Source organism: Tasmannia lanceolata, unplaced genomic scaffold, assembly GCF_043159265.1.
Source record: "Tasmannia lanceolata isolate RefF3 unplaced genomic scaffold, GAP_Taslan_0.1 ptg000002l, whole genome shotgun sequence".
Lineage (NCBI taxonomy): Eukaryota > Viridiplantae > Streptophyta > Magnoliopsida > Canellales > Winteraceae > Tasmannia > Tasmannia lanceolata.
In genome coordinates this window covers 560,408-632,496 of record NW_027518679.1, presented here as the reverse complement: position 1 = coordinate 632,496, position 72,089 = coordinate 560,408, and the positions used below count along the sequence as shown (strand labels likewise).

General features: G+C 38.2%; 1 protein-coding gene across 1 annotated transcript; it reads left to right on the top strand.

Annotated features, from left to right (window-relative positions):
• Positions 1 to 23,059: 23,059 nt before the first annotated feature.
• Positions 23,060 to 38,111, top strand: LOC143881986 (uncharacterized). Its single transcript, XM_077385357.1, has 2 exons — positions 23,060 to 23,486; positions 37,960 to 38,111. Exons 1-2 carry the CDS (start codon positions 23,060 to 23,062, stop codon positions 38,109 to 38,111), a joined length of 579 nt encoding a protein of 192 aa, XP_077241472.1.
• Positions 38,112 to 72,089: the final 33,978 nt, after the last annotated feature.

Sequence of the window (72,089 nt, the reverse complement as noted above, 5' to 3'; positions counted from 1 at the left end):
TGGAAATTTGTACTTTCATCTTCCAGATACCATTGCAACACCCTAGAAACCTTTAGGATTGCAAATCAACTTCCAAACACCTAAAATGAGATGAAATCTTTCCTAGAATGCATGGATGCCTAATCTATTGCGGAATATGGACTCGAGACTTGACAAACTACCGAATCTTTTATTTTTTAAAGTGTAACAAAATGGGGGTGTCTACAAAGGGGCTCATCCTCTTACCTTGTTTTGATGGTTCTCAAACTAAATTGACTATGTTTTTTAATACTAATCAATTTGCCTTAAAGTGTTGACTTAAGACAGAACAATCATGAAAGGAACCAACACACCACTTAGTCATGCTGGAAGTTGTACCAAACAAGAGTCAAATGAGCTAGAGATCACATGGGCCAACTTACCTTGGAAGAACCATCAATGTGGAGCTCACCTCAATACACTCAAGCAAAGCAAGCACACAATGGAAGATCTATGAAGACCAAGACCAAAGAGAAGTGTAGCTATACTTAGACTTGTTGCACATCATTTCTCTTTGGATTTCTAAGTCAAGGCAAGCTTTTCAAAATATGTTTTCAAAAAAGACTAACACTCCCCGTATTAAACTTAATTGGTTAAGTGAATGTGTGTGTGGTGGACCAACATGTTGGGACTCTCATAACATTCCAAATTATCATAAAAATAGAGTTCCAAAAGCCTAAAAGAAAATAAGCTCAAACAACTTGAAAAACTGTTGTTTTAGGCTTCTCGGAACTTCGAGATTTTTCTCGGAACTCCGAGAAATGGTCCAGGGATTATATCCTTTCTCTGGTCATTTTCTCGAAACTCCGAGAACGTCGCGACAGCAAAAAATATAACCGTTGTGTTTCAAACGGCTAGTTGAGTTTTGGGTTGTTTTTGTTACCTCCACCCCCAAACGGTCATATATGGATGTGAGCTTATAAATACACATTCAAAAGGTTCGTTTAACTCTTTTGAATTATTTACCAACTATCCTAAGCATTCAAAAACACTTGAAAACCCTTTTGGCTTAAGCATTCATTTTCTCCACCAAACTTGCCTTGCACTTTTAAATCTTTTGAGTTTGGATTTAGGCTTCCAACTTGTTATCTTGGAGAACATTCAAGGGGACTTCATTGTGCATCAAGTCTTAGAAGGAGGCATAGCAATCTTCTTTCTTCATTGTAAAGGTGGCTAGGGCATCCAATTCTTAATACCCTAGGGAGAAGCGCTTAAAGCTCGGCGAAGAAGGACAGTCGATGTAAAGGTGGCAAGGGCATCCTCATTTAATACCCTTGGGATTGTAATCGCCTAGGAGCCGGGCATCGTGGAGGTTTCAAATAGTGGAAATCCTTGAGGACGATCTCAAGAAGAGTGGAGAAGGGTTTTACCCGAACCACTATACATCGGTGTGTTTGTTTCTCCTTCTTGCACTTTCATTTTTATGTTTTGCTTGAACTTCTAGTTTTCATTTTTGATATTATTGAAACTAACCAAAAACTAAGCAAGCAAAGAAATTTTGAATTAGGTTTAATATTTGATTTAAAATGGGATAAATTTTGTGAAAACCAATTCACCCCCCTCTTGGTTCCCTATACCCATATTTCAATTGGTATCAAAGTCTCGTCTTTATTTTTATTTTTTTAAATCCTAACCGGTCTAGAGAAAAGATCCTAAAAATGGCAAACTACCCTCAACACCATGAAGGTTACTCAAACACTAGGCCACCTTATTTTGATAGAACAAATTTTGGATATTGGAAAACCAAAATGAAAATCTTTTTAACCCAAAACTACCAAATTTGGAGAGCCGTTCAAAATGGATATACCTTGCCCACTAGAAATCTAAATGAATAGACCGAAGCCGAACAACAAGCCTCAAACTATAATGCCAAAGCCATGAAATCTTTTATTTGTGCTTTGTCACCCGGAGAATTCAATAGAGTTTCAAACTTGAATTCGGCTAAAGAAATTTGGGATACCTTAGAAGTTACCCATGAAGGAACTAACCAAGTTAAGGAATCTAAAATCAATCATCTATTTAGGCAATTTGAACTTTTTCAAATGACTCCCGATGAGACCATTGTCGAGATGTATATTAGATTCATTAAACCCTTTGATTTGTCGGGTCTAATCTTATTTTTAATTGTTCTAAGATGACCATTTACACTAAATATTGGAGGGTTAGGATCTTCCTGTGGAGAAGAATTTTGAGGCATGGCCTATCTAGAAGGAGGACCAATGAATTAATGGTTTAGATCATTCCAACAACTGGGCCCATTGTATTTCCACATGACTGCAATATAATTTACATTCAAACTATACTAACTACTATGAGCTAACATTGTTAGTAGGAGCAGAATCCAAAACCTCCGCAATCACCGAAGTGAAGGACATGAACACATTAAATCTAGATGAACTAATAGGGTCCTTGATAACTCATGAAATGATTTTCAAAATAAAAGCACCCGAAATTAAAAATAAATTGGAAAAAAGAAAAGGTGTTGCTTTTACTTGTGATGTAGGTGATGACGAAGAAGTGAAAGGAGATATGGAAGATGAGGTAGCCTTCCTAACAAGAAGAATCAAGTTCTTGCAAAGGAATATGAGAAACATCAAGAATAGAAAAGCTTATCCTCCATTCAAGAAGAAAGAAGAGCTCGGTGACGGATCATCTCAACCCCAATGCTACGGATGCAAGAAACTTGGACACATTCGTCCGGATTGTCCACTCAACAATGAGCCTACTCCAAACAATCGATTCAAGAGGAGAGAAGGCAAGAAAGGAATGACCGCCACATGGGATGAAGACAATGAAAGCGAATGTGAGCCGGATGATGGAGAAAATTGCATGATTGCAAGGAATGTGTGCTTCATGGCTTCAACAAATGACAATCAAGAGGTATGTCTTAGAAGCCACAACAAGAAGAACACATGGAACCTTGATAGTGGATGCTCTAGGCACATGACCGGAGACCTCACTCAATTTGCGTCCCTTTCATTCAAGGATGGTGGAGAAGTTACCTTTGGAGATGATAAGAAGGGAGAGGTAAAAGGAGAAGGCACCATAGGTCACTCTACCTTACCCATTCATGATGTACTTTATATTGATGGCTTATCTCATAATTTTATTAGCATTAGTCAATTGTGTGACAACAGGTTTGAAGTAGTCTTCAACCCCAACAAATACATTGTTAAGAATAAGATAGATGGAAATGTGCAATTCATAGGTTCTAAAGATAATAACATTTACACCATTGGGCTGGATGATCTTAGATTACAACGTGTAACATGTCTCAATGCCATTAGTGAAGATTCTTGGCTATGGCATAGGAGATTGGGTCATGCCGGAATGGATCTCATTTCAACCCTCTCCTCAAAAGACATAGTTAGAGGTTTGCTAAGCTTAAGTACACCAATGATCACATTTGTAGAACTTGTCAATTGGGCAAACAAGTAAAGAGTACATTTGCCCCTAAAAATATGATCTCTACCACTTACCCATTGCAACTACTTCATATGGATCTCTTTGGACCAATGAAGACAAGTAGTTTAGGTGGAAAGAGGTATGTACTTGTTATTGTGGATGACTATTCACGATTTACATAGGTCATATTTCTAGCACATAAAGATGAAACCTATGAAAAATTTTCTAAGTTGTGTAATCAAGTCAAAAATGAAAAGGGTATAGCCATATCTTACATTAGAAGTGACCATGGAACAGAATTTGTAAATATACACTTTAACACTTGTTGTAATGATCATGGCATAAAACACAACTTCTCGGCACTTAGGACACCTCAACAAAATGGGGATGTAGAAAGAAAGAATCAAACCCTTCAAGAAATGGCCAGATCAATGTTGCATGAGAATGATCTCCCTAGATACTTTTGGGCGGAGGTGGTTAGCACCGCTTGCTATATCATAAATAGGGTGTATATGAGGCCAATTTCTAAGAAAACACCATATGAGCTTTGAAAAAACTTGAAACCTAATATAAGCTACTTTAGGGTGTTTGGTTGTAGATGTTTCATCTTGAATATCAAAGACAACTTGCATAAATTTGATAAGAAATCGGATGATGGCATATTCTTGTGATATTCTACACATAGCAAAGCATATAGAGTGTTTAATAGAAGAACCATAATTGTAGAAGAATCCATGCATGTTACAATTGATGAGAGAGAGCCAACACCTCAACAAATACCGCATGATGAGGATTAACACATTGAGCACCTTTTATCTAAGACAAATGTTCCTCCCCAAGAGTCTACAACTGATACATTACCTAGTGAGGAAATTGAAAGTGGAGAGGACAACTCATTACCTAGGGATAGGAGAATATTGGTAGATCATCCGGAATCCCAAATCTTAGGTGATGCCACATTGCCGGTAAGAACTAGATCATATTATAGAAGTATGAGTAATAATTTGGCATTCCTATCCGAATTGGAACCTAAGTCCATCAAGGAAGCCGAAAAGGATGAATATTGGTTGATGGCTATGCAAGAGGAATTGAATCAATTCGAAAGGAACAAGGTGTGGAGGTTAGTGCCTAGGCCTAGTGATCATCTAATTATTGGCACAAGATGGGTGTATAGAAACTAAATGGATGAAAATGGAATAATCACTAGAAATAAAGCTAGGCTTGTAGCCCAATAGTACAATCAGGAGGAAAGGATAGACTATGATGAGACATTTGCTCCTGTTGTCCGTATGGAAGCTATTAGGATACTTTTGGCATATGCATCTCATCAAAGATTTGAATTATTTCAAATGGATGTCAAAAGTGCCTTCCTAAATGGCTATATCCAAGAGGAAGTGTATGTTGAGCAACCTCCAAGTTTTGAAGACTACAAACATCCAAATCATGTCTTCAAGCTTGATAAAGCTTTATATGGATTGAAGCAAGCTCCTAGAGCTTGGTATGAGAGACTGTGTACCTTCCTTGTAGAAAAGGGCTTTGAGATGGAAAAAGTAGATAAGACCTTATTTATCAGAAAGGAAAATCAAGATATCCTACTTGTCCAGATCTATGTGGATGACACCATCTGTGGCTCAACTAATCAAAGGATTTGTGATGAATTTGCAAATTTAATGAAAAATGAATTTGAAATGAGCATGATGGGTGAGTTAACCTACTTATTAGGACTCCAAATCAAACAGTACCAAAATGGGATATTTATAAATCAAGAAAAATATACAAAGGAGTTAATGAAGAAGTATGGCATGGATAGCAGCAAGACATCAAGAATTCCAATGAGTACAGTTGCTAAGTTAGAAAATGATGAATTTGGCAAGTCAGTGGACCAAAAAATGTACAGGGGTATGATAGATAGTCTACTCTATTTGACAGCCAATAGACCAGACATTATGTTTACTATTTGTCTTTGTGCTCGGTTTCAATCAGATCCAAAGGATGAATTTGGCAAGTCAGTGGACCAAAAAATGTACAAGGACTATGGTATGAAAGATCTAGTGACTTCACTCTCACTGGATATTCAGATGCAGACTTTGCTGGTTGTAGAGTGGATAGGAAAAGCACTACTGGGACTTGTCAATTCTTGGGCAAATCACTTGTCTCATCGTTTAGTAAGAAACAAAATTCAGTAGCTCTATCCACAACAAAAGCTGAATATGTGGCAGCTGGGGCTTGCTGTGCACAAGTCCTATGGATGAAAAGCACATTGATGGACTATGAAATTAAATTGAAAAATATTTCCATCCAATGTGATAACACTAGTGCTATAAACTTGACAAAGAACCCCATACAACACTTTAGAAGCAAACATATTGAGATTAGGCACCACTTCATTTGAAATCACTCACAAAAAGGGGACATTTGTCTAAAGTATATCAATACTGAGGAACAATTGGTTGACATCTTTATAAAACCCCTTAGTGATGATAGAATATGTTATATCAGGAGTGCCTTAAACATTTGAACTGCAGATCAAGTAAAAGAAATTGCCAGATAAATACTTATGCCTTTCACCTGCTTATCTATATAGTATAATATATCATCCTTGTTTGGTAGTATCTGCATGAATGAGATGACGAACCTTAATTTTAAAAGTCACTCAATTGGTACTCTTAGCCTTCTTAGTTCTCTGAGAGGGAGAGGTACTTTCACCTTAATTAAAATACCTAACAATTTGGCATTGTGCCAGCATCTCAATCATGAACAGGTATATGTGTATTAATTGGCTATATATTCATAACATATGCATTTCTTAAGGGGGATTTTAAAATCTATAAATCACTTGCCTATCATAATATGTTTACTTTTTTTTTTTTAGATTATTTCAAAAAAAATGATGGTTGAAGGCTTAGTTTCCAACACTTGCTCTATACATGTTTATTTGCCTCATTCAAAATCTTAAGGGGGAGTTTTATAGCTAATCAACATGAATCACTTATTGAATATATCAGTGTTCATGTATGCACTTAAACTTGATAGATTCTTCTTTTTGTCGATGACAAAAGGGGGAGAATTTTGGAAATTGATTATCTATTCATATTCCATATGCACTATCTGCTTTCCCTTGTTAAAATTCATTTGTGCATATGTTGAGGGAGAGTATGTGCATTCAGTTGCTTATTATGTCACTCCACACACACCTCATAATCAATTCCAAAATTGATTATCTATTCATGTTCCATATGCACTATCTGCTTTCACTTGTTAAAATTTATTTGTGCATATGTTGAGGGGGAGTACGTGCATTCACTTGCTTATTATGTCACTCCACACACACCTCATAATCAATTTTATTTGTCATTATCAAAAGGGGGAGATTGTAAGCCCAAGGGCTCATCCTCTTACCTTGTTTTGATGATTCTCAAACTAAATTGATTATGTTTTTGAATACTAATCAATTTGCCTTGAAGTGTTGACTTAAGACAGGACAATCATGGAAGGAACCAACACACCACTTGGTCGTGCTTGAAGATGTACCACACAAGAGTCAAAGGAGCTAGAGATCACATGGGCCAACTTACCTTGGAAGAACCATCAATGTGGAGCTCACATCAATACACTCAAGCAAACCAAGCACACAATGGAAGATCTATGAAGACCAAGACCTGTGGGACCCGATCCCGCGAGAGGGGTGGGGCGCGAGCCGCCATGCCTTCTCTTGGTCTCTCGTACCCACGCGATTGGCGTGTGCATTTTATGATTGATTTTAATTCATCTTTTATGTGAACTTGGGATCACTAAGGCAATTCGAATTCCACACAAAAGAGACTGACAGAGTCGCCACCTAGATGTGGGATCTAGGACCCATAATTAACCAGAAATCTAGACTCGCTACCTGGTTACAAGAATAGAAGGTATGGGGAGTTATCCACCAGATGCACCATTCATGCCCGATAATCGGTCTTCAATTCCAAAAGCTAACTCTTTTAAATTTATTTTAAATGGCTCATTCAAGTCTCTATTAATGTGCGAACTAAGTGACATGCATCCTAAAATCTAATTTCAATGTAGATCCAAGTGTGTATCTTGATTTCTTAATTTGTTTGAATTCAATCTAAGTGAAAGTTCTCCTAAAATTCTAATTTCATGGAAAAATCGTAAGTGATTCAATTAAACATTTACAAGAAAATTAATATACAAAACCCCACAATTTGTTGTGAAGCTGACTCGCGGTTGGTATGCCATCAGACATCCAAGCTGCCTACGTACCCAAGCCTCACTGGGATCAGAGTCGACGTAGTTCGGTGCACCTAAGCTAAGCTACTTATGCCTAACTCAACTAAGACACCGACCTAAACGGGATTGACTGTTTCAACAGTTTTAGGAGAAGTTATTTAATTCAAGTTGAAGATTTTATTATCTTAGGATTTCATCTAAGATGCTATATGATTCTTATCTAAATGCAAGTTGCTCCTTAGACCAATGCAGGTTAGCCTACATCCTAGTTTACTAGGCTTGTCCTAGGGAAAGATTGGGTGACTAGTGTAACTAGACCTATGGCACGGTTGCTATCTATAGCAAATGTACGTGATGAGGCTGGACTCCTAACTCTAGGACTCCCTAAAACCTAAGACTCCCTAAAACTTAGGACAAGACACGACACCAGTGTTCCTAAATTTGGCTCTAAGGGTTCTTATGACGGAAACCATAATCCAATGGTTCCGAGAGACACGAGATGAATCGATTTCAGTTCTTGAAGTTAATGAATTTCAGATTTTAAGGATTTTCAGTTTCTGGACATTTAAGGAATACCAATGGTTCTAGGGTTCACCAATTTCCGCCTTGAATGGCATCCAAGGGAGGAAATCGTGCACTCTTTCCTTGTGCAATTTAATACTTAGGTTATAGCATCTTATTGCCTGGCATATCTCAGGATTTCCGTGGACAGTGAACCTCGGAGCCAACAACAATTCTATTTTTATTCATTTTTTTTTTTATTCATTTCACTCAATAAGTGACTTTTGACCCCTCCCTCCCATTTTTTTTCTTTATTTTTCTTTTCGGGACTCGATTCATATTGAATTTGAATGTGTCTCACAACCCGAACTCCTTCGGGGGAGGGGTCAATTTTGGATCCGGGAAATGCCGAGTAGGTTCAAGAGATGAGAGAATTAAGGATAGCTACCAGAAAGACTAATAGCTTAAATATTCAAATTGTCAAAGATTGGTTGCAATTGGGATACGATTATGGATGCACTGGCCATTTTTCCAGGGAAATCTAAAGATCCTAAGATTTCTGTTTCAATGGAGTAAGGAGTGAACATGTGACAGATATTTAAGGTTCTTTGGAAATTTTCATAATGATTTTTTATTAATTTCGAATTTTCAATGGAATTTATCAATTTTAAACATGTGAGTGATTTTACAAGTGAAATTATTGCACACGAATTCAAAATGGATCGAAATTTCTACAGCAGCAAGATGGGAATGCATGTAGCTTACTGGATGAATTTTGTAGATTTTTACATTAAGCTCGTATTCAATTTTGATTTAACAATAATATGACCAGATTGCAAAAATAACACAGAAACTACTATAAATAGAAACCTACATTCATTGAAATTTCTACAAGAACAAGATATGAGTAAAAATAGTATACTGTGAGATTTTCATGAATTTTAGAAACTATTTATTATCAATTTCGGATTTTTTAATTTTCAGACTAGATTATGAATTAACACTACATCCCATACGAAAAAAGATCCAAATCACTTGAAACCTTTAAAATAGCAAGAAATATGAAATATAAGACTACTGTAAAAAGATTGGGAATTTTATTTGTGATCTAATATTAGTAAAAATTCTCCCAAAATCTGATAATTTTCAAAGAAAGCATAAAATAATATACCAAACAGATTCTAAAAATTATCAAAAATTCATGGTAGAATGTATCAGTATCATATTATTTTCCCACGAAATTTCATTAATTTTGGAATTCATTTAGTATATATTTTATTTTTCTTCGTCGAAAAGATATTTTTGAAGAGTTTTTTCTATTTTTAAAACACGATTTTCGAGAAAATTACGACTCCGGAAAACATCCTTTAATCTTGTTCTGATATGATGAACACAAGAAAAATTTAAAATTCCAAAAAATAGGTCATCCTGAGATGGCTATTTTTTCGAATTTCGTAATTACTCAGCCAATATTTTAAATAAAATTCCACTCTTCACTCAAATTCTAAAAAACCTTTGATCCAATGTCCGATCCAATCCGATAGTTATCTTAGTCTATTTAAGTAGATCATTGTATTAAATTTCGGGACGAATCGGAATTGAAACACCCATGCAGATCATGATTTTGAGCACACACATATAATATTCAATTAAATTCAATTAAATGTTAAAAATCATGCAAAAATATAAAAAAGATACCAAATCATCCGGGAAAAATCTGAGAATCGTGTACCTACCTGTAGTCGAGATCCTCGCCCAATCCAAGAGCCGAAAAATCCGAAAATTCCGCCGACGTGCGATCCGACCTTCTTTCTTTCTCTTTATTTCTTTGCTTTTTCTTTTTTCTTTTTTTCTTTTTTTTGTTATTTCCACGGCAGAGATAGAGAGTGTGTGAGAGATGGGGAATGAGAGATAGGCCGAGAGATAGAGAATGTGAGACAGAGATTGAGAGTGAGAGTTGCAGATATGGAGTGAGAGAGAGATACAGACAAAGAGATGGAGAGTGGGAATATAAAGAGAGTGATGAGAGGAGAGTGAGAGGCTGAGAGGGACGAGAGCGGCCAAGGGAGAGTGAGAGGGTAAGAGAGAGAGAGAGAGAGAGAGAGAGAGAGTTACAGAGAGACCGAGGGATAGAAATATATCGAGAGAGAGAGTTACAGATAGAGACCGAGGGATAGAAATATATCGAGAGAGAGAGAGTTACAGATAGAGAGAGATATAGTGAGAGATGGTGAGGAGAGATCGTGAAACAGAAGCAGATGTATAGAAGGATATATAGAGAAGATGAGAGAGAGAGTATAAGAGGGAAACTGATAGAAAGGAACAGAGTATCGGTGAAAAACCGATACTCTGTTTTTCGTGTTTCTTTGTATGTATTTTTTTTTTCTTTTCTTTTAACAAAAAGGTGGGAAGGGAGAGAGAACCTTGGAGGGAGTGAAGATGAGATGGATAAGAGGGTGTTGGGAGGAGGAGTAAGATAACAGAGAGGTAGAGAGGGACGGCGTCGGCTGGTGAGAGATAGATTGAGAGTTAGAGAGGGTGAAGATAAAACAGAGGGTGATAGGGAAGAGTGAAATAGCGTTCTGTTTTTATTCTTTCGGTTTTTTTCTGTATTCAAACAGAGAGATGAGCGGGAAAGCAGAGGTTATGAGGGGGAGAGGAAAACACCGAGTCTAGGAGAGGGAGAGGGAAACTCAGAAGGTGGTGTAGAGCATGGAAACACAGAGGATGGGGAGAATGGGATGAAAACAGAGTAAGGGAGGCCGTGAGATAGAGGGTAGGGAGAGGCCGAATGGGTGTACCTTGTTAGAACCTTTCGCTACCCTTGCGGTGTTAAAGCTAAAGGGGCCTGATTGTAACCGCTCTGTAGAGTGCTTATTATTCTTCTTAACATGTCCAGATTTTGTTGGCGATTGATCTAGCATTGGACTGCAAGGATACACAGACAGACCTCTGGAACAAAATCTCTAGGGATGAGGACATGGCCTATGTTGTTCAGGAATGCTTCTATGCAGAATTCGGGAGAGGTTGAGGGAGAAGCCATGTGGGGAACCTCCAAAATTGTGCCCTCTTCCCTCCCCTTTCTTTTTTTTTTTCGACCTCCCTCCGGCGAGGAACCAGAAAGAGCTCTCTAAGATGCCCCCCTCCAGGCTGTCGAAATAGAAGTCTTTCTAAAGCGAGGGCTGTGTAGCTTTTTCTTTCTTTTTCGTATGAGAGAGATCTGCCCAATATTAGAAGCCAACATTCCATACATGACTCTTTTCTAAATATACCAAAGAAAGATCAACAAAGAGAAAGTACTTACCTTAGTAACAAGGAATAGAGGATTGGACAATTTTCCATACATTAGCTGCTTGCCCTTTTTAAAATCATGAGATAAGCTCCTCCTCTTTCCAAAGTGACTGATTGTCTTTTTATGGAATTTCGGCCAACGTGCTATTTCTAATCCAATTCACAATGACAGAATTTATTTCAACTTGAAGAAGGAAACCAATAATTTTATTCATGCTTGTAATGGGACCCACATAAAATAATCCAATTTTAAGAACGAGAACTGGGTCCATTTCCAAGAGCAAGTCGGTTATTTTATTTTTTATTTTATAATTATAAGCTTCAAGCACGTATCACTGTCCTTGCCAAACGCCCCTTAAGAGGTTGGACCTTGATTTCGAAAACAAATCCCAATTAGATTCGATTACCCTCATATCATGATAAACACCAAGTGGGTCCCACTTGAAATCGAATGAAGTTATGTTTCCCTCAAATTCCAAACATTTAGTGGACCCAGTTGAATGCGGCCAAATATTCCTACCCATTTAATCAAACTTTCCAAAAAATATAATGGGTGCCATTTATATGGACGAATCACTTTTGGGACTAAAATTGAAAACGCCCTAGCAGCCCCCACTTCACAGGATGATCTAAATTGTTCAACCTGACGGTTCGCAACAAAAACGGTTGTTAAAATGACTTCTCTGAGATCTTGACCGTTCCCTTGATGGACATCTTTATGCATTGGATCGAAGTAGGCTTAAAACTCATTTTTCATTAAAGCAATATGCGGGCCCCCCTGTTTGATCCAAATCTTAAACAAATGCTCAATGCGGGCCCACCAAACGGGTCTGAATTCTCCCTTGCTCGGATTCTCGTGAATAACCCTTCTCAACACTCAGCGGAAAAATGCGAAACATGGCAGAAATGATCGGAAAGATTAAGGAAATATAAGAGATGGACACGGGAATGGAAAATACAGAAGAACCGATAGAAAAACACTAACTTCTCTGTTGATTAAGGCGAAGCAAAATGGGGTGTCTACAAGACCAAAGGGAAGTGTAGCTATACTTAGACTTCTTGCACATCCTTTCTCTTTGAATTTCTAAGTCAAGGCAAGCTTTTCAAAATATGTTTTCAAAAAAGACTAACACTCCCCGTATTAAACTTAATTGGTTAAGTGAATGTTTATGTGGTGGACTAACATCTTGGGACCCTCATAACATTCCAAACTATCATAAAAATAGAGTTCCAAAAACCCAAAACAAAATCAGCTCAAACAACTTGAAAAACTGCTGTTTTAGGCTTCTTGGAGCTCCGAGCTCGGAACTCCGAGATTTGTCTCGGAACTTCAATAAATGGTCAAGGGATTAAATCCTTTCTCTGGTTGTTTTCTCGGAACTTCAAGAGTTTTTCTTGGAACTCCGAGAATGGTTCTCGGAACTCCGAGAACGTCGCGACAACAAAAAATATAGCCGTCGTGTTTCAAACGGCTAGTTGATTTTTGGGTTGTTTTTGTTACCTCCACCCCTAAACGGTCATATATGGATGTGAGCTTATAAATACACATTCAAGAGGTTCATTTAACTCTCTTGAATGATTTACCAACTATCCTAAGCATTCAAAAACACTTGAAAACCCTTTTGGCTTAAGCATTCATTTTCTCCACCAAACTTGCCTTGCACATGCAAATCTTTTGAGTTTGGATTTAGGCTTTCAACTTGTTATCTTGGGGAGCATTCAAGGGGATTTCATTATGCATCAAGCCTTAGAGGAAAGCATATGAATCTTCTTTCTTCATTGTAAAGGTGGCTAGGGCATCATATTCTTAATACCTTAGGGAGAAACGCTTAGAACTCGGTGAAGAAATAGAGTCGATGTAAAGGTGGCAAGGGCATCCTCATTTAATACCCTTGGGATTGTAATTGCCTCGGAGCCGGGCATCGTGGAGGTTTCAAATAGTGGAAATCCTTGAGGACGATCTCAAGAAGAGTGGAGTAGGGTTTTACCCGAACCACTATACATCGGTGTGTTTGTTTCTCCTTCTTGCACTTTCATTTTTATGTTTTGGTTGAACTTCTAGTTTTCATTTTTAATATTATTGAAACTAACCAAAAACTAAGCAAGCAAAGAAAATTTGAATTAGGTTTAATATTTGAATTTAAAATGGGATAAATTTTGTGAAAGCCAATTCACCCCCCTCTTGGTTCCTTAGACTCATATTTCAATCTTCCTCTCACTTTCTCTGTCAACGTATGAGTGAATGCACTGCATTTAGATTATTAGTTTTCCATTGATGGGAACTTTTCATTTTTAATTGCTTTGGGCATTGCAGCAAGTATGTTCCTAAATTCATGCAAATTTGACTAATGACACTCACTTGAGTTAAAATTAAAGATTTCATAAGAATCTAGTATTATATTTGGGCATTTACTCACTTGAGTAAAATTGAAACTCATATAGTGGTGCACACAATACATTGTAATGGGAAAACATCTCTCCCATACATTTTGATTTTCAATGAGCTTATGCACTATGTGCTTAATGCCTTATCTTTACTTATATGGTATGTGGATATAGGAAGAAGATGTTTGGACCTTGTACTTCATTTGTGATGTTCACCTTGTCCAAACATGATAGACTATCCATGGAGGCCTTGATATGGATCATATCTTTCTCATAAGTTATACTCTCACCTTCATGAATCATGGATGTCTCTCTAAGACATGGTATTTTATTGACCATTCTCACTATATCTTAGTCCTATAAAATTGGACTCAAATTGGTATATACGTATGAGATGTCAAACCTTAGTTATCACCCCTTGTTTGATAATATCTACACGTATGAGATGTCAAACCTTAACCTTAAAAGCCACTCAATTGGTACTCTTAGCCTTCTTAGTTTCTAAGAAGGAGACGGTGCATTCACCTTAATTAAAATACTTAACCATGTGGCCTTGTGCCAACATCTCAAACATGAATAGGTATACATTTATATGTGATCTTTCTAGCTAGTTATGTATATTACATACTTAGGGAAGTAAAGCTTGAATTTGAAAATATGATATCACATTTAGGGGGAACATGAGCCAAAAAATTAAAAATCTTTTGTGCTATGCTTGTTTATCATGATGAGCTAGACTATGGCTATCATTTTAGCATGATAAACCGACACTTGGAGAGCTAGTGTCATTGTAGTACAAGGGTTGAGTCTAACATGTCATCTTTTGGAAAATATATCCAAAAACTTTTAGAGTCTATGCAAGGACATCCCTTTGAATTCATGCATTGCATGATTCATTTTCAAGGGGGAGATTAAAGGTAAATTTGTCCTTAGTTACTTATCATATGATTCCTAATGTGGTTATCACTTCACATATGATAAGCACACTCATTTGGAGCATGGTTGCTCCATATGGGTTGTTCGGGCTTGTCTTGTGCTTTTATGTGTTTTTTGAGTTTAAGACAAGAAGCCCATAGCCTAAGTCTTAGTGCCATATTCTTCTAGGCTTTTTGACTTATCTTGGATGGTATAATATGATATCATCTATTCCAAGAATAAGTTTTGGTGGCCAAGTATTCCATTGTCATATCTTTGGCCTATTGTGTCATGTCATGCCTTAAATCTTAGGTTTAGCTAAGGCGAATGACAAATACTAAGGGGGGGGAGCTAATTATTGCTATCAATATGTTTATATGGATCATTATAAGATGCTTACACTATCCATTCAAATATTTCCCCACTAATTGTGCAAAAAATTTGAATATCTTTAAAAAAATATAATTAAAGCTTACATAATTTATCCTTTTAAACCAAAGCTAAAACTTGCATATCTTTCTAGATCTACATTCATAGGAGAAAATTATACTTGCTGATCTTAATTTCTATGAATTTGAGTGCTCATCATGCGTATTTCCACTTGGTTATCTATGTATCCATGATAGAGCTCGCTGTCATGCCATATATCCTAATAGTTAGCCATATTAGGATCAAATGTCCATTTCTATGCATGACAATTTAAGAGAATATTTTTAACTTGAAAATATATATATTCTTGCTTATCATGATGAGTCTATAACTACACATCCCTCATGATAAGATTCTAATAGAAATTTTTTTTAAAAAAACGGGGCTTATCATGCTAAACTTTAAACTTGCTTGTTTTCTTTCATAATTAGTAAAATATAAGCTTTAACTTGCTAATTTATTATTGTATTATGCGTCATCGGGTAGACTTATATTGGTTTTATTCATATACTATGATTTACCCTAAAACATTGTGCTAAAAATGATAATGTCTCTTTATTTTGCCAACATAGGCTTGATTTGGTTTGTGATTATTCATTTCCTATGTTAATTCTCTCTTATCATACCATATATACATTGATTTCATTGGCTAATCATGATAAGAAGCTAGGGGAGCATCATATTCTCATTCTATATCTTTGATGCTTTATATATTGTGCTTAAATGCTTAATCCTTCCTTTTTGCCGATGCCAAAAGGGGGAGAATTTGTGTAATTGATTAGATCAATAATCTTATGTATTCTTATACTATAACTTGTGAATATAACTCATGCATATGTTGAGGGGGAGTAGTATCTATTAACTTGTTTATATAATCCACATAAGAGGTTCCTCCCACCTGTCTAATCAATTTGGTTTGTCATCATAAAAAATGGGGAAATTGTTAGCCCAAGGGTTCCCCATGGGTTCATTCAATCACCTTGTTTTGATGATTAACAAACGCAAATTGATTAGTCATTTATGGACTAATTGTTTGCCTTGAGTGTTGTGCTATGGACAGGAAATTCACAGGTTAATCCATGATAGCACCAACACACCATTGATGGCCTATGCTTGAAGATGGACCAAACGCAATGCAAAGGAGCTAGAGCACACTTGAGCAAACCATACCTTGGAGGATCTACCAATGAGAAGCTCAACATCATCCACATCAAGCATTTGGACAATTAGGAAAAATCAATTAAGGCCAAAGCGGGAGGATCAACAAGCAATGCAAACGACAAAGGAGCTTGAACCAAATGGTGGCATCATCCTTGTAAGGTGTCAAAGAAAGAAGCTTAACTTTGAAAATCCTAAAGCAAGCCAGGCACCACATTAAAGATCAAATGAAGATTGGCTCAACAGAAGTTCAAGAGAGTACTTAGAATGATAGTATGTATTTTCTTTCTCTCTTGTGTTTTCTCTTGATCAAGGCACATCTTAAAACCCCTAAAAATATATTTTTCAAAGAGACTAACACACCCTTTAAGGACGTAAATGGATAAGTGAATGGCCATAGTGGTGTACCAACATGTTGGGACCCATTTGGCATTCAACACAACATTGAACAAAACAGAGTTTCGAACAAATAACCTGGACCAGCAACTAAATCGTATCAAAACTTGTTTAAAATATTTTCAAATATTTTTGAAAATATTTTTAACAGATAGCTCTCATTTTTCTCATATCCGTACAAGAACGTCAAAATCCTACGAGAAATGAGGGAGATATGAATTTTACAAATTGGAAGCAGATTGCTGGAAAACCAGTCTCGGAGCTTCGAGAATTTTTCTCGGAGCTCCGAGAAAACAACCAGGGACAAAAAAAATATAGCCATTGCAGCTACAACGGCTAGTGGACTTTTTGACCCGAAAATTACCAGTTTGCCCCTGAAACGGTAATATTGAGTTAGGAACCTATATTTACATGTTGTATGGTTTCAAAACATCAAGGAGAATGTTTCCAACTCTAATTAAACCCTAGAAACACACTTGCAACTATTTTTGGGTTAATTTCTCTCACCAACCAAACTCATTATGCTTTTATTTGAGAAAATTATTTGAGATTGGCTTAGGCTTAAACTTGTTTATCTTTGAGAGTATATTAGGAGCTTCATTGTGCATTATAGCCTACTTAGAGGCAAAGATTTCTTCTTCATCCTCATTAGATCGGTGAACACAGAGACTCGATACCAGGAAATTGAGAAATTCGCCTTTACAGTTGTCGTCTTCACGAGGAAACTCCGCCCGTATTTCCAAGCTCACACTATCACGGTCCTCACTGACCAACCCCTCCGAAAAATTCTGCAGAAGCCCGATACCTCGGGAACACTGATTAGCTGTGCAGTTGAGTTGGGCGAGTTTGACATTCAGATAAAACCCCGACCGGCGATCAAATCTCAAGTACTAGTAGACTTCATAGCCGAACGCACGATACCGATGGACAGGCCTGAAGAACCGAACCATCCGAATGAGGAACCAGCTCTAAACTTACCAAACCAGGACCCACTTTGGATGCTATACCTCGATGGTTCCTCCAACGCTGGGGGCAGTGGCGTTGGTCTAGTCATAGCAGGGCCGGATAATTTCCTTGCAGAGTACGCCCTGAAGTTAAAACTCAAGGCCTCTAATAACGAGACGGAATACAAAGCCCTAATCGCCGGAATGGCACTTGCCACTGAATTACACGGCAACCGAGTTAGAGCCCACAGTGACTCGCAATAGGTTGTAAGCCAAGTCAACTGTTTCAGTGAAGCTAAAGAAGAACATATGCTCAAATATCTAGAAAAGGTACGAAAAGAGATCTCCGCTTTCGAAGAGTTTCAAATAGTACAGATTCCCCGAACCCTGCTGTGGGACCCGATCCCGCGAGAGGGGTGGGGCGCGAGCCGCCACGCTCTCTCTTGGTCTCTCGTACCCACGCGAATGGCGTGTGCTTTTTATTATAGATTTTAATTACCCAACTAAGCAGCCAGCAACCAAGCCATAGGGTGCAAACAAACGTGCAACCCAGTACCCATAAGAGCAGGGGTAAGCCGCCAAGCCTAGCAAGGTGTGATTTAATTCATCTTTTCCGTGAACTTGGGATCACTAAGGCAATCCGAATTCCACGGAAAAGAGAGTGACAGAGTCGCCACCTAGATGAGGGATCTAGGACCCATAATTGACAAGAAATCTAGACTCGTTTCTTGGTTACGAGAATGGAAGGTATGGGGAGTTACCACCACATGCACCATTCATGCCCGATAATCGGTCTTCAATTCCAAAAGTTTAACTCTTTTGAATTTCTTTTTAATGGCTCATTTAACTCTATATTAATGTGCGAACCACGTGACATGCATCCTAAGATCTAATTTCAATGTAATTCCTAAATGTGTATCTTGATTTTCTTAATTTATTTGAATTCAATCTAAGTGAAAGTCCTCCTAAAATTCTAATTTTATGGAAAGTCGTAAGTGATTTAATTACTTTTAATTTAAGGATTAATGTACAAAACCCCACCACTTATGTGTGGAGCCAACTCAGGCTTGGTATGCCACTCAAGTATCCAAGTTGCCTACGTATCCCAGCCTCACTGGAATCAGAGTCGATCGTAGTTCGGTGCACCTAAACTAAGCTACTTATGCCTAACTCATCTAGCACACCGATCTAGACTGGATTGACTGTTTTAACAGTTTTAAGAGAAATTATTTAGTTCAAGTTGAAGATTTTATTATCCTATGACTTCATCTAAGATGCTATATGGTCCTAGCTAAGTACACGACATTCCTTAGACTAATGCAGGTTAACCTACATCCTAGGTAACTAGGCTTGTCCTATGGGAAAAAGGGATAAGTAGTGTAACTAGATCTATGACTCAATTGCTAATAATAGCAATCGGTCGTGATGAGGCTGAACCCCCTAACTCTAGGACACCCTAAAACCTAGAGCACAACATGACACAAGTGTTCCTAAATGGGGCTCTAATGGTTCTTACGATGGAAACCGCAATCCAACGGTTCCGAAGACATGGAGTGAGCTAGTTCAAATTGTTGAACTTGATGATTTTCGATTTCAAGGATTTTTTATTCATAAACATCTGAAGAATACCAAAGGCTCTATGGTTCGCAAGTTTCGGCCTCAAATCGCAACCATGGAAGGGAATTGTGCTCTCAACACTTGTATAATTTAGCACGTAAATTATAGTATCTTATTGCGTGGCATATTTCTCAGGATTTTCGTGGACAGTGGACGTCGGAGCCAATATCATACTATAATTTACGCACTCCAATTATGCAGGATTAATCGCAATTAGTATACGATTACGGTTGCGATCTCGGCAGTTAGACTATCGCGGTATAGCGAATTTACAATGGAGATCTACGAACCCTAAGGTTTCTGTTTCAAACAAGTTAGGGATTAAATTCATGATGTAAAGTTAAGATTTTTTGGAGGTTTTTACTGACTTTTGTGTCGATTTGCTATTAAATTATGATTTATTAACATTAAGACCAGATTGCTAGGATTACACAGAAACCCTAAGCCATCAAACCCCAAATCAGCTGTCACAAGATATGGATGATTGTGGCTTACTGGAAAATTTTCATGAATTATCATTAAGATTTGATATCAATTTCCGATTTTCTAAAATTTAAATCAGATTATAGATTAACACAGCAACTTATAGCATATCAATTTCAAATTAATCCAAACTTTCACAGAATAGAGATCTAGATTATTATAGCTTATTGGAAAACTTATATGAATTGTCATTAAGATTTGATATCAATTTTCAATTTCTCAAAATTCAAATCAGTTCATAGATTAACACAGTAACTTATAGCACATCAATTTCAAATTAATCCAGACTTTCACAGAATAAATATAATCATGACATTAGACTACGGTATGACTTTCATGAACTTTTATTACGATTTGATGTCAATTGAAATTCACACAAAAATCGGATGAAACCAAAGAATTACTTAAAAAGCAAACCGAATAGTATCCTAAAATCAAATAAAAAATTCAAGTAGATATATAGTAGATTATAAAATTTTCTATCAAAATTTCAAAACATAAAAATTAAATCTCCTCCATAAAATCAATTTTTAAATAGAAAAGGGGAATTTGTTTCCTAGGAATTGAAACCCATTTACTAAAATAAATTACAAAACCATATTAAAACTTTGCAAAACCAATTGAAAAATTTTTATCTAACATTCCAGTAACCAAAGTTATCTAACATCAAATATCCTTGATGTGTGATTTGTTGAAGAAGAAAATGAATTTTAAGAATCCCTTTTGTGAAGAACCCTTGAGAGATATGAACACACTTCAAGAGATAAGAGGTTTTTTTTTTCTTGGGAGGAAAGAGAAAAAGGACGAATTTGGATTTTTTTTCATCTTTTCTAGGATTGGTTGCTTTGATTTTTATACAAAAAAAGCTAGGGTTAAGAGAGAAATAGTAATTTCCAATGTGAGAGCTCCATTTTTGGCTTGTTTCCAATTTTCCCCTCTTGCTTTCTTTCTTTCTTGTTTCCAAATTGGATTTGATTCCAATCTTAATTTCTTGTCAATCAAGACATACTATTCTCATTCCACATTGCTTCTTTGGAAGAAAACCTTTTTTAAGTAATCTTTCATCTTTTCCTTTTTTCCTTCTTTTCATTTTTTATTCTTTTTATTTTTTTATTAACAAATATGATGTCACCATTGTGACATCATCAAGGTTGGGTGCTCAACTCATGTGGGTCAACCATGTGGGCCGCCCACCATGGTGGTTGACCCATATGGGTGAACCCACATGAGCTCCATCTTTGGGGGCTTTAGCCTAATGGGCCATTTCACACGGGTTTCGGGTTTTTTAGTAAAAAATCAATAAAATCTTTCTAAATTCAACATTCTATATATGGACCCAACCCATGTGACATTTATGGTGCATCCCTCATAAATGATCGGACCATCTTTTTTGGAAAATAACTTTTGGGACCAAAATGCCCCTATTTGACTGTTAGACATTCAAATGCGACCAAAATACCCTCAAATTGGTTCACCACTAAAGGAAAAAATTAAAAATGAAAAGTCATTGTGGTCAAACTTCAAAAATACAAACTTTTAAAATTACGTCCTGTCGGTGAGCAATATTAAACAGTATCATTTGGTACCCCCTGAAAATACCCAAAATGCCCTCAACACTTAGAATTTCCAAATTAAGCGAAACTCCTGAGAAATTCTAAATTTAGCAGGTTTTCCAAAATTCAGGAAATCATTCATAATCTCTCAGACATATTTCGGGGATCAAAAGAATTACACAGGAAAAGACCAAATTACCCCGAGGTGCTAGAATTTAGCGAGACTAGGGAAAACCCTGAGAAATTCTAAAAATAGCAGATTTTTGAAGATTTATGAACGGACTCGAGATTTCTTAGACACAACTTAGGGACCAAATATGATATGTTTGGAAATGTCTAAAATACCCCCGAAGTGCGAGACTAAGAGAAAATCTTGAGAGATCTAGGTTTTTCAAATCTTACGAAAGTACTCCTAATCCATCAGCCCTACCCTCAAGATGGTTTTGGACATATAAGAAATGATTGAAATATCCATAAAATGATGAAAATGTGGAAGCCCCATGAGTTTCTAAAAATAGCAGTTTTTTTCAAAATTTGTAAAATCACTCAAGATTTCTCAAATATAACTCGGGGGTCAAACGAGACACATCGGGAATGACCAAAATACCCCTGCAGTGCAAAATAGGCAAAAATTAGGTGCAAAATAGGCAAAAATTAGGGAAACCCTAAAAATTCTAAAAATAGCAGGTTTTTTCATTTGCTTGGAAACTTGAACTTTCATCTTCCAGAGGCCAAAGGAACCCCCTAGAGACCTTCAGGATCGCGAATTATCTTCAAAACTCCCATAATGAAATGAAATCTACCCTAAAATGCATGGATGCCTAATCTAATGCTGAATACGGATTCAAAACTCGATGATACTACCGAATCTTTTGCTTTTTAAAGTATAGCAAAATGGGGGTGTCTACACCTGCATACCTGCGCTGACGCACTCTCCAAGATGGCATCGTTCGGAATATTCGAACCAGGAAACATTTACACCAAGATCCTCTCCCAACCTAGCATCGAAAGAGAGGAAGTTCTACAACTCGATGAAGAACCCTGTTGGATGGACCCGATAGTACAGTACCTGAGAGATAGCACCCTACCCTCAGATAGAAAGGAAGCCCGATGTTTGGTTGCCAAAGCCGCCCATTACATCTTTGACGGACAAGCATTGTACAAGCGATCTTTCTCATGGCCACTATTGAAATGCCTCCGACCTTCGGCCACGGAGCTCGCAATGAGAGAAGTCTAAGAAGGGATCTGCGGTGACCACTCGGGTGGAAAAGTCTTAGCACACAAGATTCTATGCCAAGGCTTTTTCTGGCCGACTCTCCAACAGGACATAGAAGATTGTATCAGAAGATGTGAGCAATGCCAAAAGTTCGTCGCCGTACCTCGCCTTCCCACGGTCCCCTACAATCCCATCTCCAATCCCGTCTCGTTTGCCATGTGGGGAATGGACTTATTGGGACCTTTCCCGAACTCCGCCAAGGGGCACCTTATGATGTACGTGGCTATCGACTACTTTACCAAATGGGTCGAAGCCAAAGCGGTAAAAAAAGTAACTTCTAAGGAAACGGAGAACTTCTTCTACCACGACATTATCTGCTGGTTTGAATACCGCGGATCCTAGTGACCGACAACGAGACCCAGTTCGCTAGCAGACAGTTCAATGATTTCTGTACGAGGCTCAGCATCGAGAAGAGATTCACGGCAGTCGGTCATCCACAAGCCAACGGACAGGTGGAGATGACCAATAGGATACTCTTACAAGGATTGAAGAAGAGGGTGGAAAACGCTCGAGGCTTATGGGCCGAGGAGTTGCCGAGCCTCCTCTGGGCTTACAGAACGACTCGTAGGACAGCGACAGGAGAATCGCCATTCAGCCTCGCCTTCGGAGTGGACGCGGTCATACCGGTTGAGATTGGCGCCCCCTCTCCAAGACGTGAAGCATATAATGAGCGGGCCAACACCAAGCACTTAAGGAGCAGCCTCGACCTCATAGAGGAAACGCGAGAAAAAGCCAGAGTCAGGATAGCAGCATACCAACAGAGGGTCGCCCGATATTATGACTCCAAGATGAAAGAAAGGGCCATCAGAACTGGCGACCTATTCCTACGCAGAGCCGAAGTCTCTGACCCTCCCAGCTCCGAAAAGTTGGCTCCCACTTGGGAAGGTCCCTACTGTGTCTCCCGTATACTCCAACCAGGGTCGTATCAACTGGAAAGTTTAGAAGGCGATCCTATTCCCCCTGCTTGGCACATATCAAATCTAAAGGAATTCTATCAACATGTACTTTTCACCTCCAATAATGAAATCTCTTTCTAGGTTCTCCACTCATTGAGTAATCACTCCCCAACATTAATAAATCTCCAGGCTGGACGAACCGGCAGTTAACTTATGAAAAGAAGTTAACGCCCATCGGATGAGCCTCTGGGCCATCCGAATAAAAGGGTTCCCCGAGATGATAAATGTGTGACCGGATCCGATCCCCCGGAAATCACCATAAAACATCATGGGTAAAAGTCCCGGTTTAAGTCAAGACGGGTGGGTCTGTTACCTCCTAACTTATCATTCTAGAGAACAACGACTGAAGTGCCGGAGCACAAAAGGATAAGATAAAAAATGGATGCCCTTCGAGGCTCGGTAAAAGATCTACCCTCACCGTGTAGACACCCCCATTTTGCTACGCTTTAAAAAGTGAAAGGTTTGTTTGGTATGTGTCAATCATCTGTATTAGGTTAGGTATTTTTGCATTTTAGGGTGAATTTCACCTCATTTTAGGTGTTTCGAAGTTGATTAGCAATCACGAAGGTCTCTAGGGGGTTCCATTAGTCTCCGAAAGATGAGAATTCAAGTTTGCAATCAAGTAAGAAAACCTGCTATTTTTTAGATTTCTCAGGATTTTTCCTAATTTTATCAATTTTTGCACCACAGGGGTAATTTGGTCATTTACAATGTGTTTCATTTGACTCCCGGGTTGTGTCTGAAAAATCATGAGTGATTCCATGAATTTTGAAAAACCTGCTAAATTTAGACCTCTCAGGGGTTTCACTTGATTTGGAAATTTTGAGTGTTGAGGGCGTTTTGGGCATTTTCGGGCAATACCAAATGGTCCTGTTTGATGTCATCCACCGAATAAAGTGATTTTCAAAACTTTCTATTTTTGAAAGTTTCATTCAAGACTTTCTATTTTTTACTTTCCTTTTTCGAAGGCAATCCCGTTTGAGGGTATTTTGGTCACTTTTTGAGGTGTACTCATCAAATAGAGGCATTTCGGTCCTTGAAATTATTTTTTCTAAAGGAGATGGTTTAACAATATGTCGAGGTGTGGGACCCGATCCCGTGATAGGGGAATGGCCCGCGAGCCGCCTCCCTCTCTCTTGGTCTCTCGTACCCACGCGGTTGGCGTGTGCTTTTTATTATTGATTTAATTCATCTTTTTCGTGAACTTGGGATCACTAAAGCAATCCGAATTTCACGCAAAAGAGAATGACAGAGTCGCCACCTAGATGAGAGATCTAGGACCCATAATTGACCAGAAATCTAGATTCGTTACCTGATTACGAGAATGGAATGTATGGGGAGTTACCACCACATGCACCATTCTTGCCCAATAATCCGGTCTTTAATTCCAAAAGTCAACTCTCTTGAATTTCTTTTAAATGACTCATTTAACTCTATATTAATGTGCGAACTATGTGACATGCATTGTATTCTCTAATGTGTATCTTAATTTATTTGGATTCAATCTATGTGAATATTCTCCTAAAATGCTAATTTGAGGAAAATCCTATATATTTTAATTATGAATTTATAAAAAAACTAATATACAAAACCCCACCATTTGTGTGTGGGGCCGACTCGTGATTGGTATGCCATCAACCATCCAAGCTGCATACGTACCCAAGCCTTACTGGGATCAGAGTCGACGTAGTTCGGTGCACCTGAACTGAGCTACTTATGCCTAACTCATCTAGTACACCGATCTAGACTAGATTGACTGTTTTAACTGTTTAAGAGAAATTATTTAGTTCAAGTTGAAGATTTTATTATCCTAGGACTTCATCTAAGATGCTATATGGTCCTTTCTAAGTGCAAGTCATCCCTTAGAGTAACGCAGGTTCTCCTACATCCTAGGTAACTATGTTTGTCCTCGGGAAAAATTGGGTGACTAGTGTAACTAGATCTATGGCACGGTTGTTATCCATAGCAAACGGCCGTGATGAGCCTGGACTCCTAACTCTAGGACTCCCTAAAACATAGGACACAACGTGACGTAAGTGTTCCTAAGGGGCCCTAAAAGGTTCCTACGATAGGAGACCGCAATCCAACGGCTCCTAAGACTTTGATTAAGTTAATTCAATTTGTTGAGATTGGTGATTTTTAGATTGACTGATTTTTTTATTTTCAATGATTTTCGATTCCTAAATATCTAAGGAATACCAAAGGTTCTATGGTTTGCCAGTTTCTGCCTCGAATCGCAACCATGGATGGGAATCGTGCTCTCAACCCTTGTATAATTTAGCACGTAAGTTATAGTATCTTATTGCCTGGCATGTTTCTTAGGATTTCCGTGGACAGTGGACCTCGGAGCCAATATCGTACTATAATTTACGCATTTCAATTATGCAGGATTAATCGCAATTAGTATACGATTGTGGTTGCAATCTCGGCAGTTAGACTATCGCAGTATAGCGAATTTACATTAGAGATCTATGAACCCTAAGGTTTCTGTTTCAAACAAGTTGGGGATTAAATTCATGAGGTAAAGTTAAGATTTGTTGGAGGTTTTTACTGACTTTTGTGTTGATTTACTATGAAATTATGATTTATTAACATTAAGACTAGATTGCTAGGATTACACAGAAACCCTAAGCAATCAAACTCTAAATCAGTTGAAACTTTCCAGTAACAAGATATGGATGATTGTGGCTTATTGGAAACATTTCATGAATTTGCATGAAGATTTGATTCAATCTCCGATTTTTAAAATTCAAATGAGTTCTTAGGTTAACACAGTAACTTATAGCATATCAATTTCAAATTAATCCAAACTTTCACAGAATAGAGATAATCATGAGATTAGACTACTGTATGACGTTCATGGATTTTATTACGATTTGATGGCAATTGAAATTCACACAAAAATCGGAGGAAACCAAAGAATTGCTTAAAAACAAACCTAATGGTATCCTAAAATCAAATAAAAAATTCCAGTAGATATATAATAGATTATAAAAAAATTTACCAAAATTTCAAAAATTAAAAATTAAATCTCCTCCGGAAAATCGATTTTTAAATATAAAAAGGGGAATTTGTTTCCTACGAATTGAAACCCGTTTATTAAAATAAATTAGAAAACCATAATAAAACTTTGCAAAACCAATTGAAAATTTTTCTCTAACATTCCAGTAACCTAAGTTACTGGTTTGTAAAGAAAAAGTTCAAAAATTTACTAATTTAATACGAAAAAGAATGACGCCACGTAAACTGAAGAATCGATTAGAAAATAGTAAAGGAAACATTGTTTTCAAAATTTTATTCCATGAAAACTTGAATTTATAATTAAACATGAGTTCTGAAAATTTTCATCAATTTTTAAAATCGTTTGATATTTATTAAAAATAACCCAAAATTAAAATAAATTAAAACCGGATTAAAAAAAATCAGAAAATTCCAAAACTTTAATGGTGAACTGGAAATCCAAATATCGGTTTGGAACCAAATTTTCATGAAATTTGTACTTGATTTGACCCGTTTTTTATTTTATTCTTCAAGAAATAACCCTTTGCCGAGTTATCTTTCGAAAAATAAAATGGAAATCGAGGCGGTCAAACCGTGGTCCAAGATTTCACTTTCCAGTAGTTTTGAAACTTTTATTAACCTAAAAAAAATTTGTTTTTTGAAAAAGATTATGCTCTCAAACACTTTGCTTGAAAATTGAATTTAAACTCATATTGAAGAATAAAGAAAGAAAATTAATATTTATATGGAGAAAAACTAATATTCTGTTAAAATTTTGGATTTTGAAAGCCTTTAATCTTACCATAACATACTGAAATTTCAAAAGAAAACTCATTGATTTGATATTTCAAAAATAAAATCCTAGCATGCTTGTTCTAATTCGTAAAGAAGAGAGATCCTTACCGTTGATCGCGATCCTTGTCTCTAGGGTTAGTGATCCGAGATATACACTTTGTCCAACCCTTTTATACGCTCAAAAAGATCCAAAGAATACTCCAATAATCCTTGTAAGCCCAATGGTTTCCACCTTGGCATTCCCATCTTATTTTGATGATTCCAACACACAAGTGATTTATGATCACTAATGTGTTTGATTGTCTAAGTTGTAGATCACATTGGTGCTAAGACAACATTGCTTGGATTGAGGCCAAGAAGATCTCATTGGACCACATCATGAAGGCCAAAGACATCGAAATCCAAGACGAATGAAGACTTGAAGAATCGCATTGAAGATCGAAGTCAATTTAGATTGTAAAAGATCCAATCTTAATTTAGACTTTAAGAGGCATAAATTAAGTTAATCTCACACACCCTAAATGTATAAAAGATTGTCCTTGTGGTGTTCCAACACCTTGAAAACCTCATAGCAATCCCATCTTGGTGTAAAATTGGAAGCCCAAAAACAAGAAGTGAAAATCTGCTCAACATAGGCTTCTCGGAACTTCGAGAGAATTCTCATATCCAAGCTCGGAACTCCGAGAGATTCCTCGGAGCTCCGAGAAATGGTCCAGTAGACATTTTTTCAATTCTGTTTGTATTCCCGGAACTCCGAGATTTTTTCTCAGACCTCCGAGAATTTCTCGGAACTCCGAGAAATATTCTCCGAACTCCGAGAACACTATAACGGTCGAAAAAAGAGCCGTTGGTAATTTTTGCCAGAATTACGACAATGCCCTTGAACGGTCATATTTGGATTTTCCTATATATATATGCGTATTCCTAACATACCAAACAAAAATCCTAATACTCTAAAACTTCATTTGAGCATCCAAAGAGTGAATCATACTTGATTATGCCTCTCATCCTCTAAAGATTAGGATTTGGATCATAGGCTCAATTTGTACATCTTCTACATTTTGTAAACCCTTGTGAGGGATTGTTTTTATTCTTTCTTTCTTATTCAAAGACATTGTATTGGGCGAGTGTTCGGAGAAGCGTAGCCCACTCTCCGTGGTGAAGATTGCCACCAAGTTTAAAGGTAATCGGATGTGTAATCGGCATTGATATTCGCCGAAGTTAAGAAGATCACATAGTGAAGCCATTAACGGGTTTGGTTGGTGGAGTGGAGTAGGCCTCGTGTTTTGAGAACCGAACCACTTTAAATCTCGGGTGCACTCTCTCTTGAACTCTAGCTCTTTATTTTGCATTGCACCTCTAGATTTAACTTGTGTGCTTCAATTTCATTGTTGATCTCTTACTTTCCAATTTAGGTTTGAGTTTTTCAAAAGGCTAAAACTTGCTAGCAACCTAATAATTTTCACTCCTCATAGTTGCCATTTCGGGACCACCCTTGGTTTTTCACTTGGTATCAGAGCCTTGGCTCTTAAAAGATTTTCTTTTCTTAAAATCTTTGGAAAATTATTTGTTTTCAACAAGGGAAAGATCATAAGATCTTTGGCAACTTTCTAATTGTGTAATGGCGGATAGAAATGGAACCGGACTTCCGGAGGGCCATTCCACATCTAGACCTCCTTTCTTTGATGGGTCCAATTATGGACATTGGAAGACAAGGATGCGCATCTATCTTCTTTCGATAGATGTGGAACTTTGGCATATTGTTGAAAATGGATACATTTTCCCTTCTACACCATTTGAAGAATGGAATACGGTAGAAAAAAGGCATGCAAATTTAAATTACAAAGCTATAAATTCTTTGTTTTGCTCCTTATCTACGGAGGAGTTTAATCGAGTTGCTCTTTTTGATTCCGCCAAGATTATTTGGTATACACTTGCCGTTACCCATGAGGGAACATCACAAGTTAAAGATTCCAAAATAAACTTGTTAAAGAGCAAATATGAAATGTTTAGAATGGGTCAAAATGAAAGCATTTCCGAAATGTATACCCATTTTTCTAAAATTTCTAATGAACTAGCTAATCTTGGTAAATCTTATCCTACTGATGAGCTTGTGAGTAAGTTGCTTAGGTCACTTCCTCCACATTGGGATCCAAAGGTCACCGCGATACAAGAATTAAAGAGTCTCAAGACGCTAACAATGGAGGAGCTCGTAGGATCTCTCATCACCCATGAGATGCTCCTCACTAGCCGACAAGAGGAGAAGAAGCCAAAAGAGAAAGAAAGAGAAAGTCGATCTCTAGCTCTAAAGATCTCCAAGGTAAAAGCGGATTCATCATCCTCAAGTGAGGCGGATAGTGATGAAGAAGAAGCGCTAATAAATTTAAATGGAGAAAGAAACATAAAAAGGATAAAAATAAGAAGAAACAAGAAAATGAAGTTGAGGGAGCAATAAGATGTTACAATTGCAAGAAAACCGGACACAAAAGACCGGAATGCCCTCTTCTCAACTCATCCTCCTCGAAGTACAAGGGTAAGAAGAAGGATTGGAAGAAGCATAAGGCTCTTGCCGCCGGATGGGATGCTACTAGCACCTCAGGAAAGAGCTCAAGTGAAAGGGAAGAAAATAAAGATGACCTTTGCCTCATGGCACTCTCCCATGAAGTCGAGGTAAATTCTAACCTCTCTTATAATTCATCAAGTAGCGATAGTGAAAAAATATCTTATGATGAATTGTGTAACACCTTGCATTCTCAAATTTCAAAAAATAAAGTTCTTAAAAAATCTATTTCTATATTAGAAAATGAACTTGATATTTTAAAAATTGACTCATCTTCTTCCATATCAAAATCTCAAGCACAAATTGAAAATTTTAAACTTGAGATTAAAACCCTTAAGGGTTGTTTGAATGAGAAAACTTGCCAATTAGCACAATTTTAAGATGTGGCAAGCTCTTCCAAATCTTATGAAGATGAATTTAATGATTCTTTAAATCAAATAACACATCTTCGTAATGAAAATGAAAGGTTAAGATTATGTCTCCATGGATTCTTAAATGGTGACAAAATTATTGACATAATCTTAAAGAAGACTAGTCAAAGACCTAAACATGCATGTTATGATAGGAGTAGCGTATCTAATCCTCATGTTAGATGCCATTATTGTGGAATAAATGGTCATTACCAATTCCAATGTGCATCTAAGATTAGGGATAGCGGTGGATCCAAGAAAGCTTGGGTTCCCAAAGCCCCCATATGATTTTCATCATATGTGCTTAGAATAGGGGCTTGTGCACTTAAAATTGAATATCTTTTTATAGGTAGTTTCATAACCCCTCTCATATTGAATAAAACTTCTAAATAGGGGGAGTTCTAGGTTTGTCTTCTTCCTTGAAAAATGGGGAGCCTTAAATTGAATATTTCATCCCTTTGTTTCTTTTTTACCCCAATCTTTTTTATTGATGCCAAAGGGGGAGAGAATTCTTGTGTAAGGAAAATATGTATGCTTTTATTGGAAAATCTCTTGTGCTTGTCATCATAAAAAAGGGGGAGATTGTAAGCCCAATGGTTTCCACCTTGGCATTCCCATCTTATTTTGATGATTCCAATACACAAGTGATTTATGATCACTAATGTGTTTGATTGTCTAAGTTATAGATCACATTGGTGGTAAGACAACATTGCTTGGATTGAGGCCAAGAAGATCTCATTGGACCACATCATGAAGGCCAAAGACATCGAAATCCAAGACGAATGAAGACTTGAGAATCGCATTGAAGATCGAAGTCAATTTAGATTGTAAAAGATCCAATCTTAATTTAGATTTTAAGAGGCATAAATTAAGTTAATCTCACACACTCTAAATGTATAAAAGATTGTCCTTGTGGCGTTCCAACACCTTGGAACCCTCATAGCAATCCCATCCTGGTGTAAAATTGGAAGCCCAAAAACAAGAAGTGAAAATCTGCTCAACATAGGCTTCTCGGAACTCCGAGAGAATTCTCGAAGCTCGGAGCTCCGAGAGATGGTCCAGTAGACATTTTTTCAATTCTGTTTGTATTCCCGGAACTCCGAGATTTTTTCTCGGAACTCCGAGAACACTATAACGGTCGGAAAAAGAGCCGTTGGTAATTTTTGCCAGAATTACGACAATGCCCTTGAACGGTCATATTTGGCTTTTCCTATATATATGGGTATTCCTAACATACCAAACAAAAATCCTAACACTCTAAAACTTCATTTGAACATCCAAAGAGTGAATCATACTTGATTATGCCTCTCATCCTCTAAAGATTAGGATTTGGATTATAGGCTCCATTTGTACATCTTCTACATTTTGTAAACCCTTGTGAGGGATTGTTTTTGTTCTTTCTTTCTTATTCAAAGACATTGTATTGGGCGAGTGTTCGGAGAAGCGTAGCCCACTCTTCGTGGTGAAGATTGCCACCAAAGTTAAAGGTAATCGGATTTGTAATCGGCATTGATCTTCGCCGAAGTTAAGAAGATCACATAGTGAAGCCATCAACGGGTTTGGTTGGTGGAGTGGAGTAGGCCTCGCGTTTTGAGGACCGAACCACTTTAAATCTCGGGTGCACTCTCTCTTGAACTCTAGCTCTTTATTTTGCATTGCACCTCTAGATTTAACTTGTGTACTTCAATTTCATTGTTGATCTCTTAATTTTCAATTTAGGTTTGAGTTTTTCAAAAGGCTAAAACTTGCTAACAACCTAATAATTTTCACTCCTCATAGTTGCCATTTCGGGACCACCCTTGGTTTTTCCATCCTTGATTATATAATGCCTTGGAGAAGAAGAAGAAGTTCAAGAACCCCTTTTGTGAAGAACACTTGAGATAGAGATGAACACACTTGAAGAGAAGAATGAGAGGAATGAATTCCAAGGAGGAAGAGAGAGAGGGATGAATTTTCTAGAGCCACGCCAAAGGTTGTGGTTGCTTTGTTTTTATAGAAAAAGTTAGTGTTAGATTGGATTTTGAAGTTTTCAATGTAAGGACTCCTACCTTTAGTTAGTTTCTAATTCTCACCTATGGCTTGCTTTTCCCTTACCTTCTAAATTGTATTTACTTCTAATATTGATTTCTTGCAAGCCAAGCAATGTTAAATTACACAATGGAGATCTTTCAAGATCAATCTAGAAGCCTTCTCACATAGGAAACTAGCTTTTATGAATGATTTTCGTCCAAAAATGGTTGTCCAACGTTTGAGCTCATTGTTGACCTATTTAGAGGCTGATTCAGGAAAAGTCATACACTAGAAAGTTGTAGATCTTTTCGAGACGTTCGAAACAATTGTAAGTGTAAAGTTTTTGGACAAAAAGGTAAAAAGTTATGGCAGTTTTAGTAACCTGACAATACAAGCCCTTTCTAATTATAACTCTTCCTTTCTTTATTATTTTCCTAAAACAAATATGATGTCACCAACCACCTCATCCCATGTTGGACGTTTTTGCATGTGGCCTTCTCATGTGGAGCGGCCAATTATGTGGCCGACCCACATGGGTGGGTCCACATGGACCCCACCTTGTGGGCTTTAGCCCAATAGGCCTTATGACATGTATTTTGAGTTTTTTTTAATGAAAATTCAATAAAATCCTTTAAATTCAAATTTTTTATTGATGAACCCAACCCATATGATATTTATAGTGCACCCCTAACACGTAATCGAACCATCTTTTTTGGGAAAACAACTTTTCGAACTAAAATGCCCCTATTTGACCATTACACATCCAAATGCGACCAAAATACCCTCAAATTGGTTCACCCCTAAAGGGAAAAAAAATGGAAAGTCTTTGTGGTCAAACTTCAAAAATAGAAACTTTTAAAGTTGGGTCCTTTCGGTGAGCAATATCAAATAGGATCATTTGGTATCCCTTGAAAATACCCAAAATGCCCTCAACACTCAGAATTTCCAAATTAAGCGAAACCCCTTAGAAATTCTAAATTTAGCAGGTTTTCCAAACTTTAGGAAATCTTTCATAATTTCTCAGACACCTTTCGGGGATCAAAAGAATTACACAGGAAAAGACCAACTTACCCCGAAGTGCAAGAATTTGGCGAGACTAGGGAAAACCTTGAGAAATTCCAAAAATAGTAGATTTTCAAAAATTTATGAACGGACTCAAGATTTCTTAGACACAACTTAGGGACCAAATGACATGTTGGAAATGTCTAAAATACCCCTGAAGTGCAAGACTAAGAGAAAACCTTGAGAGATCTAAATTTAGCAGGTTTCCCAAATCTTACGAAATTACTCCTAATTCATCAGCCGTACCCTCAAGATGATTTTGGATATATTAGAAATGATTGAAATATCCATAAGATGATGAAAATGTGAAAGCCCCATGAGTTTCTAAAAATAGCAACTTTTTCAAAATTTGTAAAATCACTCAAGATTTCTCAAATATAACTCGGGGGTCAGACGAGATGCATCGGGAATGACCAAAATATCCCTGTAGTGTAAAAATGGGCAAAAATGAGGGAAACCCCAAAATTCTAAAAATAGCAGGTTTTTCACTTGCTTAGAAACTTGAATTTTTATCTTCTAGATACCATTGGAACACCCTAGAAACCTTTGGGGTCGCGAATCAACTTCAGAATTCCTTCAACGAGGCAAAATCTACCCTAAAATGCACAGATGCCTAATCCTAGGTGGAATACGGACTCAAAACTTGACAAACTACCGAATCTTTTGATTTTTTAAAGTGTAGCAAAATGGGAGTGTCTACAGATGCCCCTCTTTGGTAGAGATGACATAGTCATCAAATGTCAAAGCAAAAGTGACAGAACCATTTTGCGTAGCTTTAATCAACAAAAATATTCACTACTCGCGATGCAATCTAAATGCTTCCTAATGCAAGACCCTAAATGAAGTCCTAGAATTAAAAAGTTAAAAGAATCATTTACTTTGAACACCCTGAGTTTGGTGGCTCAAAATAAATGGAGAAATGAATTCAATCTAAGAGCGAAAATCACGCAACTTAGAATGAAAAATAATCCCGATGCGGCGCCGTTCACAAACAGTTAATGAGATAATGAGATATCATTTTCGAATGTATTCTGAAGAGAATGAACAAAGATCGTTCTCAAACAATTTTTAGAAGAAAATGAGAAACCGTTCATAAGCGGGCTCAAGGAGGATAAGAGACCATTCATTAATGGACTTGGAAAATAAGACACCGTTCACAAACGGGCTCAAAGAGGATATGGGGCCATTCACAAATGGACTCGGAAAATGAGACACCGTTCACAAACGGGCTCAAGGAGAATATGAGACCATTCACAAATGGACTTCGAAAATGAGACACCGTTCACAAACGGGCTCAAAGAGGATAAGAGACCATTCACAAATCGACTCGAAAAATGAGACACCGTTCACTGATTCAAAGAGAATATGAGGCCATTCACAAATGGACTCGGAAAATGAGATACCGTTCAAAAACGGGCTCAAGGAGGATATGAGACCATTCACAAATGGACTCGGAAATGAGACACCGTTCACAAATGGGCTCAACGAGGATAAGAGACCATTTACAAATGGACTCTAAAATGAGACACCGTTCACAAACGGGCTCAAGAAGGATAACAGACCATTCCCAAATGGACTCGGAAGATGAGACACCATTCCCAAACGGGCTCGAAGAAGATAAGAAACTATTCCCAAATGGATTAGAAAAATGAGGCACCGTTTCTCAAACGGGTTCGAAGAAGATAAGAGACCATTCCCAAATGGACTCAGAAAATGAGACATCGTTCCCAAACGGGCTCAAAGAAACGAGATAGCTTCGATTGATGAATTCAACAACGAAGAATTTAGAGATTTTTCATGAATTTGAATTTGACGTAAGATTGGATTTGATGAATTATAGATTTTTTGAAATCAATGAAATCAGGGATAATAGAGATCGTGCCCGATAAAGATATTGGAAACTAAGACTTTGACGAATGACGAGACGACAAACCTTAGGAACGAAGAAGCATGACTAACGAGAATGGTTTAGCAACACTTTCATGAAGCTTCAACAAGATTTTTCGCAAAGAGACTGTTGGTCTTGTCTTCTGGGGATTTTGATAACTGAAACCTTGATCTAAATACCTGAAATTGGTAATCTAGAACAACAGCTCTCTTGGATACTAACATGGAAAAGTGGGATTTGCCTCTTGACAGGTGTTTAGATAAACATTTCTTGACCAGGATAGTATTTAACTAACTGGAAGGGAATTCTGATTTTTAATAGTTCATCTTTCTAAGAAATTGACTCAACCACTATTACATCTGGGGCTCTTCCAAGCTTAAGGTGCCTTCCTGGAGTATGATTTTCTTTTGAGAACTGGGCTTTCTGATGTTTCTACTTCTGAATTCTTCTGAGCTAATCTTCTTTGAAATAAAGCTGTTTTACTAGATTCCCGAGCTCTTTCAGGTACAATCATAGGGAGCTGACGAGGCAGGGCCTCCTTCACCGAGACAGTTGCATCATTTGGACACAAGGACAACGATTGACTCTTTCTAAAGAGAAAACTTAGATAAAAGGCGCTACTCAAAGGATTGAAGAGCTCTGAAGGTTAGAATAACAAAGATTGACTGACTATACTAACAAATAGAGTGATGCTTCTGACTTAGTTAATATTTTGTTTGGTAAGTCTATCCTTTCGAGGAATAGTTTCTCAATTGGTAAACACTGGACTTCTTCCTTAAAATAGTAATGCCTCAAGGATTTAATTACGACTCCTAAGATTGCTTAGCTTCAATGCCCCCAGTTTTGAGGATGACACTTGAATTTGCCTGAACTTTTGTTGATCTTCAGTCTTGATACCGGCTGTAGCCTTTGTATAATGATTCTCTTATCGTGACCAAGTCACATCTTCGGGATTTTTAACTTGGCGGACCGTGTTAGCCTTATCTTTTGCCTGAACCACCTTTCTAGATTTTCGATCCGGCAGGCTATCCCCTTAGCTTTTGCCTATGCCGCCTTTTCGGGTTTTCAACTTAGCAGGGGAATGATCTTAAATTTTGCCTAGACCGCCCTTTCAGGTTTTCAGTCTAGCAGATCTTCAAACTCCGTTCTTTTTTTCTTTTTCTTTTCACTTTTTGTATTTCGGGACCTAGATCATTTATTCTGAACACCGGAAGGACTTTATAGGTAGGATATGGCTTTTCAAATAATGGCTTAAGGTTCAACAAAGATTTCGACCAAACCTATGAACAGGTTGCCAACGTATCCCAGGGTAGGAATCAAGTCGTGTGTAGTTCAGGGCAAATGCCCCTAGGTTGAAGGTTAATTGATTTTTCTTTTTTTCTTTCTTTCTGGAATGATTGACTTCTCTTCTTTTGGAACTTATCCCTCTCTCTTTTCTTCTTTTCTTTTCTTTGAGAACTTGTTCTTTTCCTCTCTTTTTTTTTCAATTCTGGAACTATTGGATTTTGTTCCTTTTGAAATAACCAAACTCGGTTTGACCGAGCTGCCTACATACCCCAGTGTAGGGATTAGGTCTCGTGTATGTCAGGGCAGATGCCTCTAGTTTGATGGGTTTTTAAAGAAATTTCATTCAGGCTCATAGGGTTTGCAAACCGGTATTCTTTTGACGCTGGGTTATGATTTTGGAATTTATTCGACCAAAGAAGGCCTCCCGATGTTCAGATTGGGAATCGATCTAGGTTACTAGAGTCCCTCTGATACTTATTATTATTATTATTACTTTTTTTCACGGAGTTTGACGGCATTTTCCAGTAAGAGATTATGACTCTTCTTCCTTCTGGATATTGATATGTACTTTGACTTTGAGAGTGCATACTGGTTTTTGGACATCCTTGAATCGGTGACTCTTGATATTTTGATGATCGCTCTGAGATGATTGCTCTTGCACTTTTCATATTGAATTCGATGGTTTTACATTATCGCTAGGGAAACCAGTGACCAGGGCCATTGACTGGAGATATGGAAGTTGTTTCCAAACCATGCCCCTTGTATAGCATATGTTTCTCACTTTCTTCATTCTCTTGAGCTTTCTATCTATGTCTTGCCCCTGGTATCGGTTGTAGCACTTCTACACAATCTTCTTATCCTCGAAATGGGTTTATCAATTCCTCACACTCTAATGTATTTTCCATAGGCATTCAGTGAATCAAAGTTTCAGTGCCAATGTTTATCATTTCAATTTTCTTTTTGAGAAGCTAGGCCTGGCGCTCCTCCTCTTGTTTGAACATATGTTGCCAATCAAGGGGAGTTTCGTCGGCATCTTTTTCGTCATTTGAGGCGGGAGTATTATTTTCATTTGAGTCAGAAACATACGCACTAGAACATATGAAAAAGCAAACTTTATTGAATGAAAAAGATTACATTGTTATAACTCATCCTGAATAGGCTCAGGATTCACAACTTTTAAAATGAGAAGAAAAGCAAAAGATAACTTGCCTGGACTGGGCATTGACCTTGAACTATAGAACTGTAAGACTTGACTCAATAACTGGACTGACCATAATGACTTGACTCAAAAAGTAGAAGACTAAGACTGCAACTGCTGTCTGATATTGGAGGCTCGGCGAAGGCTGGTTCATGTCTGGTACTTTTGATTTTAATCTCTTCTTCACTGCAGATGTTACAAAGCTTCTCAAGTCTAAACGGTGTCTAAGCATTATTTGGTGGTGGTGCAGCAGCATGATTCGGCAAATGATTGTTTGTAACATTGGGCCTTTGCTGGAAGACAAGGCCCTCGCTGTCAAGCAACTTTTGGATTCTGAACTTTAGGGCAATGCAATTGTCGGTAAGATGACCAGGGCCTCTATGATATTCACATGTTGGTCTGCTTTCCAATTTGCTGGTAAAGGATTAGGTGGAGCTCTAATGCCAGGTAGGGTAATACGACCTGAGGCTAGGCACTGCCTGAGTATCTCTGATGGTGGAAGAGGGAGAGGGGTAAATTCTGTCTGGGCCTTTGGTCGAGGTGCGACCCTTGTTAGATTGTATCCGAATGCCATGGGGTTTTGCGACTGGTTAGTTCTTGATACATTTCTTATCTCGGGTATCTGAGCTGGTGTAGGTCCCTTAATATCTTTTGTAGGAAAATGGCCCATGTTATAAGTCTCATATGCCGTGGTCTTTTTTAGTTCTTGACCTGTGGAGATCGGGCCTACAGCATTCACAGCGAATTGATGATTCTGATAATATTCCATGGGTTCTGGCGGTAAGGGATCGAGGAATCCATCTGGCAACACTACGTTCAATTTTTCTTCGCCATCTAAATCACTGTCACTGCTGTTGCTACCACTAAGTTCAATTATCGGATCTGGCTTAGAAACCCGAATCTCTGATTTCCTACGTCTGACATTTCTTGTTCCATACTCAACCACTCCAAATCATCGGATCGTGGGATTGAGAGATTGATGAATTTCCTTCTTTGTTTCTTGAATGACTCTCTGTGATCATGTTCATGGGTCAGAGACTTGAGTGGTTCTTTTGAGCTTTGATCGACCAGATTCCATATAACGAAACTTCGTGCTCTATCATCCTGGTATTCAGAGTCCTGAGTTGGGAATAATTTCTCGGCATTTGCTGCTTCACTTGTTGAACTTCTTGTGTTAACGTGGTCACTTGTCTAAAGAGATTCGCAATCAGTTCTTCAAAACCCATAACCATGGAACTTTGAGAATGCCCATATGCCATGGATAAGCTAGGACTTTTGCCCTTAGAAGCAACAGTGGTTGGACCAAATTTCTCAGTCAGTTGAGCTTTGATGAATTGATTTTCTTCTTTCAATTCCTTCATCTGCTGGACGAGCTGAGTCAAGGCTTCCATGATGTAAGAGAGCTGGGAATTTTCCATGAGAATGGAAGGAGAGGATTAGAGATACTTCCAAAGAAGATGAGGGATTAGCTTCCTCACTGACGGTGAATAGATTCAAACCCAAGAAGCTTTCCTGGATTTTCAGTTGTGAACAGTCCTGACATGGAAACAATAAGAACGGTATATGAGGTTGACATTCAAGGGGGGCTTTCTTCTTGATGAGTGAAAGATAATTATGGGCTAAACAAGCAATTGGAAAGACAGAATGAATCCTATAATGATTGAGGTATGATGACACGACTGTGCAAGGGAATGCCCCTAGTTTAGGGATCATGAGAATGGACTCTAAGGGACTTCGCAAAGCAATCTTGTAAAAGGTTACCTCTAGAGTAAGAAGAGACCAAAGATGCAAGTATGATTAGATCATCTGGATCAGGTATGATCAGATCATCAGGATTGCATAATCAAAAGGATTGAGACTCTGTTCCTACCAGTTAAGGGAAGGTATGAAGACATGATCGAATCGTGTGATAGAAGAATGAGAGACACATGATCAAAAGATGAGATTGCATAGGATTAATTTCGACGGGTAGATCAAGAATGACTAATCCTATGTGATCTTGGGAAAGATGGGAGTTATATCCTAATCCCAAAGAAAAAGTTTTTTAATCTTCTTTCATTTTAACAAGGGTTACCTAAAGGCATCAAACCCTAATCCTAATCTAGCGGAGTGGAGAAAGAATCTCGACTCTTGACTTTGTTTCTGTACCTAAGGACCGCTCGTTGCCATTGGAAGATGGACTACGGCCTAATCTAGACCAAATGGGTAGGATATCCTAAGCTAGGCTCACACACGTGATGTATGTGTGTTTGTATACTATATGCATGCGTGGGTTAATCTAGGGGTAAGGCCAAGAGTTCTCTTAGCGCGAATCCGTGTTCGATATACTGTACCAGTGTCCGGCGTATCAGTACGTGAACCAATGAATCTGTTTACGCACCATAAAGGTACTAGGCTAAAAGTGAAATGCTTCTCTAGCACAGAGGCACCAGGTGATGAAATCCCAGTCAACCATGCTAGATGACACTCAGGGTTCCTAAAAGGACATATGTGCATGTGAAATGCAGGGGTTTAGATGCAAGTGATGTAAATGTGTGCAACATGTTTGCGCAATCTATGATGCCTTCAGGTTTTGTTAGATTAAGTTCGAGTATGATGTGTTGAGAAAATAAAGCAAGACAAATAAACTAATCTAGCAAACATATAAAAGATAGAGTTTTCGTGAGCCAACTAAAATAAATTCAAACGAGTTATCCTTTAAAGTTTTAATGAAGTTAGGTGGTCCCCAGCAGAGTCGCTAGTCGGTGGGACCCGATCCTGCGAGAGGAGAATGGCCCGCGAGCCGCCTCCCTCTCTCTTGGTCTCTCGTACCCACGCGGTTGGCGTGTGCTTTTTATTATTGATTTAATTCATCTTTTTCATGAACTTGGGATCACTAAAGCAATCTGAATTTCACGCATAAGAGAATGACAGAGTCGCCACCTAGATGAGAGATCTAGGACCCATAATTGATTAGAAATCTAGATTCGTTACCTGATTACGAGAATGGAAGGTATGGGGAGTTACCACCACATGCACCATTCTTGCCCGATAATCCGGTCTTCAATTTCAAAAGTCAACTCTCTTGAATTTCTTTTAAATGGCTCATTTAACTCTATATTAATGTGCGAACTATGTGACATGCATCCTAAGATCTAATTTTAATGTATTCCCTAATGTGTATCTTAATTTGTTTGGATTCAATCTATGTGAATATTCTCCTAAAATGCTAATTTGAGGGAAATTTTATATATTTTAATTAAGAATTTACAAAATAAACTAATATATAAAACCCCACCATTTGTGTGTGGGGCCGACTCGTGATTAGTATGCCATCAAGCATCCAAGCTGCCTACGTACCCAAGCCTTACTGGGATCAGAGTCGACGTAGTTCGGTGCACCTGAACTCAGCTACTTATTCATAACTCATCTAGGACACCGATCTAGACTGGATTGACTGTTTTAACAGTTTAAGAGAAATTATTTAGTTCAAGTTGAAGATTTTATTTTCCGAGGACTTCATCTAAGATACTATATGGTCCTATCTAAGTGCAAGTCATCCCTTATACTAACGCAGGTTAACCTACATCCTAGGTAACTAGGTTTGTCTTATTGGAAAATTGGGTGACTAGTGTAACTAGATCTATGACACGGTTGCTATCCATAGTAAACGGCCATGATGAGGCTGGACTCCTAATCTATGACTCCCTAAAACACAGAACACAACGTGACGTAAGTGTTCCTAAGGGGCCCTAAAAGGTTCCTACGATAAGAGACCGCAATCCAACGGCTCCTAAGACTTTGATTAAGTTAATTCAATTTGTTGATATTGGTGATTTTTAGATTGACTGATTTTTTATTTTCAAGGATTTTCGATTCCTAAATATCTAAGGGATACCAAAGGTTCTATGGTTTGCCAGTTTCGGCCTCGAATCGCAACCATGGATGGGAATCGTGCTCTCAACCCTTGCATAATTTTGCACGTAAGTTATAGTATCTAATTGTCTCGCACGTTTCTCAGGATTTTCATGGACAGTGGACCTCGGAGCCAATATCATACTATAATTTATGCATTCTAATTATGCAGGATTAATCGCAATTAGTATACGATTGTGGTTGCGATTCGGCAGCTAGACTCACGGTATAGCGAATTTAAATGGGAGATCTATGAACCCTAAGGTTTCTGTTTCAAACAAGTTAGGGATTAAATTCATGATGTAAAGTTGAGATTTGTTGGAGGTTTTTACTGACTTTTGTGTTGATTTGCTATTAAATTATAATTTATTAACATTAAGACCATATTGCTATGATTAGACAGAAACCCTAAGCAATCAAACTCCAAATCAGTTGAAACTTTCCTAGTAACAAGATATGGATGATTGTGGCTTATTGGAAACATTTCATGAATTTGCATTAAGATTTGATATCAATCTCTGATTTTTTAAAATTCAAATGAGTTCATAGGTTAACACAGTAACTTATAGCGTATCAATTTCAAATTAATCCAAACTTTCACAGAATAGAGATAATCATGAGATTAGACTACTGTATGACGTTCATGGATTTTGTTACGATTTGATGGCAATTGAAATTCAGACAAAAATCGGAGGAAACCAAAGAATTGCTTAAAAATAAACCTAATGGTATCCTAAAATCACATAAAAAATTCCAGTAGATATATAATAGATTATAAGATTTTTCATCAAAATTTCAAAACTTAAAAATTAAATCTCCTCCATAAAATCGATTTTTAAATAGAAAAGAAGAATTTGTTTCCTAGGAATTGAAACCCGTTTATTAAAATAAATTACTAAACCATATTAAAACTTTGCAAAACCAATTGAAAATTTTTCTCTAACATTCCAGTAACGTAAGTTACTGGTTCGTAAAGAAAAATTTTGAACATTTACTAATTTAATACGAGAAAGAATTACGGCACGTGAACCGAAGAATCGATTAGAAAATAGTAAAGAAAATATTTTTCCAAAATTTATTCCATGCAAACTTCAACTTATAATTAAACATTAGTTCTAGAAAGTTTCATCAATTTTTAAAATCGTTTGATATTTATTAAAAATAACCCAAAATTAAAATAAATTAAAACCGGATTAAAAAAATCAAACAATTGCAAAACTTTTATTGTGAACTGGAAATCCAAAAATCGGTTTGGAACCAAATTTTCATGAAATTTGGATTTGATTTGACCCGTTTTCTATTTTATTCTTCAAGAAATAACCCTTTGCCGGGTTATCTTTCGAAAAATAAAACAGAAATCGAGGCGGTCAAACCGTGGTCCAAGATTTCACTTTCCAGTAGTTTTGAAATTTTTATTAACCTAAAAAAATTCATTTTTTGAAAAAGATTATGGTTTCAAACACTTGCCTTAAAAATTGAATTTAAACTCATATTGAAGAATAAAGAAAGAAAATTAATATTTATATGGAGGAAAACTAATTTTTTGTTGTTGAAATAAACAAGAGGGGGGTGAATTGATTTTATCACTAAATTATGCCTTTTGAACTTTGAGTATTGAACCTAATTTGATTTTTCTTCTCTTGATTAGATTTTGGTTAGTTTGAATGAGATCAAAACAAAATGAAATACAAAACCAAAATCAAAAATGAAAGTACAAGAAAAAGAAAGAACACACCGATATATAGTGGTTCGAGCAAAGCCCTACTCCACTCTTCTTAAGATCGTCCTTAAGATTTTCCACTATGTGAGACCTCCACGATGCCCGGCTCCGAGGCGATTACACTTCCAAGGGATATTAAATGAGGATGCCCTTACACCTTTACACCGACTCTCCTTCGCCGAGTTCTAAGCGATACTCCGTAGGGTATTAAGATAGGATGCCCTAGCCACCTTTACAAGAAAAGAAGATGAAGATTTGCTTGGCTTCTCTTGAAAGCTTGATGTACAATGTTGTCCCTTTGATTGCTCTCCAATAGTGGTTGCAAGTGAAAGCTCTAAATCCAAACTCAATAGATTTGCAAGTGGAAGGCAAGTTTGGGGAGAAAAATAAAATCTTAAGCTCAAATGGGTTGCAAGTTTACTTGAATGCCTAAGGAGGTTTTTCAAATGTTCAAGAGAGAAGAAATAATCCTCTTGAAGGAGTATAAATAGCCTCTTGATGAAATATGACCGTTTGGGATTAAGGAAAACAAAAAACAATTTTTAATTCAAAAACCAACGGCTATTTTTTGAGCTGTCGCGACGTTCTCGGAGCTCCGAGAAATTCTCGAAGTTCCGAGACATATTCTCGGAGTTCCGAGAGAACGGCCAGAAGATGAAAAAATTCTACTAGACCATTTCTCGGAGTTCCGAGAAAATGACCAGAAGTGAAAAATACTACTGGACCATTTCTCGGAGTTCCGAGCTCGGAGCTCCGAGAAAAATCTCGGAGTTCCAAGAAGCCTAAAATAAGCAGATTTTGTGTTTTTATTGCTTATTTGATTTTTGGGCTTTTGGAACTCAATCCCTATGATAATTTTGGAACATTTAGGAGGGTCCCAACATGTTGGTCCACCACATAACCATTCACTAAACCTTTTAAGTTCTTAAGTGATTTTGAAAAACTACTTTAAAAACACTTTGCCTTGACTTAGAAATCTAAAGAGAAAAGATGTACATTGAATTCTAGGTAAACCTCAACTTCTCTTTAGTCTTGGTCTTCAATTGGTCTGCCATCTTGTGTATGCTTGCTTGAGAGATGATGTGAGCTCCACTTAGCTCCTTTGACTCTTGTGTGATACATCTTCAAGCATGACCATGTCGTGTGTTGGTTTCTTCAATGATCAATCATATCTTAAACACAACACTTCAAGGTAAATTGATTAGTATTCAATAACATAATCAATTATGTTTAGAATCATCAAAACAAGATAGGAGAGTAGACCCTTGGGCTTACAATCTCCCCCTTTTTGATGATGACAAACAAAATTGATTATGAGGTGTGTGTGGAGTGACATAGTAGGCAAGTGAATGCAGGAACTCCCCCTCAATATATGCACAATGATAAATGATAACAATTAAAAGCATATGGTGCATATAGACAATTTGAATAGATAATCAATTTCAAACTTCTCCCCCTTTTGTCATCGACAGAAAGGGTGAACTAAAACGTAAAGCAATTTAGGAGTGAATGAAGATTGAATTAGGTACTCCCCCTAAATCAATGCTTATGGTATAAAAATATGTAGCTAAGTAATGCACATATACCTGTTCATGATCGAGATGTTGACATATTGTCAAATTGTTAGGTATTTTGATTAAGGTGAAGGTACCTCTCCATCTTAGAGAACTAAGAAGGCTAAGAATACCAATTGAGTAATTTTTAAGATTAATGTTTTGACATCTCATTCATGCAGATAGTACCAAACAAGGATGATATATATATATACTATATAGATAAGCTTGTGAAAGGCACAAAGTATTTATTTGGCAATTTCTTTGACTTGATCCGCACTCCAAATGTTTAAGGCACTTCGAATATAACATATTCTATCATCACTAAGGGGTTTTGTAAAGATATCAGCCAATTGTTCCTCAGTGTTGATATATTTTAAGCAAATATCCCCTTTTTGTGAGTGATCTCTAACGAAGTGGTGCATAATCTCAATATGTTTGGTTCTTGAGTGTTGTATGAGGGTTTTTGTTAAGCTTATAGCACTAGTATTGTCACATTGGATGAGAATATTTTTTATTTTAATTCCATAGTCCATCAATGTGCTTTTCATCCATAGGACTTGTGCACAGCAAGCTCCAGCTGCCACATATTCTGCTTCTTTTATGGATAGAGCTATTGAATTTTGTTTCTTGCTAAACCATGAAACAAGTGATTTGCCCAAGAATTGACAAGTCACACTAGTGCTTTTCCTATCCACTCTACATCCAGCGAAGTCTGCATCTGAATATCCAATGAGAGTGAAGGCAGTAGGTCTTTCATACCATAGTCCCAGACTTTGGGTTCCTCTTAAGTACTTGAAGATCTTCTTGACTGCCGATAGGTGAGACTCCTTTGGATCTGATTGAAATCGAGCACAGAGACAGACAGTAAACATAATGTCAGGCCTGCTTGCTGTCAAATAGAGTAAGCTACCTATCATATCCCTGTACATCTTTTGGTCAACAGATTTGCCAAATTCATCATTTTCTAGTTTAGCAGTTGTACTCCTGGGAATTCTTGATGTCTTACTGCTATCCATGCCATACTTCTTTAATAACTCCTTTGTATATTTTTCTTGATTTATAAATATCCCATTTTGGTATTGTTTAATTTGGAGTCCTAAGAAGTAGGTTAACTCACCCATCATGCTCATTTCAAATTCATTTTTCATTAGAGTTGCAAATTTATCACACATTTTTTGATTTGTTGAGCCACAGATGGTGTCATCCACATAAATTTGGAGAAGGAGGATATCTTGATTTTCTCTTTTGATAAATAATATTTTATCCACCTTTCCCATCTCAAATCTTTTTTCCACTAGGAATGTGCAAAGCCTCTCATACCAAGCTCTAGGAGCTTGCTTTAATCCATATAAAGCTTTATCAAGCCTGAAGACATGATTTGGATGTTTGTAGTCTTCAAAACCTGGAGGTTGCTCAACATACACTTCCTCTTGGATATAGCCATTTAGGAAGGCACTTTTGACATCCATTTGATATAGTTTAAATCCTTTATGAGATGCATATGCCAAGAGTATCCTAATAGCTTCCATACGGGCAACAGGAGCAAATGTCTCATCATAGTCTATTCCTTCCTCCTGATTGTACCCTTGGGCTACAAGCCTAGCTTTATTTCTAGTGATAATTCCATTTTCATCCAATTTGTTTCTATACACCCATCTTGTGCCAATGATTGGATGATCACTAGGTCTAGGCACTAGCCTCCACACCTTGTTCCTTTCGAATTGACTCAACTCTTCTTGCATAGCCGTCAACCAATATTCATCCTTTTCGGCTTCCTTGATGGACTTAGGTTCTAATTCGGATAGGAATGCCAAGTTGTTACTCACACTTCGATAGTATGATCTAGTTCTTACTGGCGATGTGGCATCACCTAAGATTTGGGATTCAGGATGATCTACCAATATTCTCCCATCCCTAGGCAATGAGTCATGATCTACATTCTCAACTTCCTCACTAGGTAATGTATTACTTGTAGATGCATGGGGAGGAGCATTTGTCTTAGGTAAGAGATGTTCAATAGGTTCATCCTCATCATGTGGCATTTCTTGAGGTGTTGGCTCTCTCTCATCAAATGTCACATGCATGGATTCTTCTACAACTAGGGGTCTTCTATTAAATACTCTATATGCCTTGCTATGTGTAGAATACCCTAAGAATATGCCATCATCCGACTTCTTATCAAATTTGTGTAAGTTATCTTTAATGTTCAAGTTGTAGCATTTACAACCAAACACTCTAAAGTAGCTTATATTTGGTTTCAAGTTTTTTCAAAGCTCATAAGGTGTCTTCTTAGCAATTGGCCTCATATATACCCTATTTATGATATAGCAAGCGGTGGTAACCGCCTCCGCCTAAAAGTATCTAGGGAGATCATTCTCATGCAACATAGTTCTAGCCATTTCTTGGAGGGTTCGGTTCTTTCTTTCTACAACCCCATTTTGTTGAGGTGTCCTAGGTGCAGAAAAATTGTGTTTGATACCATGTTCATTACAGTAAGTGTCAAATTGTACATTTTCAAATTCTGTTCCATGGTCACTTCTAATGTAAGATATGGAAATACCTTTCTCATTTTGGACTTGATTACACAATTTAAGAAAATTTTCATAGGTTTCATCTTTATGTGCTAAAAATATGACCCATGTAAATCGTGAGTAGTCATCCACAACTACAAACACGTACCTCTTTCCACCTAGGCTACTTGTCTTCATTGGTCCAAAAAGATCCATATGAAGTAGTTGCGAGGGGTAGGTGGTTGAAATCATATTTTTAGGGGCAAATGAGCTCTTCAATTGTTTGCCTAATTGACAAGTTCTACAAATGTGATCTTTAGTGTATTTGAACTTAGGCAATCCTCTAACAATGTCTTTTGAGGAGAGGGTTGAAATGAGATCCATTCCGGCATGACCCAATCTCCTATGCCATAACCTAGGATCTTCACTAATGGCATTAAGACAAGTTACAATTTGGAGTCTAAGATCATCTAGCCCAATTATGTAAATGTTATTGTCTCTAGAACCTATGAATTTTACTTTTCCATTTATCTTATTCTTAACAATGCATTTGTTGGGGTTGAAGACTACTTCAAAACCATTGTCACATAATTGACTAATGCTAATAAGATTATGGGATAAGCCATCAACATAAAGTACATCATGTATGGGAGAAGTAGAGTTACCTATGGTGCCTTCTCCTTTGACTTTTCCTTTCTTATCATCTCCAAAGGTAACATCTCCACCATCCTTGAGTGATAGGGATGCAAATTGAGTGAGATCTCCGGTCATGTGTCTAGAGCATCCACTATCAAGGTACCATGTGTTCTTCTTGTTATGGCTTTTAGGACATACCTACACATGAATAGGCAAGTGAGATCCCTTTGGTACCCAAATCTTCCTAATCTTGCTAAGTTTATTTATTTTCACTTTAGAGTTCAATTTGATTTTATCTTTTTTAGCATACATGCAAGCAACTTCATAATGTCCTTCTAGACCATAATAAAAACAAGTTTTGGTACCACTAGAAGAAGCCTTTACAAATTTGTTTTTATAGTTTGATATTGTAGTATTCCATTTATGTCCAAGTCCACTTTTATCATGTGACATTCTTTGAATATTAACAAGCCTATCCAATTTTAATGATCTATGTTCAAATTTTTCAAAAAGTTTCTTTAGTTCATCATATTCATAAGACAATTTACTATTTTCATGCTTTAGCTTGTTGTTTTCAATAGATAGTTCTTGTCGATTTTCATTTAAGATTTTGATGGTAGCATTTAAATCATGAATTTCAACTTTATATTTTTTATTTTCATCATCTAAAAATTCATGGTCTTTTTTTAACCAACCAAATTCTTTTGTCATGTTAGAAAGAGAATTTTCAAGTGATGCATTTTTATCAAATTTAATTTCAAGTTCATCATGTGCATTTTGTAAGGAATCTAGAACTTCTTTTAAAATAATGACATCATTTAAAGTATTTACCTCTTGATTGTCGTTTGTTGAGGCCATGAAGCAAACATTTTTTGCTATCAAGCAATCTTCTCCATCATTTGGTTCGCCTTCACTTTCATTTTCCTCATCCCATGTGGCGGTCATTCCTTTCTTGCCTTCTCTTCTTTTGAAACGATTATTTGAGGTAGGCTCATTGTTGAGTGGACAATCCGGGCGAATGTGTCCAAGCTTCTTACAACTATAGCATCGAGGTTGAGAAGATCCGTCACCGAGCTCTTCTTTCTTCTTGAATGGAGGATTGGTTCTTCTATTTTTCATGCCTCCCATATTCGTTTGCAAGAACTTGATCCTTCTTGTTAGGTGGGCTACTTCATCTTCCATGTCTTCCTTTGCCTCTTCGTTATCACCTACATTACAAGCAAAAGCAACACCTTTTCCTTTTTCAATTTTATTTTCAATTTCGGGTGCTTTTGTTTTAAAAATCATCTCATGGGTTATCAAGGACCCTATTAGTTCATCTAGGTTTAATGTGTTCATGTCATTGGCTTCTGTGATTGCGGAAGTTTTGGATTCCCATGACAAAGGTAGGGATCTAAGGATTTTGGTCACTAAATCTCTATTTGAAAATTATTTTCCAATTCCCCTTAGTCCATTTACTAGGTTAGTGAATCTAGTGTACATGTCGACAATAGTTTCATCGGGTGTCATTTGAAAGAGTTCATATTGCCTAAATGTGTGATTCATTTTAGATTCCTTAACTTGGTTTGTTCCCTCATGTGTAACTTCTAGGGTGTCCCAAATTTCCTTTGCCGAATTCAAATTTGAAACTCTATTTAATTCTCCGGGTGACAAAGCACAAATAAGGGAATTCATGGCTTTGGCATTGTAGTTAGAAGCTTGTTGTTTGGCTTCGGTCTAACCATTTAGATTTCTAGTGGGTAATGTATATCCATTATGAATGGCTCTCCACATTTGGTAATCTTGGGTTAAAAAGATTTTTATTTTGGTTTCCAAAATCCATAATTGGTTCCATCAAAATAGGATGGCCTAGTGTTTGAGTAACCCTCATGGTGTTGAGGGTCGTTTGCCATTTTGTTTAGAATCTTTTCTCTAAACCAGTTAGGGTTTTAAATAAAGTAGCGACGAGGCTCTGATACCAATTGAAACAAATAAGAGGGGCGTGAATTGATTTTATCACTAAATTATGCCTTTTGAAATTTGAGTATTAAACCTAATTTGAATTTTCTTCTCTTGATTAGATTTTGGTTAATTTGAATGAGATCAAAACAAAATGAAATACCAAACCAAAATCAAGAATGAAAGTACAAGAAAAAGAAAGAACACACCGATATATAGTGGTTCGGGCAAAGCCCTACTCCACTCTTCTTAAGATCGTCCTTAAGGTTTTCCACTATGCGAGACCTCCACGATGCCCGGCTCCGAGGCGATTACACTTCCAAGGGATATTAAATGAGGATACCCTTACACCTTTACACCGACTCTCCTTCTTCGCCGAGTTCTAAGCGATACTCCCTAGGGTATTAAGATAGGATGCCCTAGCCACCTTTACAAGAAAAGAAGATGAAGATTTGCTTGGCTTCTCTTGAAAGCTTGATGCACAATGTTGTCCCTTTGATTGCTCTCCAATAGTGGTTGCAAGTGAAAGCTCTAAATCCAAACTCAATAGATTTGCAAGTGCAAGGCAAGTTTCGGGAGAAAAACAAAATCTTAAGCTCAAATGGGTTGCAAGTTTACTTGAATGCTTAAGAAGGTTTTTCAAATGTTCAAGAGAGAAGAAATAATCCTCTTGAAGGAGTATAAATAGCCTCTTGATGAAATATGACCGTTTGGGATTAAGGAAAACAAAAAATAATTTTTAATTCAAAAACCAACGGTTATTTTTTGAGCTGTCGCGACGTTCTCGGAGCTCCGAGAAAATCTCGAAGTTCCGAGACATATTCTCGGAGTTCCGAGAGAACGGCCAGAAGATGGAAAAATTTTACTGGACCATTTCTCGGAGTTTTCTCGGAACTCCGAGAAAATGACCAGAAGTGAAAAATACTACTGGACCATTTCTCGGAGTTCCGAGCTTGGAGCCCCGAGAAAAATCTCGGAGTTCCGAGAAGCCTAAAATAAGCAGATTTTGTGTTTTTATTGCTTATTTGATTTTGGGCTTTTGGAACTCAATCCCTATGATAATTTTGGAAAGTTTATGAGGGTCCCAACATGTTAGTCCACCACGTAACCATTCACTAAACCTTTTAAGTTCTTAAGTGATTTTGAAAAACTATTTTAAAAACACTTTGCCTTGACTTAGAAATCTAAAGAGAAAAGATGTACATTGAATTCTAGGTAGACCTCAACTTCTCTTTAGTCTTGGTCTTCAATTGGTCTTCCATCTTGTGTATGCTTGCTTGAGAGATGATGTGAGCTCCACTTAGCTCCTTTGACTCTTGTGTGGTACATCTTCAAGCATGACCATGTAGTGTGTTGGTTTCTTCAATGATCAATCATATCTTAAACACAACACTTCAAGGCAAATTTATTAGTATTCAATAACATAATCAATTATGTTTATAATCATCAAAACAAGATAGAAGAGTAGACCCTTGGGCTTACAGTTGTAATTTTGGATTTTGAAAGCCTTTAATCTATACTATAACATATTGGAATTTCAAAAGAAAACTCACTGATTTGATATTTCAAAAATAAAACCCTTCCATGCTTGTTCTAATTCGCAAAGAAGAGAGATCCTTACCGTTGATCGCGATTTTTGTCTTTAGGGTTGGTGACCCGAGATATACACTTTGTCCAACCCTTTTATACGCTCAAAAAGATCCAAAGAACACTCCAATAATTCTTGATTATATGATGCCTTGGAGAAGAAGAAGAAGTTCAAGAACCCCTTTTGTGAAGAACACTTGAGAGAGAGATGAACACACTTGAAGAGAGGAATGAATTCCAAGGAGGAAGAGAGAGATGGATGAATTTTCTAGAGCTAGGCCAAAGGTTGTGGTTGTTTTGTTTTTATAGAAAAAGTTAGGGTTAGATTGGATTTGGAAGTTTTCAATGTAAGGACTCTTACCTTTAGTTAGTTTCTAATTCTCACCTATGGCTTGCTTTTCCCTTACCTTCTAAATTGTATTTACTTCTAATATTGATTTCTTGCAAGCCAGGCAATGCTAAATTATACAATGGAGATCCTTCAAGATCAATCTAGAAGCCTTCTTACATAGGAAACTAGCTTTTATGAATGATTTTCGTCCAAAAAAGGTTGCCCGACGTTTGAGCTCATTTTTGACCTATTTAGAGGCTGATTCAAGAAAAGTCATAAACTAGAAAATTGTAGATCTTTTCGAGACGTTCGAAACAAGTATAATCATAATTTTTTTGACAAAAAGGTAAAAAGTTATGGCAGTTTTAGTAACCTGACCATACAAGCCCTTTCTAATTACAACTCTTCCTTTATTATTTTTCTAAAACAAATATGATGTCACCAACCACCTCATCTCATGGTTGACGTTTTTGCATGTGGCCACCTCATGTGGGGCGCCCACTTATGTGGCCGACCCACATGGGTGGGACCACAAGGACCCCACCTTGTGGGGTTTAGCCCAATAGGCCTTATGACATGTATTTAGTGTTTTTTCAATAAAAATTCAATACAATCCTTTAAATTCAAAATTTTTAATGATGAACCCAACCCATATGATATTTATAGTGCACCCCTAACACATGATCGAACCATCTTTTTTGGAAAAATAACTTTTCGGACTAAAATGCCCATATTTGACCATTACACATCCAAATGTGACCAAAATACCATCAAATTGGTTCACCCCTAAAGGAAAAAATAAGAAAAATGGAAAGCCTTTGTAGTCAAACTTCAAAAATATAAACTTTTAAATTTGGGTCCTTTCGGTGAGCAATATCAAACAGGATCATTTGGTATCCCCTGAAAATATCCAAAATGCCCTCAACACTCAGAATTTCCAAATTAAGTGAAACCCCTGAGAAATTCTAAATTTAGTAGGTTTTCTAAAATTCAGGAAATCATTCATAATTTGTCAGACACCTTTCGGGGATCAAAAGAATTACACAGGAAAAAACCAAATTACCCCAAAGTGCAAGAATTTGGCGAGACTAGGGAAAACCCTGAGAAATTTCAAAAATAGCAGATTTTCAAAAATTTGTGAACGGATTCAAGATTTCTTAGACAACTTAGGAACCAAATATGACATGTCAAAAATGTCTAAAATAACCCCGAAGTGCAAGACTAAGATAAAACCTTGAGAGATCTAAATTTAGCAGGTTTCCTAAATCTAATTTGATTTTTCTTAGCTGGTTTGGTTTCTGTCCAATTTATTTATATAGTAATCCCTGTTTTATAGCAGCCTTCATATTTTTTTTTGAAATAGGTTAATGACCTGTCCACCTTATTAATAGGAGGTAATTCAAGTTCTGTAAGGCAATGCCTTGTGAATTTTATTGATGAAAGGATTTGTTCATGTATCTGTAGTGCTTTCATCCTTGTTTGTTTGTGCATATAGACTAAAGGTTGCCTCTCATTTTTAAGTAGTGGTGTTTTTTTGGATTATATCCTTGATAATTAGAATATTAAAGAAAGTCGTGATACAGGGAGTAGTATAGTGTTTAATTAATAGAAACTCTACTTTGTAAGATCAAGGTAAATTAGGTTCAAGTTGTGATACTTGATGGTTTAGTTCTTCATTTATATTGATGTGCATGTGAAATTTTATATATTTCAGCCCAGAATCATAATGATATACGTGTGGAAATTTAAATGAATGAGATACAAAACCTGGACAATTTTTTTATTCCTACAGGGTTATCGTGTATGCATTGTCCAAGTACGTATCATTAAAAAGAAGATTTGAAATAATTGTGTTAGATTCTTTTACAGCTTATCAAATCATGTATATGATTTTTACTATCATCATGTATTTATGCCTTTATTGATGTTCACATGAATGGAATAAGTGCTGTTATGTTTAGGGAGATAAATGTAATTAGTTCTGTACATCATGGACAGTCACATTGCAATTTGACATCTTTGTTGATTGCTCACCCCAATAAGGGACATCCGGGTGTCATTTTGCTGATCTTAAAGATCAGCACATTTTGCAACACCTTACAGATTCATCTCTGTTTTCTTTTATCAAAATCTCAACCACATAGTTTCCTTATTGGCATGTTCTCAACTCTTTCATGTGTATTTTGTACAAAATTGGCTTGTCATGTGTATGAAATATTTGAACAGGGTAGTACTCGCATTGATCCCATATTTCACTAGGAAGGGTCAAATAATACATGCATTAAGTCTACTGTTGCCATATCCTTTACTCTTTTGACATCATTGTTTCATTTGTAACATGTGTGCCTTACCGACAAGGGTGAGTTAATATGTCGGTCTTATTTATATTGCCTAGAAGTTATCTTTAGTTTAGAAATTTTTTAGTAAGAGATTAAGAGCTTAGCATCAATCTTTACGCTTAAATACCAATTCTAGAAAGTTAACCCCTTTAGTGCAGGGGCGATGAAGGCATTAGCCCAAGCCCATCTGTAGGGGACTTGCTCAGTCCTAGTAGAGTTTTCCCTCTTTTGTTTAGTAGGCTTGCCCAACCTCTTAGATGTTTTAATCATTTTTTAGAACCCTTCTCATTGCAAGGGCAATGAAAGAGTCATCTAGAACCCATCCGCTTAGGGAGACAAGCTATGTCTCAGTAGAGAGTCATACCCTTTAGAGAGACAAGCTATGTCTCAGTAGAAAAAGCCCATCCATAGAGGACTTGCTCAGTCCTAGTGGCACTCTCTAGCACTCTCCTCTTTTATTTTAGTACACATGTTTAGTCTTTTAGATACCCTCAAGTCATTAGTAGCCCTTTCATTGCAAAGGGACAATAAAAAAGTTATCTAGAGCCCCATTTTTAGGAGACTACTTTAGTCTCATAGTGGTTTTTCACCTTTTAGGAGACATACTTTGTCTCATTAGATTTGTTTCTTTTAGGAGACAAGCTATGTCTTGGTAGAAAAATCACACCCTTGAGGAGACAAGCTTTGTCTCATTTAGAAAGTTGTCCATTGGAGGCTTGCTTAGCCTCATTTGAAGAGTCTCTCTAGTTGGAGACCAACTTGGTCTGTGAGTTGCTTTGGCCTTAATCGTTGCAAGGGCGATGATAGGAATACTTGGAGCCCACCTTTGTGTGTAGGAGGTATGCCTTGCCTCATTTTATAGAGCCCCTACTTGGAGATAAACCTTGTCTCATTTAGAGGATTTTTCCTTTATGAGGCTTACCCAGCCTTATGTTAGAGTAACCCCTTTTTCTTCTAGCGAGTCTTTGACTCATTTGCCCATCATCCTTTTAGTAGCATTATTAGAGAGTCTTTGACTCATTCATCTTTTAAGTGGTATTATTAGAGAATCTTTGACTCGTTTGTCCTTTAGGTAGTATTATTAGAGAGTCTTTGACTCGTTTGTCCATTTAATGGTTTTATTAGAGAGTCTTTAACTCATTTGTCCTTTTAGCAGTATAACTAGAGTCTTTGACTCATTAGTTCTTTTGGGTAGAATTATTAGAGAGTCTTCGACTCATTCGTCTTCTAGGTGGTATTATTAGAGAGTCTTTGACTCATTAGTCCTTTAGGTGGTATTATTAGAGAGTCTTTGACTCGTTTGTCCTTTTAGTAATTTTATTAGAGAGTTTTTGACTCATTCGTCCTTTAGGTGGTATGGTTAGAGAGTCTTTGACTCATTCGTTCTTTATGTGATACTATTAGAGAGTCTTTAATCATTCGTCCTTTTGGTAGCATTACTAGATAGTCTTTGACTTATTTGTTCATCTCCTTAGTGTTGTCAGTTAGGAGTTTCTCCTTAGTGTCGTCGTCGCTCTTCTTCTTTAGGGACTAGCACAGTCTCATTAGAGCTTTGCCTTTTGGAATCTTAAATCATTTTCTTGTCTTTGACATTAGCTAACCTGGTTTAGGGGTTTCCCCTATTGGCCCTAGGGTTTGGCCCTAGGGTGTTGCTTTGTGCATTCCCTTAAGTCTTTGACCAAATGGGTGAAAACAGTTAAAAATCAAAAAAACATCTAAAACATTTTAAAAATCCAAAAACATGGGAAAAACTTTAAAAACATAAAAAATATTGAAATATCTTAAATTTCAAAAACAGTTGAAAAATATCAAAAACCTTAAGTCATTTCGAAATGCTTTAAAGCTTTAGGAGCGTAGTAGGAGAGTTCGTTTCGAACTACTTTGGCTTGATTCTCTTTCACGTGGTACGTAGTGCAGCTTGGGATCTTTATCCTAAGTCCAGCCAAACTTTGTAAATAAAAAAAAACTTTTCAAACCTTTTGAAAGCATAAAAATCTTCTAAACTTTATTTTCAAAAAGATATTCCTTTAGAGTTAGGACTTTGTCCTAGGTAGAGAGTTCTTTAGAGTTAGAGGTTTGTCCTTGATGTATTGTTTGTTTGTTGCGTGCTTGTTTTAGAGTTAGTGGTTTGTCCTAGAGTTATAGGAACGCCTCCGTCCGGTCAGTTGGCGATCCACATCGCCGACTGATGACTAGAATAGGATGCGTTAGTCTGCCCTTTGTTTTCCTTAGGACATACAGCCTAGTTATACATAGGTTGTAGGAACCACCTGCATTAGCTTAGGGCTAACCTGCATTTAGTTAGAGCATATAGGGTGTCCTAAAATCCACAATCCACTGGAATTTAAATAATCGCATAAGAAGCTTTAATAACTAGTCGGGTCTTTTAGGTCGAGTCTAGGATAGAGGTCTAGATGTCTTAGGCATCATAGCTTAGAATAGGTGCGAAGAACTATGTTGTCTTGATTCTTGGGGAGGCGGGGATACGTAGGCTTCTGTGGATGAACATCAGACTATCCAAGGACTCGAGCTTAATCATTAGAGTCTTAGGATTTGTTGTGTTGTTATATTGTGTATTTTGTTGTGTTCTCTTACTTTCGTGCGCATACCTTATACCTTTAGCTGTAGCATGCATGTGTTTGTCTACCAGAACTTAGACACCCATTAGGCATGTCACTTATAACCTAGCAATGCTTAGGTGACACTTCTTTCATTTTTGTTGTGTTTGCTTATTATTTCATCTCCGAGTCATGCATGATTAGTTAGACGTCTTCTTGGGGATATTTCGTTCCCATTTCACATGATTTTGCCCAAAATTCTTTGGAGTTAATAAAAATAGCATAAGAGACCAAGTGTTCACACTCGGACGAATTGGGGGTACTCTTCGGACCTTCTCCATTCGTAACCAGGCACGATCCCATATATATTTCTGGTTATCCATTGCACAGAGGATTTGTTTTGGGTTCCATTACCTATCCATGGATGGCGACTCTGAGTTATTTTAGGTACGTCTTGGTTTCGAGCCCTGGCTCCGGATCAAGAGGTATGAAGTTTATATCGCCACTCGTGCTATGCTATGAGGGTGGCATCTGTTTCGAGAGTTCCTTGGTAGAGCTCTCCTTCACACGTGGATGATCCAAAGGCCGTTGGGGGCTCGTCCCCCACCTCTCCTCCGAATCGGGGTCCACAGGCTGGCGATTCTGCTGGGGAGTTCTTGAAACATTGCGTAACTCTATTAATATGCCATTTTTATTAATTTTGAAAAAATTTGGGCCAAAATCATTTTAAATGGGAACCTTTTCGTTTAGAAATCCAGGGGCACCAAGTAGGTGCATAAAACGAGGGATTCACACACTGCACAACATATGTTATCATATTCTTTATTCTTTATTTCTTTCATTATTTTTCATTATTATTGGCTCTACGAAAATAGATATGGTGCGTACCAGATGGGATGTCATTACCCTGATGGGACTGCTGGATCTATTTTCAAGCTATGCGTCGGTGCTGCAGCCGTAGATATTGGGCATACTTTTGTCTACAGCGGCCGATGAGCAATGAAGCATACTATGTATAACATTGGGCGTACTTTTGTTATGCATATTAAGTATGGTTCATATGCATAGTACCCGATAGATTGAGTCCAGAGCTCTACTTTGTTTTATATATTATGTATATACTTACTGACTTAGTGAAATCCAATTAGGAAGTACCCGTGTTGAAATATGTATATATTGCATTCATATAAGGACGAACATGTGTTGCTTACACATGTGAAGCCTAGAGTTAGGAGCTTTGTCCCATTTGTAGACTATGGTAGTTCATTTTATATGGCTATAACACGGTCCTAGTACACTCATCAGTCTACCTTGAGTCTAGATTTCCTTGACTCCGCTAGATTAGAATTAGGGTTGGTGCCCCTGGTTAGGATACATGTATGTATATATATATATATATATATCTATATATATATATATTAATTTTTAGATTAGGGTTCTCCTCTTAGTCAGAGTTCCTTATTCATTTCAATCGGTTATATCCATTATTTACTCATATCTAGATCTAGTCAGTGGCTTTTGCTTGCCATTACCTTGGCCATGATCTGTCCTTCGATCTGTTGATTATAGGTTTGAGCTATTGTCATATGTTCTCACCTATGGTCAGTCCTTCATTTGATTACCTTTCTCTGGTAACCATATTTCTTCTACCGATTATGAGCTTATTTTACCACCGTTATTCATATACCTTTGGTTGAGCTGTGGGGATCCTTTGTATAGCCGTTTTGCTGCCGAATTTTGTCCAGAACATTTTGAGCTTGACCGTTGTTCTTTAGAGTTAGGTAAACCATGAGTTTATCTTGTCACTACCCTTTTGTAGCACTAGCGCCATCATACAACCGGATTTTATACAAAATATTTTGAGCATGATCGCTATTCCTTAGAGTTAGTTAAACCATGAGTTTACCTTACCTTGACTTTCTTGTCTAATCGTTATGCTGCTGAATTTTTAGCAAAACATTTTTTAGCATGGCTACTATTCTTTAGAGTCAGTTTACCTTGAGAACTTCTGGTTTGATCAGTTGTATTTGCATCCTTTCAGTTTCACTAAGTTAGTGGCCTGTACATGTCGTTCTCGTGGTCAAAATTTATTTGTTACCCTTTGATGGTATATCTATTCTTTTGTTGTGTCATAGATTCAATTTGTGTATCTATTATTCATTAGGGTATATGTGTGTGTAAGCCCAATGGTTCCCACCTTGTCATTCCCATCTTCTTTTGATGATTCCAATATACAAGTGATTTTATTTTACTAATGTGTTTGATTGTCTTTAATTGTAGATCATGAGTATGTTTTATCAAGGTTGCTTTGATTGAGGCCAAGAAGCTCTCATTGGACCATATTCGGAAGGCCAAAGGCATTGGAGGTCCAAGAAGCATGAATACTTGAAGCAATGCGAGTGAAGACCATTTTAAGTCTTTTTTAGATTGTATTGATCCAAACCTAGTTTAGGTTTTAAGAGGCATAAATAAAGTAATCACACACCCCTAAATGATTAAGTAATTGTCCTTGTGATGTTCCAAGCCTTTGGAACCCTCATAACAATCCCAACCATGTATAAAATTGGAAGTACTTGAAGCCCAAAACAAATAAGCAAAACAGAATTGAAAACCAGCTGGAAATAGGCTTCTCGGAGCTCCAAGCTCAGAACTCCGAGAAAGTTCTCAAAGCTCTTAGAAATGGTCCAGGGACTAAAATCCAAACTTTTGTTTGTATTCCCGGAACTCTGAGAGAAATTCTCGGAACTCCGAGAATTTCTCGAAACTCCGAGACCACTATGTCGGGAAAAAATATAGCCGTTGGGTCTTAGACCCGCTAGACTGAAAACCCGCAAGGACAGTCTAGGCAAAAGTTAGGGTCATTCGCCCGCTAAGATGAAAACCCGAAAGGACGGCTTAGGCAAAAATCAGGGTGTTGAGCCTGCTGGATGGAAAATCTGCAAGGCCAGTCAGTCTAGGCAAAAATTAAGGCGTGCGGTCTGCTAAATCGAAAACCCAAAAGGGCGATTTGGTCATGGTAGGGACTTCACGAAGGACAGAGCTTTCTGGAAGCCAGTTGAATTTTTGTTTTCTCTTTAGTTCTTCTTCAAATGTCTGAGTAAGCGCCAACATAACTTCTTTTGTTACTCTTTGAGTTAAGGAGATTGAGATTAAGCAAACTAAAGGGATAATAACCATGAAGGAGATACCGAAAAAGATCGAAACACCTTTAAACATGGTATTCAAAAGACTCTAAGAGTGGTGACTTTTAATCATTTTAAAACATTTATCAGACTAAGAAGCAAATTTCAGTCTCTCTTAGTATTTGAGTCATATGTCTCTTAATGTCCTCGTTCATTAATTGTCAAAGTCTTTCTTTTGTCTAGTCGATGTCAATTTTCAGAGTCCTGTTTAGTCAGCATTCCTCCTAAAGCCGGGGTGATAAAAAATCAGAGACTCAGCAAAGCAGAGAATTTGTGGCCCCTGTGGATGATGTGAAATAGAGCAGTGCTCAGAGGTTGACAAGCTTTTAGCTCAGTTCCAGTATCAGCAAATGGCAGAGATGAAAGAAAATTTTGAGCAGAACAAGTTTCTTGTACCTGTGAAAAGCCTTGTAAACCAATTGTTTATGAGATGAATTTGTTGTAATCTCAAGTGTGCAGTAATAAAAGCCTGTGGCCCATTCCTTTTGTGTTGCTCTCCATTGAATTTTGCTATGGAAGTAATCATACTAGGGGCATCTTTTATGACTTACGTCATAAAAGATGTCAAGTAATAATTGATACTTGAGATTGATATTTTTTTCAAATAGAGACTAGAGAAGTTTGAACATTCTTTGTATTGAGCTTCTTAGTCAAGTTGTTCTCCTTTGGAGTTGAGTTTTTTTGAAAAACTTTTATTCCGGCGGAGTCTAGAATCTACTCCAGCAATTTTTAAACTTCAGTGGAATGCTTTGCATCTTTTGAAAAGGGGTTGGTACTTGAAAATTCATTCAAGTTACTTGAGTTCGATCTTTGACAAAAATCATGCATTTCAGTTACTCTTTGCAAAGAGTTGACTGGTTCATCAGTGAAATCATTAAGAGTTGATGTCTTCTTTCAGTCATTTTGAGTTTCTCAGTTTCCTTTTATTTTGAAGGTTTTAATAAGGATAGAAATTGACAAATTTCGTGTTCCACGATCTGGTCTTTTCTTTCGTTGTTTTGAAAATTTTTAATAAGGATAGAAATTGACAGATTTTGTGTTCCACGATCTGGTCTTTTCTTCCGTTGTTTTGAAAGATTTTAATAAGGATAGGAATTGACAGATTTCGTATTCCATGGTCTGGCCTTTTCTTCCGTTGTTTTAAAAAGTTTTAGGGAAATAAATTACCGGACTTCGTGTTACACGGTCTGGTCCTTCATTTGTTTTGAAAAAGAAGTTTTAACAGAGTTAGAAATTGCCAGAACCTGTGTTGCACGGCCTGGTATTTTCTTCAAATTTTGAAAAAAGGGTTTAATGGAATGAGAAAATAACCAGAATCTGTGTTACACGGTCTGGTCTTTTCTTCAAGTGTTTTGAAGAGTGTTTTAATAAAATAAGAAACTACCGGATTTAGTGTATCTGGTTGTTTTTTCAATTTTTTTTTTGAAAAAGTTTTAATAGAGTAAGAAATTACCGAACCTGTATTACACAGTTTGGTCTTTTTAAAAGATTTTAATAGGAAAAAATCACCAATCTGTGTTATACGGATTGGTTTTCTCTTCCTTCGCCTGGGTATTTAATACCCTGATGATTAGTAATGCAATGTCAAGTAGTGACTTGCATAATCATCGTTCCGCAATGTGCAGCTTCCTAACGAGTTAGGAGTCATGCATATCTGCGAAGAGGTTTGTGAGGGACTGTTTAGCATGACATACGAATATGGGTTTACGTGGAACTGTTTAACAGAACCGTGTAATCTGGAGTGATTCGCTACCTTGAAAGTGAGGAGTCAGAGTTACTCGGGTAGTTAAACAGATGTATTTTCAGCAATGATCTGTATAGCTATCGCCCGGTGAGAAGTAGTTTCGCCTCGGTAATAGATGTTTGGGTTTGGCTTAAATATTCGAGTACCCTGATAAGTGGTCGAGTAAGTTTTGGACTGATCGACTAGATAAAAAAATCTTTTAGTGTTGGGAGTTTTACTTGTCTTAGACAAGTTGCATTGTGGTTTCTAAAAAAATAAAATGATGAAAACTCTTTCAGTGTTTGGATTTAGACAAGTTGCAATGTGGATTCTAAAAAAAATGAAAAAATGAGAACTCTTTGAATGATTGATGTGATTGGTCTGTTTGTTTGGTTTGTGCTCTTTGAGCAATTACTGTGTTTACTTTGGTCTAGCTTGATTAAAAAAACAGAGTGTGTCTGTGTTTTATGATTGCTTGTGAGTCCTTGTGGACTAGTTTAGATAGTTGAGTCATGATTATTAGAGAGAGGCTATCTCTTTATTGTTTGCAGTATTAGAGTCTTATTATGAGTCACTTTATTGCTTTTACCCTTATGAATATCGTTTTAAAATCAAAAATCCAAAAATTTGCTTTGCTTTGTTTTAGGGTCGATCAAAATGTGTTGCATGTTCAGCTTTAGCATTTACGTGTCAAGCACGCTCTGCCAAAGAGGGGTATCTGTAGACACCCCATTTTGATCGTACCCCAAATAGTGTTATTTGGTTAGAAATCCTATTAGACTAATGTTTTAGAATCCTAAAGCAGTCCTAATGTAGGTCAGCGTCTTAAGTAGGTCCCTCCGAAGTCCTGTCGGGATCCGTCGAGGTTCGCTTATCAATCGAGCGTGGTATCCTAGTATAGTGTCAATAGGGAAGTGGATTATTGAAGCAAGGGCGTGTCAATATCAATCTGATGTGCAGCTAAATCAAAAGCCAAAATGTTACACCGTTTCTTACCTGGGACCACCCCTTTTAGAATTGAAAATAGCCATGAAATGTGCATAGGGGGGCTGTTCAAGTAAATTTTGGGGGGATAAATATATCATTTTTGTACGAAAGGGGGGTGATTTAGCTCGTTTGAGCTTCAGTTTGGCACGCCTATCAAATTTTGGCCCACCCATCAAAATGAATTGTGCCAATATCAGCACCTCCCATTTGATATATATATATATATAAACCAACGAAAAAAAATGAGAGGAGAGCATTTTTCGCTGAAACAGAGAGAGTAGAGCGAGAGAGGAGAGAGAGATTTGGGGTTTTCTATTTCTTCCTCCACCGATCATCTTCTTCGGTGAGATCCGGCCGGAATTCGGCCAATCCTTCATCAATCTTATTATTGCTTAGCTACTGCTGCCCTATCTTCATTACAACAATCACTAATTCCATTTTTTTCTTTAAGATCCAAACCCTAACCTCGGACTTCTCTTCTCCGATCCATTTTTCTCCGGCAAGGTTCCGAGCACCAGTTGGGTTTTCCGACTAATTTCCGATCGGATTTTTTTCTCTTTGTTTAGTTGATCTCTGTGCAATGTTTTTGAACTTTAGATCTTAGATTTTCCTTTATTTTTACCCCAAACCGAAACCCTAAATCATTTTCTTTCTCCTCCGGCCAAGCACCATTTTTTCCGGCCATATGCTTTCTTCGGCAGAATTTTCTCTGGCTATCTTAGCCATAACTTGTCGAAGCTTGATCTGCTATTTACTCATCACTAGTTTCAACCTTTAAGCCAAAGATCTGAGTTAGAACCCTAAATTCAAGCTCAAACCTTATTGTAAGCCCAATGGTTTCCACCTTGGCATTCCCATCTTATTTTGATGATTCCAATACGCAAGTGATTTATGATCACTAATGTGTTTGATTGTCTAAGTTGTAGATCACATTGGTGCTAAGACAACATTGCTTGGATTGAGGCCAAGAAGATCTCATTGGACCACATCATGAAGGCCAAAGACATCGAAGTCCAAGACAAATGAAGACTTGAAGAATCCATTGAAGATCAAAGTTATATTAGATTGTATTAAGATCCAATCCTAGTTTAGGATTTTGAAAGGCATAACTAAGTAAATAAACACACACCCTAAATATATAAAAGATTGTCCTTGTGGTGTTCCAACACCTTGGAACCCTCATAGCAATCCCATCTTGATTGAGAATTGGAAGCCCAAAAACAAAAGTGAAAATCTGCTCAAAATAGGCTTCTCGTAACTCCGAGAATTTTCTCGGAGCTCCGAGCTCGGAACTCCAAGAGATTCCTCGAAGCTCCGAGAAAGGGTCTGATGGGGCACAAATACGGCTACACTCCCAGATATCGCCATGTGTCATCCATGCACGAGCAGAGCCCAACCATCATGAAGAATGGCGTTGGAAAACGGCAAAGACCACACATTCATGACACGTGTCGCCCTCTCGCCACCCAGGCCTCATCATCACAAATTATGGAAGGAAATGGCCGCCAAAGCCACGCGCGCCGGCAAGACAGAGGGACGGCCCAATCCTGCAAAGGAAGGTTTTCCCTCCATAATGATGAAAAGAGCCGCACACCTCCCTTTAAAAGGGGAGAGAGGTTGGCCCTCTGGGAGAAGGGGAGGGAGACTGATTCCCCACTCCGCAACACCGAAAAAAGAGGCGAGGCAACAACAGAGGAGGCTAAGAGCTCGATCCTATTCTCCCTGCTAGTCCCCTCCGACCCACTCACTCACACACCCAGAAAAGAGCCCGCGCACTGGCCCTGGTAACCCCGATCGAAACTCCCTTCCCCCTCTCGCTGTTCTTTATATTGATTGGTCGAAGGATCTGACTTGGGTGTCGAAGTGGTCGTCCGGACCCACCCCGGACCCCCTGACCCCCTTTGTTTGTGATTGCAGACCCCGCTGAGGCCCTCTACCGACCGCGCGATCGCAGACCCGGATTCAGACGCCATCATATTGGCGCCATCCGTGGGACTCGTCGAGTACTGAACGCCTTATGGCGATGAGAAACCACACCCAACAGCAAGAAATAGGGGTAATGACCCGAAGCCAGCCTCAACGCGCACAAACCAGCACCTCAACCTCCCAAGAACCCAACTCACCGCCCTCGGGCCGACACCAACCCTCCTCTAGCACGCCGCAGATGGTCCCCACCATGGAGATGTTCAACGAACTTCGCCAAGAACTACTCCGACGCTTGCCTCCTCCGGCCCCGGAGTGGCCTTCGACAACGCAGGACCAGACAGAGGCCTATGACGACGGCAACGAGGAACAACCAGGGGAATGCCATCCCCGGCGAAAGTGAGCACCGACTCGCCGGACACCGTCCCCATAAGCAAATAGCCCTCTACCCCTTGCAACTATGGGATACCAGCGAGACAGCGGGAGGCAGGTGTGGGACCCGATCCCGCGAGAGGGGTGGGGCGCGAGCCGCCACGCTCTCTCTTGGTCTCTCATACCCACGCGATTAGCGTGTGCATTTTTAATATTGATTTTAATTCATCTTTTATGTGAACTTGGGATCACTGAGGCAATCCGAATTCCACACCAAAGAGACTGACAGAGTCGCCACCTAAATGTGGGATCTAGGACCCATTATTAACCAGAAATCTAGACTCGCTACCTGGTTACGAGAATGGAAGGTATGGGGAGTTATCAACCACATGCACCATTCCTGCCCGATAATCGGTCTTCGATTCCAAAAGCTAACTCTGTTAAATTTATTTTAAATGGCTCATTTAACTCTATGTTAGTGTGCGAACTATGTGACATGCATCCTATGATCTAATTTCAATGTAGATCCTAAGTGTGCATCTTGATTACTTTATTTGTTTGAATTCAATCTAAGTGAAAGTTCTCCTAAAATTCTAATTTCATGGAAAATCCTAAGTGATTTGATTAAGTATTTACAAGAAAATTAATATACAAAACACCACAATTTGTTGTAGTGCCGACTCGCGGTTGGTATGCCATCAGACATCCAAGCTGCCTACGTACCCAAGCCTCACTGGGATCAGAGTCGACGTAGTTCGGTGCACCTAAGCTAAGCTACTTATGCCTAACTCGACTAAGACACCGACCTAGACGGGATTGACTGTTTCAACAGTTTTAGGAGAAGTTATTTCATTCAAGTTGAGGATTTTATTATCCTATGATTTCATCTAAGATGCTATATGATTCTTATCTAAATGCAAGTTATTCCTTAGACTAATGCAGGTTAGCCTACATCCTAATTTACTAGGCTTGTCCTAGGAAAAGATTGGGCGACTAGTGTAACTAGACCTATGGTACGGTTGCTATCCATAGCAAGCGTCCGTGATGAGGCTGGACTCCTAACTCTAGGACTCCCTAAAACCTAAGACTCCCTAAAACCTAGGACACGACCTGACACCAGTGTTCCTAAATTGGGCTCTAATGGTTCTTATATCGGAAACCATAATCCAAAGGTTCCTAGAGACTCGAGACAAATCGATTCAAGTTCTTGAAGTTAATGAATTTCAGATTTCAAGGATTTTCAGTTTCTGAACATTTAAGGATTACCAATGGCTCTAGGGTTCACCAATTTCGGCCTCGAATGACATCCAAGGAAGGGAATCGTGCGCTCTTTCCTTGTGCAATTTAATATTTAGGTTACAGCATCTTATTGCCTGGCATATCTCAGAATTTCCGTGGACAGTAACCTCGGAGCTAACAACATGCTATAGCTTAAATATTCAAATTGTCAAAGATTTGTTGCAATTAGGATACGATTATGGATGCACTAGCCATTTTTCCAAGGAAATCTAAAGATCCTAAAATTTCTGCTTCAATGGATTAAGGAATTAATACGTGACAGAATTTTAAGGTTCTTTAGAAACTTTTGTGATGATTTTTAATTAATTTCAGATTTTCAATGAATTTTATCAATTTTAAACCATATGAGTGATTTTACAAGTGAAATTATTGTAAACGAATTCGAAATGAGTTGAAACTTCTATAGCAGCAAGATATGATGAGAGGTAGCTTACTGAAATATTTTTACAGATTTTTACATTAGGCTCATATTTAATTTTGATTTAACAATTAATTAACCAGATTGTAAAACTAACACAGAAACTACTAGAAATAGAAATCTAAATACAATTCAATTTCTACAGTAGTAAGATATAAGTAAAAGTAGCATGCTGTGAGATTTTCATGAATTTTCGAAACTATTTACTATCAATTTCGGATTTTTCAATTTTCAGACCAGATTATGAATTAACACTACAACCCATACAAAAAAATATCTAAATCACTTGAAACTTTTACAGAAGCAAGAAATATGAAATATAAGACTACTGTAAAAAATTTAAGAATTGTATCTGCGATCTGATCTTAGTAAAAATTCTCCCAAAATCTAATAAGTTTCAAAGAAAGCATAAAATAATATACCAAAAAAAATCCAAAAATTCTCAAAAATTAATGGTAGAATTTAACAATATCATATTATTTTTCCACGAAATTTCATTATTTTTGGAATCTGTTTAGTATATCTTTTATTTTTCTTCGTCGAAAAGATATTTTTAAAGAGTTTTCTATTTTTAAAACACGATTTTCGAGAAAATTACGACTCCGGAAAACGTCCTCCAACCTTATTTTGATGTGATGAACACAAGAAAAATTTAAAATTCCAAAAAATAGATCATCCTGAGATGGCTATTTTTTCGAATTTCGTAATTTCTCAGCCATTATTTTAAATAAAATTCTACTCTTCACTCAAATTCTAAAAAACCTTTGATCCAATGTCCGATCCGATCCGATAGTTATTTTACTCTATTTAGATAGATCATTGTATTAAATTTTGGGACGAATCGGAATTGAAACACTCATGTAGATCGTGATTTTGAGCACACACGTATAATATTGAATTAAATTCAATTAAATGCTAAAAATCGTGCAAAAATACATAAAAAAATATCAAATAATCCTGGAAAAAATCTGAGAATAGTGCACCTACCTGTGATGGAGATTTTGGGTATCCTTTGAATAGGACAAGATTTGAAGGCGGGGATATGGAGGATTTCTCTAGTAGTTTTCTTTGAGTCTTCTTCCTCTCTTTTTTTCTCCCCCTTTTCTGAAAGAAGAGAGCATGGGTATTTATAAGTGAGGGATGAGCCAGGTTGCCATCTTTAGGGCCTAGAGGTGTAAGGTGGAGATTGAGTGATGGAAAAAGGAAGGGGAAAGAATGGCCAAGATCGGATTTTTCTAGAATATTCTCCCTCTTCTTTGGCATCTTCCATTTAAGCCATGGCTATGTTAAAAATGGCAGGCACTTATGCGGCCAGGATCAAGTACTAAAGATTTAGGAACAATTCAAGGTCCAAGATGATGCCATTTGTCCTTGGAATCTTTGTAGATTTTGGAAGCAAATTTCAAGGTAAGGGAAATGTCCAATTTGGTTGCCTTTGTAGAGAATGGCAACGATTTGGATGGTTGCGATTAACTGCAATCTCCATGTGATCGAAAGAACGGGCGAGATCGGGTCTCCAAATATCCTGAAATCTTTGCAATGATATGGAATAAGATTGGGTGGTTGAGATCAATTTCGATCGAAAGAATGGACGAGATGATGCCTCCAATTCTCCTAGAATCTTGTAAAAGATTTTTCAAATATTTTGAATGTAAAAATCGAAAAACGCGGTTTTCAGGAGATTTTGAAGTCCGATTTCGATAATTCTTTCGCCATTAAAATCGTTGATTTTTCCTCTTTCATTTAAGCCCAATGTTGCCATAGAAATATTATTTTCAGAATTTTTGACCAATGCGAGCCGTCAGTTTTTAACAGCGAATCGTTTTTCCAACCGTTGATCAAATTGACGATTCGATTGATCCAACCAACTTAATCAATTTTTGATGAATGATCATAACCTTTGAAATATGAATTTTGACAACAATTAAAGTACTGAAAGCACTGTTGTTGATAATTTGGTTAAATTATTTCGACGGCTCTCGTTCACCCACATTGATCCGTGATTTTTCACTGGGTTTTTGCTCAATTAAGTGACACAATGTTTAATCTGAATTTGAGATTAACCTTGATCGATCCTATTTTGACTAAATGATCACAAATTCTTAGTAAGGAAAGACACCCGGGTTAAGATCTGCCCTTGATCTAACGATTTACGGAAATCGGGTCTCGGAATGGAATCAGGTCCCGGGCTGTGAAGTGACCCTAGCTTATTTTGTCCCGATTGATGATCCGTAAAGTCAGATCAAGATATTAATGACCTAAAACATATAAATCCATGATAGAGGGGCTCTCACATGGATTTAACACACTAAATTCATCAATCAGGGTATTTTTCAATTTTTCGGATCTAATCATCTCACCAGGTACATCTCTTTATCATTTCGGTTTTCAGAAAATTTGAGGATGCATACTTTACCAATGAAATTCCACGGATCAATATATTAGGTTATTGTTGGTTAAAGTGTAGCAAAATGAGGGTGTCTACAGCAGGCTACGAACAGCCACGCTCCCCCTGTCCAAGCTACCCGCCTCCAGGAACCGCCCTTGACTTGGGCGGAAGAAGTGGCAACCTCAGCACAACCGCCCGGCGTGGATCCGATAGCTTACCAACAAAGACAGATCCGGGAGGTAAAACTAGAAATGAAAAAACCCTACGCCCAAGGCATCCTCGATGAGTAGGAAAGGGAGACGGCATCCCCATTCACCTCGGAGGTCTTAAAAACCCCAGCAGAAGCAGGCATAGACCTCTCCCGCTTCGGTCTGTACAATGGAAGCACAGACCCCCTCGAGTTCCTCCAAACCTTCAAAAGGGTAATGACGCTCCGAGGCGCGTCGGACGGATTCATGTGCAGAGCCTTCGCGTCCCTACTAAGAAAAACCGCCAACGACTGGTATATGAGATTGGAGCCCGACTCCATCGCATCCTTCCACGAATTTGGGAGGAAGTTCAGCGCAAGGTTCGCCAACAACCGCCTCCGCCATGATCCAGCGGATGCCCTCTTAGCCCTCCGGCAAGGAAGAAACGAGACCCTAAGAGACTTCATGTTGAAATTCAACGCCGAATTAGCCCAACTTTCTAACATGGACATCCAAATAGCGGTCACCACACTAAAGCATGCCACCACCGATCCGAATCTCAAGCTGCACCTCACCCTCAAGCCACCACGGGACCTACAGGAACTTGAATCCAAGGCTGATAAGTTTGTACGAGCAGAAGAAGCCTGCGCTCGAGAACAGAATCAGCCCGGCCCCGATGAAAGGAAAAACGACGGCCGAAGGGCCATAAGGCCGCGTGCCGACGAAAGGCAGGCGGGCAGAAACCCCGTCCCCGTCTTCGAGAGACTGGGAACCGCCCCGCTAAAGTTCCCCCTCTCCCACGTTCTACTAGCCATCAGGGATCAGGGTCTCCTGACCCCCCCAAGAGAATGGCCACAGACCCAAAGAAGAGGTCCGCCCAAAAATTCTGCGAATTCCACGGGGACCACGGCCACGAAACTGACCATTACTTCCACCTCCGCCTCCAACTGGAAAAGTTGGCCGAAGAAGGGCACCTAAATCAATATCTCAGGAGTCCTGACGAAAGCTCGCGCGAGGCCCAGCATCCCCCCGACGAGCCCAGAGGTAGGCATCGATCACCCAATGGATGCCGGTCCAACAACCGTCGCCGATCCACAAGCCGACATCGATCCCCTAGCAGGCATCGCTCAAGAAGCAGACGCCGATCCCGCAGCAGACGCGGCGCGCACCGCCACCAGCGCCCCCAGAAAGAGGAGCCCCCCGAGCAACCGCAGGCCCGCGAACAACCGCCCACCATTATCGGGAAAATCAATATCATCACGGGCGGGCCAGCAGCGGGAGGGCCGACAACCGCCGGCCGGCGGGCATACGCAGAACGAATATTCTCCATGAATATGCCTTCCAAAAAGGCCCGAACGGATCCACCCCTACAAGACCAGATCATCACTTTTTCCACTGAAGACCTTGACGGGCTACAAGTCCCGCACGACGACGCACTGGTCATCAGACTAGTCGTCGCCAACTTCGATATAGGAAAAATCCTGGTGGACACAGGGAGCTCCGTCGACGTGCTACACCTCGAGACTTTCGAAGAAATGGAACTGGGCAAAGAAAGGCTGGGACCCGCGGAATACTCTATCTACGGGTTCTCCGGTGCGTCCGTACGGGTCGACGGCAAGATCGACTTACCCGTAACCTTCGGGACATACCCCCTCCAAAAAACCATCCTGACCACCTTCCTGGTCGTAGATATACCATTCACTTACAGCGCTATCATTGGACGCCCTGCTCTAAGAGATTTGGGAGCAGTAGTCTCCACCCCCACCTCAAGATGAAATTCCCCACTCCGACCGGGGTAGGGGAGGTCCGGGGATAGCAAATGATAGCACGCCAGTGCTACGCCGCAAGCCTGAGAGGAACCAATACCCCGGCCGAAAATTTCACGATCGGTAGTGAAGATCCCCGGCAACGGGCCCGCACAATCAGAGGAGAGCCCGCCGAGGAGCTAGACTCCATCCCCCTAGCCAAAGATCAGCCGGAGAGACAAGTCCGGATCAGCTCCCTGCTAAAAGGCCCCCTGCGAGACCAAATGATCGATATCCTCAGAACAAACAAAGACATGTTCGCATGGTCCGCTAAGGACATGCCCGGGATACCCAAGGAACTGGCCGTTCACAAGTTAAATGTGAACCCATCCCTTAAACCCGTCCTGCAGAAAAAAAGGAACTTCGCGCTAGAGCGTCAAACTCACATAAAGGCCGAAGTGGAAAAACTACTACAAGCCGGGTTCATCAGAGAAATCTGGTACCCCAAGTGGCTATCAAACGTCGTCATGGTCAAGAAAGCTAGCGGAGGCTGGCGGGCCTTTATAGACTTCACAGACCTAAACAGGGCCTGCCCAAAGGACCCCTACCCCCTGTCGCGCATATACCAACTCATCGACGCCACATCCGGGCACAAACTTCTCACCTTCTTGGATGCGTTCTCAGGCTACAATCAGGTCAAAATGCACGAGCCAGACATCCCGAAAACAGCGTTTATCACCTATCAGGGCGTCTACTGCTAAACTGTTATGCCCTTCGGTTTAAAAAATGCGGGCGCCACCTACCAGCGGCTAAATAAGCTGTTCCAAGCACAAATCGGAAGAAACGTAGAGGTGTATGTCGACGATATGCTTGTAAAAAGTCTGGAAGCCTCCAAACACATCTCCGACCTTCAGGAAACTTTCAGCACCCTACTACGAGCCCGAATGAAGCTTAACCCTGCGAAATGCGCCTTCGGGGTAACTTCCGAAAAATTCTTGGGGTTCATGGTCAGCCAGAGAGGGATCGA

Coding starts and splice junctions, on each gene's coding strand:
- LOC143881986 (XM_077385357.1), top strand. CDS start 23,060: ATGACCAATAGGATACTCTTACAAGGATTGAAGAAGAGGGTGGAAAAC. Junction 23,487..37,959: donor GTTGGCTCCCACTTGGGAAG/GTCCCTACTGTG, acceptor TCTTCACTGCAG/ATGTTACAAAGCTTCTCAAG.